General features: G+C 40.2%; 1 protein-coding gene across 1 annotated transcript; it reads left to right on the forward strand.

The window, feature by feature from the left end:
* Positions 1-25,492: 25,492 nt before the first annotated feature.
* LOC133762451 (RUN domain-containing protein 3B-like) lies at positions 25,493-43,044 on the forward strand. Its single transcript, XM_062195447.1, is given in 3 exon segments — positions 25,493-25,687; positions 42,299-42,725; positions 42,728-43,044. Coding segments are annotated over 3 exon segments (939 nt in total).
* The last annotated feature ends 29,045 nt before the right edge of the window (positions 43,045-72,089 follow it).

The following is a 72,089-nucleotide window of genomic DNA, read 5'->3' on the forward strand; positions in this document are numbered from 1 at the left end:
CGCCCGGCGCTCCAGGTACCCTGAGAGACTTACCTACGAGGTCTCAGAGCCTGAGGGCGGCAGGGCAACTTTTCCTCCCTGCACTAGAGAGGCCCGAACTCCCGCCGCAAGTGCGAGTCTGCCCGAAGTAGGCAACGTCGGGGCGCGTGGGGCCTCCAGGGTGGAGGAGGCGCGCAGCCACCCTGCTGGGTCCCGCCCGGGCCGGCGCGGCCTCAAGCGCCCTAAGGCGAGCGCGGAGGGGCTTCGGGAAACTAGCTTCGCTCTCTGGCTCTAGCTCGCCGGGGCCACCACGGACGCACAGGTCCAAGCCCAAGGAGGAGAGCCTCTCCGTCTCCCCCAAAGGTGTCTGCGCCCCCTCCCATAGTGCCCTCCCTGAAGAGATCGCCCTCTGAACCCTAAAACCACCCTGAGCGAGGAGACCTTTTTACAGCGAAGTCGAAGTGAGGCCGGGACAGAGCCCTTGGGGAGGCGGGTCGTGCCAAGGCGTGGACGGGAGAAGGCGCGCGAACCGGGCGGCCGAGGGGACACACTGCTCTCCCGAAGCGTCGCCAGGGGCCGGAGTTTCTCAGCTGGGGAAACCGGAGTGTCCCCGGAGTGCCTTTCTGCTTCCCAGGGAAGGGCTTGTGAAACGAACGCGCAAGTGGCTCCCTTCCGAGCTGGGAGGCGCGCACTTGCCCACCGGAGTGAATAAAGGTCAGCCTTGGCTCAATAAAGTGTGTGCTTCCAGCCGCCAGATGTTTGTACTGGTGTTGCTCCTCCCGGGGGAGGGGAGGAGGGAGGAAGAGGGAAAGGCAACAAACAACAACAAAAGAAGAGTAAACAACACACACATCTGGTGTTTCGACACACACATATTTCGCTCCAGCCGCGGTCTCCCCGGACTAGGCAACGCTTTGCAGATCCAAAACTAAAAATCCTCCGAGACGCAGCAGCAACTCCGTCCCCTCTCGACGCCCCCTGCCCCCCCCCCCCCAGCACAAAGCGACAGGGAAAAAAGAACAACAAGTGGTGGTGTAAGGTCCGGAGCGCGGCTCCGACGCCGGGCCGGAATTTGACACATGTCACGCTCGCCCCGCCGCGCGCGCCGCGCTGCCGCCGGGGCCAAACTTTGCCGCCGCCGCCGCGGGAGGAGCGCGAGGAAGCGTCAAGTCCCAGCCCGGCCCGGCGTGGAGGTGGCTGGGACGGGGCTGGAGTGCGGAGGTGCACCGCGCCGGAGTCAGGGCCAAGAAACTTACCGCGACCGGGACGCCGTGGGCAGCGTCCCAGGAGGTGGCACCCGCGGCGCCAAGCAGAAGCCCCCAAACAACACACCCACGCGCGAGTCCCGGCAGCCGCTGCCGCGAGTAGGGGCGGGGCGGGGGGGGCGCCTCAGCCGGCGGACGCGGCCGCCGCATAAATGACCGGGGCGGGCGCTCGCGGGCGGCGCGGGGCCGGAGCCGGGGCGCAGCGGCGGGCGCGGAGCTGCACGCGCCGGCGTGTCTCGCGCTTTCTCGGAGGCTCGCGCTGTCTCGCGCTGCGGCTCCCCCCACCCGGATCTGTGTGTGTATGTGTGTGTGTCTGTGTGTATGTGTGTCTGTGTGAGTGTGCGCTGCCGGTCGCGCGCACTCGGCCGCGCGCGCGCGTGTTGTTGGCAATGCAAACTGTACACACACGCGGCGCGCGGAGCCGCCTCCGCTCCGAGGGGCGGGCTGGGGGAAGGGGCCTCTCGGAGGGTCCCTGAAGGGCCGCTGGGCCACTTGTTTGTTTGGTCTTCCTTGGCGCTGTTATTGCCGTGGTAGCGGAGGAGCCCCGAAGTGGTTGGGAAACAGCCGGTCGGGGTGCCCGTGTCCCCCACCACCCCCAACCCCTCACGCCTGTGCGCCCCCGTTCGCCACCCCCACCCCCGCCCCCGCAACTTCTTTCAGGGAGGCGGAAACGCGGGGCAGAGTTTTGTTGGGATTCGCCACGGAGCCTCCTGGCTGACGTCAGGTCCACCTGCTATGTAAACAACTCCGCTCGAGAACTTGTTTGTTCTGCGCCCCCACCCCCGCCGCGCTCCCCACCTCCCGCTCCGCCTCCTCTCGCTCGCCCCAGACGGCGAGGCCGGGGAGGGGGCGGGGAGGGAGGCGAGAACAAAACCGTATGCTGTACTGGCACGGCCGAGTTGTGTCTGCTGCTTCTTGGCAATCCTCAAAGTACGTCCTCTCAGCAGACGGAGCTGCTGGCAAATGAGACAGGGGATTCCACGTGAAAGCGCAAGAAGCCTCGAAGGGAGCCAGAGCCCTTGGTGGCGGGGAGTTACAGGACAGGGTGGTCGGAGAGGGAGACCGACCGTGCGTGCAGGCGCTGATTGGCCTGCCATTTGCGCGGCGTGCGCCTCTGCGGCCTGGGGTGGCGAGAGGCCGAGCGTCCTCCTCACGCATTGTGTTCGGGGCTCCGGGCTCCCTCGGGCCCCGGAGTGCCTGGGCTTCCTCACGGTCGCGCAGCCCGGGTCCCCGGGGCGGGGCTTGGCAGGAAAAAGCCTCCCAGCCGGGACTCGGCGGGCCCGCGGTCGTGTGGGGCCCTATCAGTAGCTGAGGGGAGCCCAAGTAACCGGAATGAGGAGGCAAGGAGGAAACTGCCAGAGCCCGCTCTGCGCTCACTTCAAGGCCGAGGCGCCCGCGTGGGGAATTCGCGGGCCCAACCTCCTGGGCACGGGGGGCCTCGCGCTTCAACGCAGGGTGCGATCCGTTGGGATACCGGGGAAGGGGGAAGGGCTAGGCGGGCCCTGGAGGGGACGCGCGAAGCGAAGGCCGACGCGTAGGGGCAGCTCTCTGCCCACCCCAGGTCTGGGCCCGCGTGGGGCCTCCGCGCGGCCTCCTCCCGGCCCCTCCGCGCCCGCGGGCCGGGCGCCCCTCAGGCGGCTGCGTTTGCCGCGCGCCGCCGGAGCTCGCGGCGCTGCCCGCCAGTGAATAGCCCAGCGTAGCGTTCCCAAAGGCGCCGAAACTTTTCCTGCTGAGAGCTGCGGCCACGAGGCCGTGGCGAACGGAGAGCCTGGCCCCCTCGGCTTCTTCCCAGCCCTCCTCCCTGGAGAAGGAGCGGCTAAACTGTGTAGCCTCTCCGCCGGCGGAAGAGGGGGCGGTGGTGACTGGGGAGCCGGCGAGCGGCGCAAACTTCTGCCTCGGAGTCTACTCGCCTCCCAGGGCACGCGCCCTTTCTTTGCAAAGGGCAAGCGCAGCTCCCTCCCTCACACACACACACACACACACACACACACACACACACACTTGGCACCGTCGCCTCCCTTCCGAGCCCGCGGTTCTCCCCAGGAGGAAGCGGCCCTGGCACCTACTCCTGTAAACACACCGTCAGGGTTCAGACCACGGTGCTGCCAGAAAGACGGGGACACCGGGCGCTGGGCTCTGACTCGCAGCGTTTTCCTGTGAGCTTTTCCGCTCCAGGCGGTCGTTGAGCCCTCCGCGTCTGCAGGGTGCTGTCACTCTTTTTAAAATTGCCCTCCCCCACTAGTGCACGCAGAAGAGCGGACAAATAATCCGGATCTGTAGCTTTTGAAAGAGCGGAGAGAGAAGGAGGGAGCAGTGACTAATAGTTAGAATCCGCCAGATCCACACGGCCCTGCCTCGCCCTTCGTTCTGAAAGGTGGGGGTACTGTGTTAACTCTTCTGCGTTGATGCTTCGCTAGCAACCCCAAATAGAAACGGACTCTGAATTCACCTGAAACTATTTTTGAAAGAGGGAAGAGCCAAGGGCGCCGAAATCCTTGGAAAGCCGAGCCTGTACCTTCCCACGGGGGTTGTGGATAAAGGTAACAGATCAACCAAAAAGGTCCCCAACCTCTCGCCTTTTCCCTCCTTCCTCCCCCGCGTCCACCGACTCGGCTCGCGGGCCCCTTCTCTCCAGGTACCCGGAGGAAGTGAACGGGAAAGGCTGACTCTCGGGAGAAGCGCGAGTTAAGGATGAGAAACAAGGTTACTTTCTCAAGACTTGGAGACGAGCGGGGTGCGCGAGCCTTTGACTTTTCTGTACACAAAGGCACGCCTGGGTGAAATTCGTAGCCTCTGACGTTTCTTGCCCCCTGAGTACAAATAGCCCAGCGCCAAGAGGCGCAAAAGGGTGTCTCCGTCCCAGCAGCGAGTCTTTTATCAGTTGGCCGCGCACCCTTCCAGGCGCCTTTCCTGGCGGGGCTCCGGGCTCAGCGCCCGTGCGCCCCCGCGGAACTTGCTCGCGGGTTCTTCTCTCTGCCTGCTGCACGCCTGGGGCCGCCAACCCTGCCTGAGGAGTTGAGAAAGCTGGTCCTGCCAGGAGCTGGTCCTCGGCGAACCCCTCGGCCGCAGCCAATGGGCTGGGCCCGGGTTCGATAGGTGAAAGTTCAGGCTCGGGGCTTGCTGCTCGCTCCCTGGCTCCCTGCGCCTGCCTCCCAGCCCCCGCCTCTAGCCACCCAGCAGACGCAGCCCGGCTACCAGGGGCTGCCACGGTGGCACGCGGTTTGTGGATGGGTGGTCATAAAATACATTTATTTGCAATTCCTTGAACTCGCCCACCACCCCCGCTCCAGCACGGCCCAGAACACTGCAGGCTTTGTTCGCCTAGGCTTGCTGCTGGAGCCGGCCGGGGTTTAGCGCTCTGTGCTAAAACAAGACTCCCCCTTCTCCCCCGCCCCCCCCCCCCAAAAAAAAGTTGAAGTTGAATAATAGGAAAACCGGGTTTCCGCAGCCGAGGAAAACGCTGAAAGGGCAAACAGCGAACGAATAGTTTTGCACAAGTCACTGGTCAGCTCCCTGGATCACGGCAGCCTTTGAAGGAAACGCTGCACCTCAGAGAGAGAGCGGAAGCCAAATTGAGTCCCTGAAGTCGCGGCGCAGGGTCATAGCCACAGCCAAAGTCGCTTTTGCAGCACGTGGGTCTGCAAAAGTCATTTAAAGAGGTTCCAGGGGGAGAGTTGAACGGGACTACTGGGTGAAAGGAGAGTTTTACCAAGTGGACCTTGAAGCGCCCTGACGAAAATCTATTTTATAGCAAGTTGATTTTTGCAGTGAAACCTCAAATCAACAAAAATCCGAGACACTGCTCCACTATGGTCTTGGAGAAAGATAAATTCGTTAAAAATGGTCTCGGCCAGCGCATGTTGCGTGAGGTAAACCGCCCCAAAAGAGACTCACTGAAGCTAGGATGAAGGAAAAGAACCGACGCGAGAGACACATTAGGGACACGTTGGCTTCATGCATCTCCGAATGAAGCACTTCGGTATTTTTTCAGGTTACTTGTTATAAACATTCTGTTAGTCACAGACTTGGATCTGTTTTCCCCAAAACTTAGAGTCCAATGACAACTACAGTTTTTGTTCTTTGGAGTCGTTTTACCGGTATAGCTCTGACTTACTCTTAAAATTTAAATGACTGGTTGGATACTTCGCTGAGGGACAGCAAAGGGGGCATTTTTAAAAATTATTTTTTCATTTCTGTTACAGATGTCATCTTCCAAGTTGCGTTACTCGCTTTAAATAGCTTGTAACGAATGACTTCTCTAAGTGCAAGGTGAAACGATTTTCTTTTCACACAGAAAAGCAAGCACTTGGTAGATTCCTGTTTTTCACATGGACTGCAGTTGTTCTGAAGATGGGCAAATACGACTTTTAAAGGCAGTCTATCCCACTGTCCTCCCAAACATATTTAAGAAAAAGAAAATTTTAGTTTCACCGAAGTCAAATCAAGGGTAATCAATGTTACAATGTCAGATTGAATGTAGATGTTGCAAAATTAGTGGAGTTACACCACCATCTGTCGTTAAACTTGGGGACTACAAAATTTGGGACCTATCATAAATCTTAATGGTCGTGTTTCCCAACTTGGAAAAAAAAAAAAAACACTGACTATATGTTCTATTCAAATTTTCATTGCATATATCCTGAATTTATCCATAACCCAAAGCTGCAAATATTTGTTCATAAACCCACACTTCTACCTGGATTATCTTCTTCAGAAAATATATACCCACATCTGCCAGTCTCCAGATAGAGCTGACTTGGCTGGAATCTGGCACATCAACAGATCTGCAATGGGTTTATTTATTTCCAACCAACTTCCCATCCACCCTTGCTTCTAGTAGGACCATGGAGATTCAATTACAGATATCCTCTCATGTCCTGGAGTGAATCACCAATGCTTAATTCTCTCCTGAATGCAACCTAGTTCTTTGTTAGTACATCTAATCTTGGAATTTAACCACACAACCGTAGCATATCTCTATTAGGGGGTTGGCTGTAGGTGTTTTGTTAATATTGGGCTCCAGTTTGGGTTTATCCTACTGGAGACAACAATCAATTGCTCTGAGATAAATTTTATAGGCTTAATGGACTCTACACCAAGAAAGGCTTTATCTAAATGCATATGGGGAGGGGACAATTGCTGGATAAAGAATTCCAGAAATGAATCTAAATCCTTCACCAAGCGATTAAGATTGCATCTTTTTTATACATTGCTCCAAAGGTGAGTATGTGTGTGTGTATTCATGTGTGTGTATGTATCTATATTTAAGATTATTTATTTTAAAGGTAGAGTGACAGACCTAGAGAGGTAGAGATAGATAGATCAATTGATCCATTTCTCATTCCCTGGTTCACTCCCCAAATGGTTGCAGCATCCAGGTTTGGGCTAGCCTGAAGCTAGAAGCCAGGAATTCCATCAAGGTCTTCCACATGTGTGGCAATGGCCCAAGCACTTTGGCCATTCTACTGCATTCCAAGGCACATTAACAGGAAGCTGGATCAGAAGGGAGGACTAGAACATGCACTCCAATATGGGATACCCCTGGCTCCCAGTGTGCTGTTTCTCTTTCTTCCCCCTCCCCCAGTAAAGTTTCTGGCTCTTCCTTGACTCCAGTTGTTGTTTTCTTTTTTATTTTCTCTATCTCTCTCTCTCTCTCTTTTTAAAAATTTACTTACTTACTTATTTATTTATTTATCTGAAAGACAGAGAGGCAGAGAGAAAGAGACAGGTGGGTATTCCATCTGCAGGTTCACTCACCAAATAGCCAACAACTGGAGCTAGCCAATCTGAAGCCAGAAGTCAGGAGACTTTTCAAAGTTTCCCACATGGGTGCAGGGGCTCAAGCACTAGGGCCATCTTCTGCTGCTTCCCTAGGCCATAGCAGAGAGTTGGATTGGAAGTGGAGCAGCTGGGTCTTGAACCGGTGCCCATATGGGATGCCAGCACTACAGGCGGTGGCCTCACCCACCATGGCACAGCAACAGCCCCATTGTGTTGTATTTCTAAGAATCAAAATATCTATTTACAATGTTGCATCCTTTTCTGTATTAAATAATTTGTTGCTAAATTTTTATTTTCCAGGAATTAAAAATAAATAAAATTTAATGGCTTACATTAACTAGAATTATGATATCAAGTTGAATAATACAAAATGTCTGTATTTGATCCCTACAAATAGCAATTTTGAATGTTTCAATTTAACAGAATCCAAGTTTTTCTGAGCGGTGTTCTGTCTCATTAAGAATGAGTACAGGGCCGGCGCCGTGGCTTAACAGGCTAATCCTCCGCCTTGCGGCACCGGCACACCGGATTCTAGTCCCGGTTGGGGCGCCGGATTCTATCCCGGTTGCCCCTCTTCCAAGCCAGCTCTCTGCTATGGCCCGGGAAGGCAGTGGAGGATGGCCCAAGTCCTTGGGCCCTGCACCCGCATGGGAGACCAGGAGAAGTGCCTGGCTCCTGGCTTCGGATCAGCAGGATGCGCCGGCCTCAGCGGCCATTGGAGGGTGAACCAACGGCAAAAAAGGAAGACCTTTCTCTCTGTCTCTCTCTCTCACTATCCACTCTGCCTGTCAAAAAAAAAAAAAAAAAGACTGAGTACAGCGGGGCCGGCCCTGTGGCACAGTGGGTTAATCACAGTGGGTTAATCCTCTGCCTGCTGCACCAGCAACTACTATGGGCGCTGCTTCTAGTCCTGGCTGCCCCTATTCCAATCCAGCTCTCTGCTATGGCCTGGGAAAGCAGTGGAAGATGGCCCAAGTGCTTGGGCCCCTGCACCTGCGTGAGAGACCAAGAGGAAACACCTGGCTTCTGGCTTCCGATCGATGAGCTCTGGCCATTGCGGCCATCTGGGGAGTGAACCAATGGAAGGAAGACCTTTCTCTCTGTCTCTCCCTCTCACTGTCTATAACTCTACCTCTCAAATAAATAAATAAAAATCTTTTTTTTTTAAAGAGTGAGTACAGCTAAATTGCCCAATCCTTGATGTTTATTTCCTGCCACATCAATTTAAATCATTAGAATTACCTGACACAAAACACTTTTGTCTATTGATGTTTCTTATGTTAAATTAGTGTTAAGAGTTGTATGTCTCTGAATTACTACAAAATTTTAGAACTGAAGGGAACTTCAACACACTCTAGCCCATTCCCCTCATTTTAAAAACTATAAAGACATGAGAGCAAACTCTAATTATTTTTTAACTATTTCATGTCTCTAAACATAATCACAGTCCTTTCTCTTACACAAAATAAGGCTGCTGCTGCTGCTTTTTTTTTTTTGCAATGCTCCCCAATATATTTACATTTTCTTCACACCCATCAAAACTGAAATGGCTTAGCGATAGCAATACCTTTGAATTTCATTCCAGTATTGATGATTGTTAACTGTCATGTCATGTCCACTGGAGTATATAGGAGAATAAAAAGTCTAACGACTTGTTTCTCTTGAAAGTCAATTAGAGTCTACAAGATGTCTTCAACAGTGTAAAGAGGTTCATCACTGTTTCATCACTGTTGATTGCAAGTATTCATCATAGAAAAATTGATGGCAAGAGGCGCTAAAACAAACCACAGTTTATGCTGTTTTCCAGGGTTAATTATCTGCAGGGACTCACAGTAAGAAAAACCCATATCATCAACAGCTTGCCTTCACTGTGCTTTTAAGAAATAAAGGCTCACATGAGGCTAACAGACAAAACATAGCATCTATATTCTTTAAACTGTGACAAAAAAAAAAACTATATCAAGATTACACATCAGTTTAGATTTTCATTTTGATTTAATAACCACATGGCTCCAGTAACCATAGTAGTCTATCCAGAGTATATTGAGATGGTTAATTGTAACAAGTCACATAAAGTTTGTTCAGTAATCTATAATCTACCCACAAGGTAGTACCCAAGGTACTCCTCCTCCCTCTTCTTATTTCCTTTCAATTCTCCTTCTCCCTCTTTTCTTGATCTATTTTCCTCTGTCATGATTTGTCACCACCCTCGCAATGACAACTTCCAAAATTCCCACAGCTACTTGTGTTTTTCCTAAGCTCCTAAACTGTCCTCCTTTATTCTTGGTCAGCTACTCTTTCCATCACCTGGTTAGCTGTATCGTAGTCTGCCCAGTCACTCAGACCAAAAAGATTCAAGTCACAGTATCACCTCTTCCATCTTCTCAAATCCAAGAAGGATTGTAATTTGTTTATTGTTACATATTTAATCTTCCATCATCCTCTCCATCTGTCCCATGGTTGTTGCCTTAATTCAACCCTTCAGGATTTCTTGTTAGCTTATTCTTGGTAACTTTCTAATTCAGTTCCCTATTTTTAGTATCCTTTTGTTCCATTTCATCCTTTTTCCTGCTTTCTAAAAAGCATGACACCGAGAATCAGGCAAAAGTCTCCTGCAGCTAGGGTAGTCAAATCTTCAGTTTTTAACCAAGGATAACAAATACATACAGCAGGGAGACATTTCACAATTTTTTGGAATAAAAAGAAAGATGTATTTTAGATCACATATACATATATATATACCTTCTGTATATATTCATATATGTATACATATAAAATCAGAACAGTATCACCTATATAACTCTATATATAGTCTGTCAAAACATTGTTACCTACATAGTACATATATTCTGTCAGAATATTGTCACGTATATTTATAGCTGAGTATCATTTTCATCAAGTCTGTGTCCCAGTTGCTGCCCAAACATCTGGCTACAATAGTAACAACTGAAGATTTTCACTGATTTTCAAATTAAAGAACTTAAAAATAGACATTAAGGTATAATAAATCTGGCATTCAACTTCCGTACTTTGTCATTTAATGGATCAACAAATAAATATATACTAAGCACTGCAATATATACTCCGACAATTAAACATGTATAAAGTTAAGTTTTTGCCCAAACCTTAACCTAAAACTTACCTTCTAGTGACTGAAGTAACACATATAAGTGGATTATTTCAGTAAAACATAAATTTCAATAAACCATAAGATAGAAATATATCAAGGACACCATAAGACTACAGAAAATATTTCTTGAAGTTAGAGTAAGAAAGCAACACAGTTCCCTTTTTTGTGATGATTACTTAAAAAAATCTAAGATACATCTTCCAATCAAAAATTTATAATTCACCAAACAGTTGCATCAGAAAACATAAACTTTTGAATAAAGCATGTAGCTGTGGTAAAAACATGGTCATATCAAAGATAATGGCATGCTTTTATAGAAAGGTTGCTTTTCTTATATGTCATGATTTTAGCACAGGGAAATAATTTCACACTAGGACCTAAAAAGAATTGCGAATAATAAGCAAAGAAAGATAATTGTTTTGAGTTTTGGAAGGGATGTGTGTGGCTTCCTTTCTTCCCCAGGATCTTCTCTAATTCTTGAGCAAGAAAAGCAAGTTAGACTGGACCAGCATGGTCTCCTGAAGACAGCCTTAGGTAAGCGCTCTTTCTTCTACCAGCTACCACCCGTCAAGTTGCATGCTGGTTTCCTTTCAACCTTCTTTTTCACTATTCCCATTTCAGTAAATTCACCCTTTGGCAAAACATTCTCCTTGATATAAGGAGGCTTTAAAATGCTCTTGAAAAATGTCCATTATCTTTTAATTTCATTTTCCATGAACTTTTTGAAGCACACTTGTACATTTGTCTACCTTCCTTCCCCCTTTCATCCTTTTTAATTTATATTTTTTGTTCCCTTTCTTCCAAGAAAACGCATATATGTACTTACAACACACACACACACACACACACCCCACACACACACAGTTACCGCGTTTAAGAACAATGCTGGAAGCATAAGGAATCCAGGAGGGACATTGTGGCACTGCGGGTTAAGCACTGCATGTAAGTCTGTCCCTGCATCCATGTCAGAGTGTGACTCCCCTGCCCCTCCAGCTGCTCTACTTCCAATCCAGCTTCTTGCTGTTGTGCTAGAGAAGGCAGCAGAGGATGACCCAAGTGCTTGGGCCCTTGCCATCCTCATAGGAGGCCCCTATGGAGTTCCTGGCTCCTGGCTTCCATTTGGTCAAGCCCCAATTATTGTGGGCATTTGAGGAATAAATCAGAGGATAGAAGGTCTCTATTTGTGTCTCTCTCTCTCTGTTTCTGTCTCTTTCCCCCACCTGCCTCTATGTAACTGCCTTTCAAATAAATAAGTAAATATTTTTTTTTTAAAGAGGAATCATGGCTTAAGGAAACTAACATTTATAAAAAGGAAAAGTTTTAAATTAGTGCTATTAGATATTAAAACCTTGAAAACCCCTCAAATAAAGGAACAGTGAAACAGACACTCTTACATCCCTTGTCAGTCAAATTGCTACAAACCAACTGGAAAGCAACTTGGTAACTTTGTGTTGAGGCTTTTAAAATCAGTTGCATAGCTCTATTGCAAATCAATAGAAACTATCTGTAATACAGACAGAAAGTCTTCATGCAAAAGCTGTCCATCAGAGAATCATTTAAAGTAGCACAAATTTTAAAATAATATAAAAAGTCAGCAATATATTATATAGTCCAGCCACTAAAATAACATGTATCTTGAGATTTTTACTTTGTGTTTTATTTATTTAAAAGGCAGAGATGGTGGGGGAGACAGAGAGAAAGATCAGTCTCCCATCTGCTGGTTCACTCCCCAGCTACAATGGATCCATTTGGGCTAGGCTGAAGCCAGGAGCTAGGAGTTTCTTCTAGGTCTCCTACATGGAGACCATCTTCTGCTGCTTTCACAGGCATATTAGCAAGGAGCTGGATCAGAAGTGGACCAGCTGGGACTCGAACTGGTGCCCAAGTGGGATGCCGGCATCACAGGAGGTAGCTTAACCTACCACACCACAATTCTATCCCCACTAAAATAATAATTATGGGATGATTTAATGACATAAAATATTTTTGTTGTATTGCTTGATGAAACAACATATACAAATGTATCAAAAGAAGACCAGAAAGAAACATACTATTGTGATACTACCCTTCAAGGTGATCCACAGAGACCCCCCCACTCAGTTTCACAGCCATGTGCAGTCCTCCCCCACATTGTTCCAGTCTTGGTCTACATAATGGTATGACACATCTGAGTTCAGTTTATAAAAGATGGTGGCTTTTGTCTAAGACTCTGGATAGATCTGTGCACCACTTGCTTTGGCAAGCTGACATATTGTGAGAGACATAGATGGTAATGAAGTACTGTCTCTGGTCAACCAGTAGAGAGGAACTGAGGGGGTCCCTGCAGCCATGTGAGTGAATTTGGAAGTAGATCCTTATTTTTCTACTTGAATCTTCCTTAGATGACCAGAATAGCATTATTGCACCCTTGTGAGAGAATCTGGGCAGAAAACACTCAGGGTTTTTTGGGGTAAGGAAAGCTGTTCCTGAATACCTGAACCCTCACAGACTATGAATTAATAATTGTTTGTTGATTTAAAGCTGCTAAGTGTAGGAGTAATTTGTTATACAGTTATAGATAACTACTACAACCATGATAAGGAAGGTTATATTTAAGTGGTAGAATAACAGGTGATTTTTTTTCTACTTATAGTATTTCCAAAATTCTCTACAACAAAGATTTTTTACTTCATAAGTGGAAAAAATTCATTAAATAATTATTTGAAAATGTACGTTTAAAATGCCCTTTAGAATTACTTTCCTACAATATCCTCTACTAAAATGGAACCTATCATAAGCATAGTGTCATAAGTTAAATATAAAATTTTATTTCAATGTTTTTGTTTTGTTTACTAAAACGTATGGTGTTATCTTGTAATATAAACAAGTAGCATTGTGCTAGTTTTGTTATGGAGCAGTTTAAACTGTAAATTGTGACCCCAGCATCCCAAATTGGAGTGCTCCTTTGAGTACTGGCTCCTCTGCTTCCAAATCAGCTTCCTGTTTATGTACCTGGGAAGGCAGCAAGTGATGGTTCAGTGCTTAGGTCCCCACATCCCATATGGGAGACCATGTTGCGGTCATTTGGAGAGTGAATAAGCAAATGGAAGATCTTGCTCTCTCTCTCTGACACTTTGGTTTTCAAGTAAATAAATGACTTTATAAATGCATTATAACTCTTTTAGAAAAATAAAACATGGAGTTCAATCATGTTCCATATTTTAAAAAATAAATAAGTAACATTTATACATATTACAAGTATATTTATGAACTAGTAGGATATCTAAGCACCATTCACAACAGTGTTTCTGAGAAAATTTAATCAAAGTTATAGGCTACCCACTTGCATTATAATCAATTTTTACTTGGCAACTTCCTATTTACATCTATTAAAAAACATACAGAAAAAAGATATTTTAAGATTTAGCTATTTTGAACAGGATAACTGTTAAAATATTTCCTGTCTCATTCCAGGTAGATGAATAAAAATCTGTGAGAGGAGAAAGCAAGACTAGATTCTTACTTCATTTTTAATCATAAGAAACAATCACTGTCTCTTGAGGTCTTCTTAATTAGGTTATAGCACGGTTAACAGTTGTTGAGTAGAGGACAAAGCAAGTTCTAAATTAGTTTAGCAAAAATTAGCAAATCAATAAGTATGTTTTTGTCAAGTGAAAATAAACATGCTAAGACAAATGGATTGCTTAATCTGTTAGTAATTATGTCTCTTATCTTCATATTATCAAAACCCAAAATAACAATTTTATGCTGAGTTCCTTTCTTGAAAAGTTTAAGTCATAAAAAGCCATTTCTGGATGTTGTTAATATTGATTATATAATACAGTTGATAATATCTAGATTGTCTTGTGGATTTAAATGAGTTGATAAAGTAAAATGGCTCATAAAATAATTTTCATAGCATGCAAAGTAAGTATATTAATTACTAGTTGTTTTGATAACATTCTTAGAGTAATTATGAACACCAGTGTTTTGTTGAATTTTTATGAGCACCAGTATTTTCTTGAATTTATCTCATAATATTATTTGAGTATTATCAGTGAGTTCAATGACATAAATAAATATGGCTCCCCTCATAAAAATATATAGTATATGTTAGATACATAAATTTTTGCTAAAGTCATATTTCATTTCCTTATCCAAAGATTCTCACATTTTCTGACTTATTTTTTGAAGTTAAAAAATCTTTTCATTACTTCTATGATCCTTTGTCCATCGTGTTGTTGATTCATCTTCTATAACAATTCTCTTTTCCACCTCCTCACTAAAATCTGTGAATCAGGATCAAAGACAAAGATGTCTGAACTGGTGAAAGAAACGTATGATATTCTAACCAATTGAAGAAAACTCATTGACACCGTCCATGGTTTTTTCAAATAGTTAGGTCATTAAGGATCATAAATCATAACATGTCTTTGCAAGAAAAAAATGGGTATCTCTTAAGCAAAAATCCATGGTAATTAGCTTGTGATCCTATATGAAATCAAGTTCAGATAATTTATTTGTAGATAAAGAGGTACAAAAACTCTATATTAGAATAGGATAATATTGGGGAAAGGATGCTTGAAAATAAACCATTGAAGGCAATCTGACCTCTAAAATATAGTTAGTAAGATGAGCTCTACCTTGCAGATTTTAGCAGGGAAATGTGGTGAGCAAATGTAAGACTTTCAAAGGAAAGGAAGTTCATACAGCTGTTTGACTGTGAGAATTAGATAAACTGTGGTCATGAAATATAGACCCCTTTACTTCCTGAATTCAATTCAGTTCAATTCATTTCAGCAAATATTTATTGAGTCTATGTTATTTGCCTGTCAATATTTAATACCTCAGAATCATAATCATTGGGTTACATAGGGGCTTCAATGTCACTCACCTAATCCAAGATTCTTCCCAAAGAAGGAATTTGGGTATGGATTTTTGTTATGAAGCTATATTTTGTGGAGTGTTTTCATTAAGAGTAGTCAGGAAACAGAATCCAGAGATGGCTGAGTATCCAAGCTCATTCTCAAATTTCTTGCATTTCAAAGTACATGTCCTCAGAGCTTTACTTGATTGCATATTGAACAGTTTATCTCTGGAAATTCATAACCTAAACTGGAACTGAACATCTCATACCTTGGAAGATCATCCTTCCTGCTTCCATTCCTTCAGGGAAACCAAGATTCCTCTTGTTCATCCTTTGTTACTTTTTTCAAAAGATTTATCCTACAACTAACACTTGATCCCTCCAGACAGAGTCTGGAGCCAAATCTCTCTCAGATGACTTTGATTTTTCATTGGCTCCACATTATTGACTTTGGATATAGCACAGGATTCTTTAATGTATAAATAATTATTGTGAGGAGTGGGCAAGGGCTAGAGAAAGAGTGACACACACACAGAGTCCTCTCATCCCCAGGTTCACTGGAACTCAATCCAGGTCTGCCACATGGGTGTCAGGGACACAACTACTTGAGCCACCATCTGCTGCCTTCCAGGGCATACATTAGCGGGAAGCTGAGATCAGAAGCAGAACCTGGACTGGGACCCAGGCACTAATAAAGAAATGTGGGCGTTCCAAGCAGTACCTTAACCACTAGGCCATACACCTACCCCTAGCATGAGATTCCTATCTTGATTAGCAGCCACCATTACTTTATCTGACAATCTGAAGGCAGTACTAATTATAGAATTTTCTACCTTGTCAACTTCAGCACGGATTTGATGCTTCATATGAATTTCTCTACTCTCAAGGATTGATATAGCTGGAAGAGGAAAGAGCTAATGGGCTCATTTGTAGGGGCAAGCTAGCTGGACCTTTCCTCTTCTTGAGCAGAACTTTGGAGAGTGCTCTCTTGAGAACATTGTGTGATGCAGAGATGTGGATCCTTAAGTTTCCACATCTAGCTCATTCTAAAGCAGTGGCTTCTCCTAGATACGTACTGGCAAGACGACATAATCATGAAAGGAAATGTATAATCAGGTGCATTTTTTTTTTAGATACAACTTATGTGGTCATCAAGTATCAGAGGAAGTCCTGGAAACATGATCTATGTAGAGATAGTGTGGAGCAGGCTCAATTAAAAGCATTTTAGGTGCATCCTGTTTACCATTCACAGCTGTTAAAAGGATAGGCATCAACACAATTGATTTGTCCTATAGTACAATCAGAAAATTATATAACAAGATAGGTGATTGAACATAGTGAGTTAAATATTATTTTTTGATTTCTTGAGTAATTATGGTAATAGCAAAAGCAAAATAAGCATAGAAATGATTCATCTTATTTATAAAAATTTGAGGTTACAACATAAGTGGTACAGATAAAAAAGATTGGAGGCAGGCATTTGGCATAGCAATTAAGACATCAGTTAATACACTGCATCCCAGGGTGTCTGGGTTTGTAACCTGGCTCTAACTCCTGATCCTAGCATTCTGCCAATACACACCCAGGCAGTAGGTATGGATTGAATGCCTAGCTCCTGGCTTCAACTCTAGTCCAGTGTGGGCTATTATGGACATTTAATGAGTGAAGCAACAGATGGAAACTCTCTCTCTCTCTTGCTCTCTCGCTCTCTCTATCTCTATATATCTTTCAAATAAACAAATAATTTAAAAATTTACTGTGAGAAGTATTCATCAATTGATTTCATGCTGAATTATTTCAATCATATAAAGAACTATATTATTGTTAAGTATCATTGCTTTATATCCTGAGATTTTCTTTACAAAAGTAATAAATCACTCTATTTTCAATTTTTGGTTACTGATTCTCATTTTGGTAGATTTCTAACGCTCATCCAAGGCGATGAATTTATGGGTGTTTAAAACATTTCTGGTAATCTTTAAGTTAATCATCTATTATTAGATTAGTCCTTCTTAAGCAGGGCTTAAATTTTGTCATATTTTTACAAAATTAGCATTTGAAGAATATTCAGAAAATGGAAGAGGAATAGTTCTTGGGAAAAATCTTCCAATAAACTAAAATGGCAGCTCATTATGCTAAAAATAAGTTTATATATTAGACATCATCAAAACTTAAAACTTTTATCCTATGATAGATTCTGTTTAAAAGGAAAAGAAATGGGATTGGCATTTTATGGTGTAGTGGGTTAAGCCATCATTTGGAATACCCACATCCCGTATCAGACTACCTAGTCCAGGCTCTGGCTACTCTGCTTCAGTTCCAGCTTCTTGCTAATGCATATCTTGGTAGGCACCAACTGATGGCTTAAGTACTTAGGCCACTGCTACCTACATGAGAACCCTGATGCAGTTCCAGACTTGTGAATTTGGCCTGGCCCAGCCCCAGCTCTTGCAGGGGAGTGAAACCAGTGGATAAAAGACATCTCTCTCTCTCTTACTCTCTCTCTTAGTCTGCCTTTCAAAAAAAATGTAAATAAGATTAAATGTTTTTAAGGATTGGAAAGACAAGTTACAAATTAGGAAAAATATTGATAAACCACATATTTAAAAAAATTATATCTAGAATAAACAATTCTTCTTAATTTTTAGTTTCTTAAATTTTTTTAGAGATTTATTTATTTATTTGAAAGGCAGACTGAGAGAGAGCAAGAGAGAGAGAGAGCAAGAGAGAGAGAATAAGAATCTCCCATCCACTGGTTTACTCCCCCAAATGGCCACAATGGCCAGGCCTGGGTCAGGCCAAAGGCAGGAGCCTAGAACTCTTTCTGAGTTCCCCATGTGGATGGTAGGGGTCCAAACACTTGGGGTTTTTTCTGTTGCTTTCCCAGTCATATTAGCAGGGAGCTGGATCAGAAGCAGGACAGCCAGAACCTAAACTAGCATTAATTTGGGATGCCAGCATCGCAATTGGTGGCTTAATTCATTATGCCAGTTCCATGGCAATAAAATTTTTGAAATATACATTATCATTATCTATAGTAACCCTACTGTGCAATAAAACACCAGAATTCATATCTAACTATAACTTAGTACCTTTAACCAACCTTTCCCCATCCTCCTTGCATCCTCTATTCTCCCCAGCCTCTGTTGCAACAATTATGCCTTAACTTCTATGAGATTAATATTTTTAGATTCCACATACTATTGAAATCGTGTGGTACTTGTACAATATATCTCTTTTTAAAAAATATATTTATTTATTTATTTATTTGAAAGGCAGAGTTACAGAGAGGCAGAGGCAGAGAGAGGTCCTCCATTGGCCGGTTCACTCCCCAAATGGCTGTAAAAAAAGAGCTAGGCTGATCTGAAGCCAGGAGCCAGAAGCCTCCTCCAGGGTCTTCCATGTGCGTGCAGGGGCCCAAAGACCTGGGCCATTCTCCACTGCTTTCCCAGGTCACAGCAGAGAGCTGGATTGGAAGTGGAGCAGCTGGGTCTCGAGCAAGTGCCCATGGGGGATGCTGGCACTGCAGGCAGTGGCTTTACCCAATAACACCACAGCACCAGCCCCTTTATACATTTCTTTAAAAACCACAAATCTAGAGGAAAGGGTTTTTAGTGATTTCACCATGAAGAAACATTAAAAGTTTGAGGAAATAGATATGTGTATCTTGATTGGACTTTACACAGTGTATACATGTTTAGAACCATCAGATGGCACTCCATAAATATATACAATTTTTATGACTTATTTAAGAATACTAATAATAAAAAAAAATTCTCAGAACTCGAAAAAATTCCAATGGTGGGTGTTAACCCAATGCTGGGGACACAACTGTCACATAACTGAGTGCCTGAGTCCTGTGTCTGCTTCTTGCTAATGTGCCTCCCAGGAGACAGCAGATATAGCTCAACTAATTTCATCCCTTGCCACCCACGGGGGAGACTGGATTGCATTCAGAGCTCTTCACTTCAGCCTTCCCCATCCCAGACTGCTGCATGTATCTGGGAAGTGAGTGAATCAGCAGATGGAAAACACCATTCTCTTTCTCTGTCACTCTGCCTTTCAAATAAATGAAAATAAACAAATAAAATTTGTAATAAATGCCCAAACAGAAAATTGACAAAAGACATGGCATTTCACTAAAACTATATACAGACAACAAATAAGCATAAAAATTTTATATGTGATTGATAAGATTGTTGGTTATGGAGTTTTATATGTAGCTGCTAATTTGACCTTGTTAATTGTGTAATTCAGGCTTCTGTATCTTTGCTTACTTTATCTTTGTTGAATTTAGCTTTTCTGAAAACGATGTAAGAGAATTTTCTACTGTAGCTGTTGACTTTTTATCTACCTATTCAGGTTTGTCATTTTTGTTATACAAATACTCCTTGACTAACGATAAGGTTATCATCATAATTTAAAATATCTTGTTAAAAAACATTTAACACTCCTAAACCATCAAACAGCGTAGCTTAACATCACAGAATACTGTAGAATTTTGTTGTTTACCCTCACAATAAGGTGACTGACTAGGAGCTGCTGCTCATTGCTGCTATAGCGTACCTTCTTTCAGATCTTGGAGAGAGACTTCAACTTTTCCCTATTCAATAGGATGTTAACTGTCGGCCTGTTACATATAGCTTCATTATGTTGAAGTATATTCCTTCTATTCCTAATTTGGTCATAATTTTTGTAATTAATAATAATAATCTCTAACAATCATTTGTATTTCTGTTGTGTCATTGTAATATCTTCATTTTCATCTCTGCTTCTATATATTTGAATCCTCTTTTTTTTTTTAAACTGGTAAGTCTAACTAAAGGTTTATGAACTTTATCTTTTCAAAGAACCAGCTCTTTATTTAATTGATTTTTTATTGCCTTTTAATTTCTACGTCATTTATTTATGCCCTGAGTTTTATTATTTTTTCAGTTCTACCAATTTTGGGTTAGATTTGCTTTTGGTTTTCTAATTCCTGAGATGCAATAATATGTTCTTTATTTAAGATTTTTCTGATTTTTTGTTTGTTTTTAATATGGGCATTGATTGTTATAAACTTCCCTCTTAGTATTTCTTTTGCTTTATCCTATAGATTTTGGTATATTTTTATTTCCAGGTTCATTCATTTCAGGAATTATTTTATATTTCATCTTTGATCCATTGATTGTTCAGGAGTTTATGTAAATGTTGTTCTTGTTGATTTTTTTTTTCTATTGCATTGTGGTCAGAAAAGATACTTGACATTCTTTCTTTTTTTTTTTTAAAGATTTATTTTATTTATTTGAAAGACAGTTACAGAGAGAGGTAGACACAGAGAGAGAAGTCTTCCATCCTCTGGTTCACTCCCCAGATGGCCGAAACAGCCGGAGCTGCGCTGATCCGAAGGCAGGAGCCAGGAGCTTCTTCTGGGTCTCCCATGTGGATGCAGGAGCCCAACGACTTGAGCCATCTTGCACAGTTATCCCAGGCCATAGCAGAGAGCTGGATCAGAAGAGGAGCAGCAGGGACTAGAACCCATGCCCATATGAAATGCCGGCGCTTCAGGTCAGGGCTTTACGTGCTGTGCCACAGTGCCAGCCCCAACATTATTTCTAGTCTTTTAAATTTGTTATACTTGTTTTGTGACCTACCATATGATCTATTCTTGAAGATGTTTTATGTGCCATGCAGAAGAATGTGTATTTTGCAGCTGTTGGATGGAATGTTCTATAGATGTCTGTTAGAGCCAGTTGATTTAGGGTACAATTTAACTCTGCTGTTTCTTTGTTGATTTTCTGTGCCAGATGATTTGTTCATTTTCTGAAAGCAGTGTGTTAAAAACCCTACTATTATTGAATAAAAACGTACCTTTAGGACTTTTAATATTTAGTTCTACTACATTTGCTTTCTGTATTAAAGTACTTCCAAGGTTGGGTGCATATACATTTATAAGTGTTCTTTCCTCTTGTTGGGTTGGGACCTTTGTCATTATATTAATTAACTTAGTTGTCTCTTTTTACTCCTTTTGATTTACAATCTACTTTATCTGGTAGAGTTTGGCTATTTCTGCTTTCTTTAGGGTTCCATTTAAATGGAATATCTTATTACATCCGTGCACTTTCAGTCTATGTGTGTCCTTAAACATGAATTGAGTTTCTTATATGTAGTGTATAGTTGGATCTTATTTTATAATCCATTTGGTCATGCTATATCTTTTAATTGGAGACTTAGTCCACTGACAATTAAGGTAGTTAAGATGGGTAATATTAGGAAGAGTTGTAGATTGGTGCCTCCTCACACGGGGCACCAAAACGTTCGGAAAAGAGGTGCAGAATAGAGAGGAGGCAGTGTACAAATTTACAGACAGACCGAATTACTCAGAGAAAATAAATCCACAGAAGTCAGTGACCAATTGCTGGCCTGCACATTGCTGGAACACTTGGCAGAAGGCCCGGATCCCCAGGGGCTGGGGCTTTTTATATTTTAGGAGGGATAGGGATGTGTGTAGGGGTAGGGGGCAGCAGGCAGAGGGGAATTCCTGGAACTGGTCTTTCAAGTGTTCCAGCAACTGATCTTTCAGGTGGCTGTGGAGGGTTGGGTATGAAGGCAACAGGGTGTGAGACCCAATTGAGATTCAAAGGCAAGGAATAAATTCTAATGTTTATCTCTTTTGGGCAATGAGCAAGAATGGCTGAGGCTTATGTCTTTGTTCCATCAATCCTGACTCTGAGTACAGATAAGGAGAAGGGGCACCAATTTCTCTCTGGCTACTTCCTGCTGATATGGGGTGTAGACATGGGGCCAGGACTTGATCAGGGGTCTATACTCAGTGAAATCACAGAACCTTCATTAAATAATCAATAGAAGCTAGAATCATATCTAAGACTAACATATGAGGTTCACAAATAATAACTACAAGATTCTAGCTCAGTGACACTTGCTTGCATTGCAGGAGTACAATCTCTCCACTATCTGAACACTGGAAGATAGAATGTTTTACAGGTGATTCTAAACCTTAAGCTTATATTAAGTCCTTATATTAAATCCATTTTTTGGTGCTGGTATAGACCAGTAAACTTTAAAAAAAAAAAAAGATTTATTGCACTGGCATCCTGTATGGGCTCCAGGTTCTGGTCCCAGTTGCTCCTCTTCCGGTCCAACTCTCTGCTATGGCCCAGGAGGGCGGTTGAGGATGGCCCAGGTGCTTGGGCCCCTGCATCCACGTGGGAGACCGGGGGAGGCACCTGGCTTCGGATGGGCGCAGCGTGCCGGCTGTGGTGACTATTAGGGGGGTGAGCCAGTGGAGGGAGGACCTTTCTCTCTGTCTCTCTCTCTCTCTCTCACTGTCTAACTCTGCCTGTCAAATAAAAAAATTTTTAAAAAAGATTTATTTATTTATTCATTTGAAAGAGTTACAGAGAGACAAGGAGAGACAGAGAGATCTTCCATCTGCTGGTTCACTCTGGGTCTCTCTGGTTCTCTCCCTGTTCTCTTACCTCCAAACATTTGTTTATAAATTTTACGCTTGGATAAATTAAGTAACTCTATGTTACTAATATGTTAATTTCAGATGTGATTATTTATTTATTTATTTATTTATTTTGACAGGCAGAGTGGACAGTGAGAGAGAGACAAAAAGAAAGGTCTTCCTTTGCCGTTGGTTCACCCTCCAATGGCCGCCGCGGTAGGCGCGCTGCAGCCGGTGCACCGCGCTGATCCCATGGCAGGAGCCAGGTGCTTATCCTGGTCTCCCATGGGGTGCAGGGCCCAAGCACTTGGGCCATCCTCCTCTGCACTCCCTGGGCACAGCAGAGAGCTGGCCTGGAAGAGGGGCAACCGGGACAGAATCCGGAGCCCCAACCAGGACTAGAACCCGGTGTGCCGGCGCCGCAAGGCGGAGGATTAGCCTAGTGAGCCGCAGCGCCGGCTTCAGAAGTGATTAATGTGTAAGAAAGACCCAGATGGAATTCCAGGTTCCTGACTTCAACCTGGCCCATCTCTGGCTGCTGGAGCCATTTGGGTGGCAGGGACCAGCCATCTTCTGCTGCTTTTCCAGGCATATTAGCCAGGAGCTGAATCTGAAGTGGAGCAGTTGCAACTTAAACCAGCGCTCTGATATGGGATGTTGGAATGGCAAGCAGCAAATTAACCCACTGCATTACAATGTCGGCCCTGAGATTGCTATATTCTATTTCAACTTTGCTTATAAACACCTGTATTTGAAACTCATTTTTGTGTGTCACAAACTACTATATCCTATGATAGTTTTCATGTACATTTAAAAATGTAATAATATAATGACAATTGTGGGATATATTAAAAAATGAGAGATATATCAGATTTGTTGATTTCTGGCTTAAATAACCACTATAAGAAAACACACATCCTAGCAAGATGGTAACCAGGGGATCAATGCCAGCATCCATGAGGTTATTAAGGAGGTTAAGATCCAAGTTAAGGACCTTTACTCACTTTACACAGAACTGTGTGTGTGTGCACATGTATGGTGTGCATCAACAGAAATTTTTGCATTGAAAAGAGAATGTGATTGCACACTCAGTAATAATCTGTTGTGTTCAATAATTCTATGACAGATGTGAATATTTTGAATATTTCCACATTATTACAACAAAACTAGCATAGTATGGCTTATTTCAAGTCTTAGGTCTCTGTATTTTTGACTATATCTTTACATCAGTTTTTTTATTTATTTATTTATTTTTTGACAGGCAGAGTGGACAGTGAGAGAGACAGAGAGAAAGGTTTTCCTTTTGCCATTGGTTCACCCTCCAATGGCCGGCGCGGTAGGCACGCTGTGGCCGGCGCACTGCGCTGATCTGATGGCAGCAGCCAGGTGCTTCTCCTGGTCTCCCATGGGGTGCAGGGCCCAAGCACTTGGGCCATCCTCCTCTGCACTCCCTGGACACAGCAGAGAGCTGGCCTGGAAGAGGGGCAACCGGGACAGAATCCGGTGCCCCGACCGGGACTAGAACCCGGTGTGCCGGCGCCGCAAGGCAGAGGATTAGCCTTGTGAGCCGTGGCGCCAGCTACATCAGTTTTCTTCAAGGGATTTGGAATTTTGGCCTGCGAGATCATTTGGAAGGAAGAAGGTTTTCTATGTTCTTGTTTTCATCTCAGTGTTCTTCAGCTCTCTCTCTTCCTTCTCACCCCTACCAATTTATCAACTTGGTGTGGACTAAGCCTGGCACCCTGACCCCACTGCTTCTCTGGATTTGCCATAAGCCATAGCCTCAGCAGCCTTAGACATCAGGAATATTTTCTCAGTTTCCTTCAGTGAGTTCAGTTTTGGTCCTCCTTCCTTGTGGACACATTTTGTCCTCTTTGGCTTGTAATTCTGGTAAGCAATAGCACATAATGCCCAGGAACTTCAGCCTTATAGAATTCTTTGTGCTTCTATTCCATGGAGATATTTGTTACTGAGCCCTAAGTTCTTGGCTTTCCATTTTGTCTTTCATTGGTACAATTTTGACACAAAGGTTTACTGTTTTTTAAAAATCTCACCAGTATTTAATGATAGAAAATAATCATGTACACACACACCCATAGGTGAATGCATATACATTAAATTCTTGACTCTGCCAATATCTAAATTGTGCTATTTCCTCACATTCTATGCTATCCAATGCTAATTTTTACTGTTTCTGATCTTTGTAATGAAAATTAGTTATTTTTCTATTGCAAGGTTTTTATTCATCACTTTTTTGAGGTACCATGTACTTAAAATGAGTTGCATACTATTAAGTGCACAGTTCAACAAGTTCTGACAAATGCATACGTACATGTAACTCAGAGCTCCATGAAGAGACTTAACTTTTGTGTAACTCCAGAAAGATCTCGTTGCTTCCCAGTCAACTACAGTAACTACACACACCCGGAAGAAACCATGGTTTTGATTTAATGAGCAACAGTTTAGTTTTTTCTGATCTAGAACTTTATATAGATTGAATTGTATAGTATTTTTGTGTCTGGCTTCTTTCACTAGAATAATGATTTGGAGGTTTATCCATGTTATGTATTTCAACAGTTTATCTTTTTTATTCCTGGGTAGTATTTGTTTGTACTAATATACTATAATTTCTTTACCCATTCATGTATTGATAACTCTGTGTTGCTTCCAGTTTGGAGATGTTAGGGCTACTTGAATTTTTAATTTTTAATCAGCTAAGCTCACATTATATGTGACAAACGAAAACAAAACAAAACAAAGAGACATCACAAGCAGCAAGTGTAATAACAAACCTGAAAACAAAACCCCAAAACTTTTGTGTCATTTAGGAATTCTTTTGCTTTTAAGAAATAGAATATTTGACACCTGTAACTTAAACCATAAGAACATTTGTTGTGCATTAACATGAACTTTGAAAATGCATAGTTTCAGGTGGTCCCAGAAACTCAAACATGTTATCAATGAAATGGAAATTTTTTAATTTTTGTTTCATCATCCTTGGTATATTGATTCTTCTGTATTTGCGCCCTTATGCTTGCAAGATGGCTTTTAAAGCTCCAGGCATCATGTTCCTGTTCATGGCAGAGGAAGAGGGGATGGGACAGCTCCAGCATGACCTCCTCGGTGCTTTTATAATGAAGAAACTCTCTGCCAAACTACCCACAAGCCTTCCCTTCTTGCCTCACTGTCTTGAACTATGCCTTAAGAACAGATGGGAAATGGGGAAAAATTCTCAGGTTGGTTTCCTTTTAAATAATCATCTTTCATCACTTGTAGCTGAGTCTATTATCAAACCAGACAAATTAGGATTCTGTTAGCAGAGAGACTGGAGGGAATGGCTTATAGATATGGAACTAATAGTGTTTGCCACTGTACTTTTCCTTGATCACTTTTTAATAACATATATTCCTTTTTCTTGAAATTTCCCCTTAACTTCCATCTCACACTTTTTAAAAGAAATGCAGTTCTTTCAATGGCACTCTTAGAGGTATATGCAGCAAAATGTGTGCGGAATGTGTTTGGGATGTGTGTGTGTGTGTGTGTGTTCTAAAAGAGATAGTAGATGATCAAAACAGTCTGTCTTTAGTGCAATTTGTAATGTCCAGAGTATTTTTCTCAGATTGTAGTATCTTTTCCATATTGAAGAGATGCTCTAGCAATACAAAATCCCAGTCCAACTTCACCATGTACCAGGAGGAAATATTCCCAATTCTTTATTCAACTTTGCCATATTTCCTGGGTCACTTTTGATGGAACTCAAAATATTATATTTAATTTATACCAGCTGTGTAAGAGTAACCTTGAATTTAAGATATGGTAGACTAAAAAGAAAAGCTTTTATCACAACTTCCTATGTACATTTTCATCAACTCATATGGTGCACATCTGGGCCTTTGATAGCAGTGTGTTAAAAACTCTGATATATTCAAAATTAATTTTAAAACCTTATTTTTCTTTTCTAGTCATTTAAAAAGATCAATATTAAAATAATCATGGAGTTATTTATTCATGAAATTTGAAGATAGTGATAAAAGTATTTTCTTAGAACCTAAATTTGCTACATTGAAAAATAGCTTCATTGGAAAAAAAGGCAGAAAGAAACTAACAATTATGAACACTTAAGATATTTCAGGCAGTAACCTTGGTGCTTTTCTCATTACCTTTGGCTCTGTTTTATTCAAATCGCTGTCAGGTAGATCTTATTTCCCATTTGCAAATGAGAAAACATAAGGCTCATAGAAGCTAAGTAACTTATCCTAGGTCACACACGTACACATGACACAATACAAATAAGTCTTACTAGGGGTGCAAATAAAGTTCTGTGGATTTATTATTTTCTTGATAAGTGTGTTAATAAATAGTGGGCAATTAAACAATTTATAAAAGCCAAGTGAATGAGAACATAGATTATAACAGAAAACATTTTTTCATGTTGCAGAAATAAAAAACAAAACCAAGAAAATAGAGTTTAAATGTGGACTGAATCTCATACTTTATCGTTATTTCCATCAGCAAAAAAATAGTTTCTTGTGTTTTAATATCTAGCAGTATTCACTTCTATTTCACTTAAGCTAGATGCCAGTTGGATTTAGAAAGGTTTCACTGAAAAAAACCTGCCATTCATCAGACAATTAAAATAGGTTAAAAAACACAGTTCAAGAAAAAACATGTGTAAAAGTCACTAAACTTTGATTCTAGAGCAAATGAAAAATAAATCTAAAATAAGGAAGAATCATCAAAGAATTTAACCCGTATGCATTTTGAGAGACACTGTCAAGCAAAAATGAACTTTGATAAAAGAATGGACAATAAGAGTTAGAAAAGGGTTGAGGGGCAGTGAGGCCATATGTTTAAAAGAAGAAGAAGGCAACACTAGGCTGGGTGCATAATAATGGAGGAGTGTGGCTGTTTCCGTACAGATGTGATTCACAGCCAGAGCCTTGCTGGCAAAGAAAAGGAGTGTCATGTTGCAATTATCAAAGAAAGTTAATGGACAGATGAGAAAAGACTTACATGGTCAGAGTAACAGGAGTAAGCCACTTTGGCAGAGGCCATCAGGCTACGTGCACAGCCAAAAAGTAGGTCTGAGCAGACTGATTAGTAAGTAAACTCTGAGGCAGAGGTTGGTATGTACGTGTGTGTGAGAGTATGTGTGCTGACATGCAAGTAGGAATGTTAGAAGGTATAAGAGAAACAGAACACATTTTCCCAAAATATTGATTTTATTGTCTAATAAATAATTGATATAAATATTCTTAATTATACCATGATGTAGATTGACAAACTTACATGAATTTTTAAGATAAATCAGAATTTAGCTACTCATTTAAATTGACAAGTAAAATTGTATATATGTATCATGTGTATATATATATATTTTTTTTCCCCTGTTGATTCACTTTATTTTTAAATTTTTTCAACTTTTATTTAATAAATATACTTTTCCAAAGTACAACTTTTGGATTATAGCGGCTTTTCCCCCCATAACCTCCCTCTCACCCACAACGATCCCATCACCACTCCCTCTCCCATCCCATTATTCATCAAGATTCATTTTCAATTATCTTTATATACAGAAGATCAATTTAGTATATATTAAGTAAAGATTTCAACAGTTTGCACCCACACTGACACACAAAGTATAAAGTACTGTTTGAGTAGTAGTTTTACCATTAATTCACATAGTACAACACATTAAGGAGGAGACAATTTCTGTTTTTCTGAAAAAATATAATTCTTTGCTGAACTCCTAAGCAGTTTACTATTTAATGTTATTCCTTTCATTCAAGAAAGTAGAAAATAATAAAGGACAAAAGTAGTATATTGTGATAGTCACTCATGTTTTTCTTCTTACTTGTATAGGGGAATGAGAGTCAGGACTAGATTCAGGAGAGACTATATTACTGTACCTCCCTGAAAAATAATGTGACATTACAAATAAAACACTAGATGAAGTGAGTACTCAAAGAGTGAAGTGTGTTTTCAAATTAAAAATTAGATAAATAACTGACTTTCAAAGTTCACAAAATGAAATATTTTATTTAATAGTGTTAAAGTATATTAATTGATTATCAATAATAATTGATTATTATTTAACAGTAATTTTATTAATTGAGACATGTAATATATTTCCCTTTTTTGAACATATACTTCTTGACACTTTTTAATTTAATAATAATTTAAAAATATGGATTTCTCTAGTTACCAGGGACATATTTTTATCCTTTCTATAGCATGACTAATAAAAAATTTAAATCAATAATCTAGTTAAGGGGCCAGCATTTCAGTGCTGCAAGTCAAGCTGCTACCAGTGACACTAGCATCTATGAACACTGGTTTGAGTCCACTTTTCATCGAGTTCCCTGCTAATGCAGGAAGAAAATCATGTATATATTTTTTAAAGATTTATTTATTTATTTGAGATGCAGAGTTACAGACAGATGCAAGGAGAGACAGAGAGAGAGAGAGGTCCTCTGTCTTCTAGTTCACTCCCCAAAAGGCCACAACAGCCGGAGCTGAGCTGATCTGAAGCTGAGAGCCAGAAGATTCTTCCAGGACTTGCACATGAGTGGCAGGAGGTCAAGCACTTGAGCCATCCTCTACTGCCCACCCAGGCCACCAGCAAGGAGCTGGATGGGAAGTAAAGCGGCCAGAAATCAAACCGGCACCCATATGGGATGCTGGTGTGACAGGCAGAGGCCCAGCCTATTATGGCACAGTGCTGGCCCCCATCAAAAAAATTTTTTTTGACAGGTAGAGTCACAGTGAGAGAGAGAGACAGAGAGAAAGGTCTTCCCTCTGCTGGTTCACTACCCAAATGGCTGCCACAGCCGGCACTGCACTGATCTGAAGCCAGGAGCCAGGTGCCCCTTCCTGGTCTCCCACGTGGGTGCAGGGGCCTAAGCACCCAGGCCATCCTCCACTGCCCTCCCGGGCCACAGCAGAGAGCTGGACCGGAAGAGGAGCAACCGGGACTAGAACCCTGTGCCCATACGGGATGCCGGCATTGCAGGTGGAGGATTAACCTAGTGAGCCACGGCGTGCCCTGCCCCCCCCTTTTATAAAAGATTTTATTTATTTATTTGACAGGTAGAGTTACAGGCAGTGAGAGAGAGAGAAAGGTCCCAATAAAAATTTACTCTCAGTAATGTTAAAGAATACAATAAGCTGTTGGGATATGTGTTTGACTTAATGGTTAACATGCCATTTGGGACACCTGCATCCCTTATCAGAGTGCCTGAGTTGCAGTCCTGGCTCTGCTCCTGATTCTAGCTTCCAAGTATGTACCCCTTGAGAGGCAGTCATGATGAATCAAACAGTTGAGTCCCTGCTACCTACATGGGAGACTCAGATTGAATTCCTGGCTTCCACTTTTGTCCAGGCTCTGATCCAGCTGAAGTAGGTATTGAGAGTGAATCAGCAGGTAGGAGCACTTTCTCCTTCCTCTCTCTGTGTGTCTCAAAAATAAAAATAAAATTTTAAAAGTAAATTTAAAAAAAATCAATATGTTGTTTTTACCTTAAGTCACTGCGTTACACAACAAATCTCTTGATCTTATTCCTTCTGCTAAGATAAATTACTAAACACTGAAGACACATATACTAAACACTGAAGACACATATACATTTTCCAGGTCTTTGATCCACTGGGGCTGTCCTGATTCTGAAGTACCTCTGAAGGAAGATCTGAGAAATGGCTTAGCCAAACATCAGTGAAAGCACCAACTACAACAGTTATCCTCAGAAATTATAGGTGAGTCTGTAACATACAATAACCCAATGTATTTCATTTCCACTAATTGTTTATTTTTTGTTAAATTACTAATGAATTTTGAGTACACATTCTTTTTTTGTTTTAGCTCTGAAAGAATTTAAGAGCCAAAGGAGACTGAAAGATGTCTAATATATTCTTATTTTATCATCTGAGATCCAAATAAACATGATTTAGATTTGCTTTTTGATACATTTTTCTTTCACAATTTGTTTAAATTAGTATTGATTTTTTCCCAAAGAAATCTTGTATTTAATGAGTACAAATTTCATAAATACAACTTTAGGAATATAGTGATTCTTTCCACCATACCCACTCGCCCACACCAACTCTTACCCCATCTCCTCCCTCTCCCATTCCCAGTCCCATTCTCCATTAAGATTCATTTTCAATTAACTTTACACACAGAAAACCAACTCTATACTAAGTAAACATTTCAACAATTTGCACACACACACAATTTGAGAACAAGTTTTACAGTTAATTCTCATAATACAACTCATTGAAGAGAAGTCCTGCATGGGAAGTAAGTGCACAGTGACTTCTGTTGTTAATTTAACAATTAACACTCCTATGTATGACATCAGTGATCACTCAAGGCTCTTGACATGAGCCTCCAAGACTATGGAAGCCATTTGAATCCACAATCTCCATCAGTATTTAGAAAAGACCATAAGTAAAATAGAAGTTCTCTTCTCCCTGTAGAGAATAATACATCCTTCTTTGATGGCCCCCTTTTCCCACTGGGGTCTCTCTCAGAGATCCTTCTTGCAGGACAATTTTCTTTTTTTGCCACAGTGTCATGGTTTTCCATGCCTGAGATGCTCACATGGGGCTTTTCAGCCAGACCAAAATGACTTAAGGGCTGATTCTGAGGTGAGTGCTATTTAAAGTGATCGTCATTCTATGACATGGAACAGACTGCTTCCCATGTTGGAACATTCTATCCTTTTAAATTATATCTATTATTATTATCAGACACTTGAGCTTATTTGTATGATCCCTTTAACAATTAATCTTATTATATGATCACTTTAACACTTAATATGATTACTTTAAGACTTAAGATGGCATTGTTACCATACAGATTAATGGGATTTGGGGTCCCATGGCAAATTTTTAAACTGTACCCTTAGAAGTAAGTCCATACAAATGTATATAGAACTATACAGTTTAACAGTTACAAACTTCTTCCTCCCTCTCTTATTCCCACTTGTATTTTTTACTGAGATCTATTTTTAAATTAACTTTATACATATGATTAACTCTATATTAAGTAAAGAATTCAACAAATAGTATCAAGAAGAGAAAAAAAAAACTGTTCCTTGACAGTCAAGACAAGAGCTTTTCAGGTCATTGCTTCTCATAGTGTCAATTTCACTTCTACAGGTTTTCTTTTAGATACTCTGTTAGTTATCACAGATCAAGGAGAATGTATGGTATTTGTGCCTTTGGGACTGGCTTTTTTCAGTAAGTATGATGTTTTTCAGATTCATCTATTTTGTTGCAAATGACCAGATTTCATTTTTTTTAACCAGTGTGTTATTTCTCTTTTTAGAAGGTTTTTATTTAGTGAATACAAATTTCATATGTGCAGCTTTTAGGAATATAGTGATTCTTCCTCCCATTCTGCCTTTCCACCCCGACTCCCATCCCACCTCTCACCTCCCACTCCCATTCCATTCTTAATTAATATTCATTTTTAATTGATTTTATATACAGAAGTCCAACTCTATACTAAGTAGAGATTTCAACAGTTTGCACCCACACAGAAACAAAGTATAAAGTACTGTTTGAGTACTAGTTATACCATTAATTCTTATAGTACAACTCGTTATGGACAGAGATACAACATGGGGAGTAAGTGCACAGTGACTCCTGTTGTTGATTTAACAACTGACACTCTGATTTCTAAAGTCAGTGACCACCTAAAGCTCTTGATGTGAGCTGCCAAGGCTATGGAAGCCTTTTGAGTCCACAAACCCCATCAGTATTTAGACAGGGCCATATGCAAAGTGGAAGTTCTCTCCTCCCTGCAGAGAAAAGTACATTCTTCTTTGATGGCCCCTTCTTTCCACTGGGGTCTCACTCACAGAGATCCTTCATGCAGAACAGTTTTTGCCACCATGTCTTAGCTTTTCATGCCTGAAATACTCTCATGTGATTTTCAGCCAGATCTGAATGCCTTAGGGACTGATTCTGAGGCCAGAGTGCTATTTAGAGTATTTGTCATTTTTAGCCATTGTCCTTGTCAGTCAGCTATGTGGACTGATTTCCATGTTGGAACTTTTTCTCCATTTTAATTTTATCTTTTGTTATTATCAGACACTAGGGCTAATTTATGTGATCCCTTTGACATTTAATCCTATCCATATGATCCATTCCACACTTAATATGATCATTTTATCACGTAAGATTAGATTAGATTAGTACCATCCAGCTTAATGGGATTTGGACTCCCATGGCAAGATTTTAGCTTCACCCTTAGGGATAAATCCGTGGCAATGTGTGCTGAACTGCATAGCTCCTCCCTCTCTTATTCCCACTCTTATTTTTAACTGGGATCCATTTTCAATTGACTTAATACACCTATGACTAATTCTATATTAAGTAAAGATGTTGTGGAGTTTTTTGATCTCTTTATATATTATGGTTATTAATCCTTTTTCAGTTGCATAATTTGCAAATATTTTCTCCTACCTGTCAGTTGCATTTTCCTGAGTGCTTCTTTTGCAATACAGAGCTTTTCAATTCGATGTAATGCCATTTCTTAATTTTGGCTTTGATTGCCTATGCTTCTGGAGTGTTTTCCAAGAACTCTTTCCCTGTGCCAATATCTTGCTGGGTTTTCCCCAGTGTTCTCTAACAATTTGATAGTATCAGGTGATAGATTTAGGTCTTTAATCCATCTTGAATGGATTTTGTGTAAGGTGTAGGTAGGGGTCCTGCTTCAGATGTCTGCATGTGGAAATCTAGTTTTCCCAGCACCATTTGTTGAAGAGACTGTCCTTACTCCAGGGGTTACTTTTAGCTCTTGGTCAAATATAAGTTGGTTATAGATGCTTGGATTGATTTCTGGCGTATCTATTCTGTTCCATTGATCTATCCATCTTTTTTTGTGCCAGTACCAGGCTGTTTTTTTACAACTGCCTTGTAGTATGTCTTGAAATCTGGTATTGTGATGTCTCCAGTTTTGTTTTTGTTATATAAGACTGCTTTAGCTATTTGAGGTCTCCTCTGCCTCCATATGAATATTAGCATAATTTTTCAATATTCGACAAGAATGTCTTTGGTATTTTGATTGGTATTGTATTAAATATGTAAATTGCTTTTTGCTAATATTGATTCTTTCAATCCATGAACATGGAATATTTTTCATTTGTTTTGTACCTTCTATTTCTTTCTTTAATGATTTGTAATTCTCATCATAGAGATCTTTGAGATCCTTGGTTAAATTTACTCCAAAGTATTTAATTTTTTTTTTGTAGCTCTTGTGAATTGGATTGATCTTAGAAGTTCTTTCTCAGCCATGGCATTATCTGTGCATAAAAGGTTGTTGATTTTTGTGCATTGATTTTTTAAACTTTTTTTAATTTTAATTTTTATTTTTATTTAATAAATGTGAATTTACAAAGAGCAACTTTTGCATTGTTGTGGTTTCCGCTCCCCAACCTCCCTCCCTCCTGCAGCCCCCACTCCCTCTCCCATCCCACTTTTCATCAGGTTTCACTTTCAATTAACTTTATATACAGAAGATCAATTTAGTATATACTAAGCAAAGATTTCAACAGACTGCACCCACACACCCTCACAAGATATAGAGTACTGTTCAACTAGTAGTGTTATCATTAACTCTCATAGTAAAACAGATTAAGGACAAAGATCCTACATGGGGAGCATATGCACAGTGACTCCTGTTGTTGATTTAATAGTGTATTGATTTTTAATCCTGCTACTTTACCAAATTCTTCATGGAGTTCCAATAGTCTCTTGGTGGAGTCTTTTGGATCCCCTATATATAAAATCGTGTCATCTGCAAATACGTATAGTTTGATTTCCTCCTTCACAATATGTATCCCTTTGATTTCCTTTTTTTTTGCCTAATGGCTCTGGCTAAAACTTCTAGCACTATATTGAATAGCAATGGTGAGAGTGAGCATCCTTGTCTGGTTCCAGATCTTAATGGAAATGCTTCCAACTTTTCCCCATTCAATAGGATGCTGGTCATGGGTTTGTCATAAATTGTGTTGAGGAATGTTCCTTTTATGTCCAATTTGCTTAGAATTTTCATCATGAAAGGGTGTTGTATTTTATCCAATGCTTTCTCTGCATCTATTGAGATAATCATGTAGTTTTTATTAAGCAATTTGTTAATGTGATGTATCACATTGATTGATTTGCAAAATGTTGAACCATCCCTGCACACCAGGGACAAATCCCACTTACTCTGGGTGAATAATTTTTCTGATGTGTTGTTGGATGTGATTGATTGGAATTTTTTGAAGATTTTTGCATCTATGTTCATTAGGGAAATTGGTCTGTAGTTCTCTTTGTTGTGTGTATTCTGGGTTTAGGAATTAAGGTGTTCTGGCTTCATAGAAAGAATTTGGGAGGATGCACTCCCTTTCAATTGTTTTGAATACCTGGAGAAGAATTGGAGTTAGTTCTTCTTTAAATGTCTGGTAGAATTCAGCAGTGAAGCCATTCAATCCTAAGCTTTTCTTTCTTGGGAGGGTCTTTATTACTGATTCAATTTTTGTCTTGGTATTGGGTCTGTTTAGGTTTTCTGTCTTCATGGCTCAATTTATGTAGGTTGTATGTGTCCAGGAATCTATTCATTTCTGCTTGGTTTCCCAGTTTGTTGGCACACAACTCTATTTTTTAAAGATTTATTTATTTATTTGAAAGTCAGAGTTACACAGAGAGAAGAGAGGCAGAAAGAGAGAGAGAGAGAGAGAGAAAGAGAGAGAGAGAGGTCTTCCATCTGATGGTTCACTCCCTAATTGGCCACAATGGCTGGAGCTTCCCCGATCTGAAGCCAGGAGTCAGGATCTTCTCCTGGGTCTCCCATGCAGGTGCAGGGGACCAAGGACTTGGGCCATCCTTTATTGTTTTCCCAGACCATAGCAAAGAGCTGGCTGGGATGTGGAGCAGCCGGGTCTCAAACTGGTGCCCATATGGGATGCTGGTGCTTCAGGCCAGAGCTTTTACCCACTGCACCACAGCACCAGCGACAGCATACAACTCTTTGTAGTAATTTCTGATTATTCTTTTTATTTCTTTTGTGTCTGTTGTTACATTTCCTTTTTCATATCTAATTTTATTGATTTGGGTCTTCTCTCTCCTTTTTTTTTGTTAGTTGGGCCAACGGTGTGTCGATTTTGTTTATTTTTTTAAAACCAGCTCTTAATTTTGCTGATCTTTTGTATTTTTGTTTCAATTTTGTTGATTTAATCTCAAATTTTAATTATTTATTTTCTCCTATTAGTTTTGGATTTGGTTTGCTGTTGGTTTTCTAGATCCTTGAGTTGCATCAATAGCTCATTTATTTGGTGCTTTTCCAATTTCTTGATGTAGGTGTCAATTGTTATGGACTTTCCTCTTAACACAGCATTTGCTGTATCCCATAAGTTTTGGTATGTTGTATTGTCATCTTCATTTGCTTCAGAAATTTTTTGATTTCTCTTTTAACTTCTTCTATGACCCACTATTCATTCAGGAGCATGCTGTTCAGTCTCCATATGTTTGCATATGTTCTAGAGTTTCCTGAATTGCTAATTTCCAGCTCCATTCCATTGTGGTCCAAGAAGATGCTTGGTATGATTTCATTTTTTTTTTTAATTTGCTGAAACTTGCTTTATGGCCTAGCATGTGGTCAATCCTTGAAAAGTTCTATGCACTGCTGAGAAGAATGTGTATTCTTTAATTGTAGGATGAAAAGTTCTGTTAATATCTGTTAGGTCCATTTGGCCTATAGTGTCAATTAACTCTGCTGTTTCCTTGCTGACTTTCTGTCTGATTGATCTGGTCATTTCTGGTACTGAACGTCCCAATTATTATTTCATTGAAGTCTATGTCTCCCTTTAGACCATTAACTTTTCTTTTAAATAGCCACCTGCCCTGTAATTAGGTGCATATACGTTTATAACAGTTAAATCTTCCTGTTGAATTAATCCCTTAATCATTGCGTAGTGCCCTTCTTTGTCTCTTTTAACAGTTTTTGTGTTAAAATCTATTTTGTCTGATATTAGGATGGCTACACCAGCTCTATTTTGGCTTCTTTTAGCAATGAATATCATTTTCCATCCTTTCACTTTCAGTCTGTGTGCATCTTTGTTGGTGAGATGTGTTTCTTGTAGGCAGCAAACAGATAGGCTTTATTTTTTAATCCATTCAGCCAATCTGTGTCTTTGAACTGGAGTTTTGAGGCCATTTACATTCAATGTGATTATTGATAAGTAACTTCTTTGCTCTGCCACTTTTCCATAAATATTCCTATTTCTTTACTTTGGATTTCCTTTGTACTTTTACTGGGAAATTTCCTTCCTTTACCTTCTTTTGTAGTTTTAATCATATTTCTGTTTGCAGCACATCCTTAAGCATCTTCTACAGGGCTGGATGGGTGGCAACAACTTGTTTCAATTTCTATTTGTCATGGAAAGTCTTTATTTCACCTTCAGTCAAAAATGAGTGATTTGCAGGGAATAGTATTCTGGATTGACAGTTTTTTCTGTTAATACTTGGAATATATCTTGCCATTCTCATCTAGCCTGTAGGGTTTCTGATGAGAAGTCAGTTGTGAGTCTAATTGGAGATCTTCTGATAGTAATCTGGCATTTCTCTTGTACACATTTTAGAATCTTTTCTTTATGTTCTGCTGTGGAGAGTTTGATTAAAATGTGTTGTGGTGAAGATCTTTATGGTCATGTCTAATAGGAGTTCTATGTGCTTTCTGTACTTGGATTTCCCTTTCTTTCTATAAATTAGGGAAATTTTCTGTCTTTATTTCACTAATAAGGCTTCTATTCCTTTCTCTCTTTTCAATCATTCAGGAACTCTTAGAACCCATATTTTAGATCATTTGACAGTATCTTGTATATCACCAACAGTGATTTTAATTTTCCAATTTCTTCTCCTTGTGTTTGGTCTGACTAAAAAATTTCCTTTGCTTTGTCTTCTAAGTCAGATATTCTTTGTTTTGCTTCACTGACTCTTTTGTTAAGGCTTTCCAATGAATTTTTTATCTTTTTCTATTGAATCCTTCATTTCCAAGATTTTGTTTTAATTTCTCTTTCAGATCTCAATTTCATGGGAGAAATTTTTTTAATGTCATGTATAGATTTCATTAGTTCATGCATTTGCTTCAACTTACTTCTAAGTAATCCTAGATCAACTTTTTGAATTCCATGTCTGGCATTTCTTCAATTTCATCATCTTCACAATCTAGTATTGAAATGTTGTGTTCTTTTGTGTGCATCATGTTGTCTTCCTTATTCTTGTTTCTTAAATTGGTTCATTTTTTATTTGGCATTTGTGGAGATTCTCATTAATTTTTTCTTTGTTTTTTGTTTGTTTGTTTGTTTGTTTTGTTTTGTTTTTGCTGTAGTGGCTTTTATCTTTGGACTAAGTCTGTGTGGATTAGTGCAGTGTCTGCTTTCATGGAATACCTAGAGGTATTGGTGGGTGTGGCCAATGAGTTCTCTCCAGTGCTCCAGGGTGAAGGGTGTGTCTAAGATGACACACCCAGGTTTGGCATGGTAAATCTCCCCCCACCCTTTTTTTTAATCAGAGGGGAGGTTTGTTCTTATCTGTTGGCATAGACTCAGCTGAGCTTCTCTCCTCAAAGGAAACCAGTGCCTTGGTGCTAGCCCCAGTGGGTATATTATTTGTCTGCTCTGCCACAAGGAGCACACAAAAGATCTGTGCAGCCCTCAGTGTAAGCCCAGATTCCTCAGCAATATCTCTTGTCAGCTAACCAGGGGGATCTGATTTGTGGAGCCTCCCACAGTGACTGCCCAATGTCTCAGACACACTCTGAGTCTCCCACAAAACCTCAGTGTACTCACAGTCCTGGCACACAAGCCTCCCAGTCATGAGCACCAAGCACCCTGTCTGTTCTCCCTACCAGAGTCAGGAGTATCTGCTTGGCTGGTTGCTGGGCATGGACTTGAGCTGGTGCAGCTGTTTCGTATACCCAAAATGGCACCAGCTCTCTATCAGCTTATTAGAGGACACTGTTGCGGGGTGATTGGGGAGAGAGAAAACATGTCCCTCCTTTGTTTTTTCTCCTCTTGTTTGGCAGGTATATTATCCCCCATGGGGCTCCAAGCCAGATTCCCTCTAGGCTCTATTTGCAGCTTTTTTTTTGCCAGTGGCTTGGGCTGCTGCAGTCTGGTCTCAACTCACTCTCCAATGCTGGTGTGGAGGCTTTCAACTGCTGGGGTCCTGGGTTGTGCATGTCCTTACCCTCCACATAGGTCCACTATGCCCTCCAATTTGCATTTGCTCTGATGTTTTTTTCCTAACTCTTCCTGATACTGCACTCTTTATACTTTTTAAAAATTGTCTTCTCCTAGACTATAGCAGCAAGTTCCCTCCCTATTCTGCCATCTTACTCCCATCCAGCATTGATTTTTAATCTTTGTCTTTAAGTTGTTGAAATTGGGTCCTAGTTTGTCAACCTGAATTCACTAGAACAAAAAAAACCCCTCTCTTTCCCCCCTTCTTTTCTTAGAAAAGGAATGATAAAGTGATTATCATTAGGGCAATGAAATATCTGCATATTCAGAATAATTAGCACTTTATTTTCTGGTAAAGCAGGAGGCCTTGAGATTTGGGAAATGATATTCATTCATTTATTCATGCAATCCATGTTTTCTTGATTAAAAAGAAGTATAATCTTGTATATAAGATGTTATTTTACACTATGTATTTTTTTAAATATTATTTATTTGAAAGATTTACAGAGAGAGGGAGAAACAGAAAGAGAGAGAGAGAAAGCAAGAGAAACAGCTTCCATCCACTGGTTCACTCCCCAAGTGGCTGCAACGACTGGACAGAGCCTAGCCAGGCCAAAGCCAGGAGTCAGGAACCAGGAGCTTCATCTGGGTCTCCCAAGTGGGTGGCAAGGGCCCAAGTACTTGAGCCATCCTCCATTGCTTTTTTCCAGGCCTTACCAGGGAGCTTGATGGGAAATGGAGCAGCTGGGACACGAATGGATGCTCATATGGGATGCCAACATTGGTATGAATGTAGGGGGTGGTTTTACCCATTAATCCACACTGCCAGCCCCTATATTATGCATTAAAAGACAGAATTACAGAGAGGCTGATGCAGAGAGAGAGAGGTCTCCCTTAGGATGTACCCCATGTGAAGAGATAGATAGGTCTGGGCCTCTTAACTTAGAAAGCCTAAAGCCCAACAGATTATTATCAAGCCCCTTCTATCAGGTTCTATTTGCTTCTCAATCAGAAAACTTAATTGTAGCTTAGACAGCACCTTTCTTAGCTCCTCTAATAATGACTCTGTCCTTTGTTCTAGACCCTGTCTAGCGTACTTGGGCCTCATTTCTTTGTAATCATAACCTCTACTCTACCACCAATGGCTCTACTCCCAACCTGTGTGTACTGATGGTCCTCTTCCCCACTTAATGCTGTATAATTGTTCAAAATTTCTCTACAGACAAACCCCTCTACCTACAAAAGATGAGTGACTTTTCTCCCAGTCTTGGCTGGAATCAGCTTTCTGGTCTGTTGGGTGTTCCCCAATAAACACTTTCCCTTAAAAAAAAAAAAAAGATGGAGGTGCTTCTCTCTGAAGTGTATATAAAGAGAATTGGAAATGAATCTTGATGTGAATGGAAGGGGAGAGGGAGCGGGAAAGGGGAGGGTTGCTGGTGGGAGGGAAGTTGGGGGGGGGAAGCCATTGTAATCCATAAGCTGCACTTTGGAAATTTATATTCATTAAATAAAAGTTAAAAAAATAACAAATATCCAAAAATAATGAATAATTATGAAGAGTTAGGGCCAACTTATATCCTCAGAGGGCACAATCTCTGAGACTACCTCATTTCTGGTAGCTATTTCAGATAGGGTGTTCCAAAAGCTACTTTCAGGATTGAAAATTCACTGGAAAGACTCACAGGACTCACTGGAAACTATTATACTCACAGTTCCAGTTTATTACCGAAAAGGATACAGATTAGAGTTGACCAGAGGAAGAGGCACATGGAGCAGACTCCAGCAGGGTTTCAAACATGAATCTTCCATTGTCTTTTTCCAGTGAAATCAGGATGTGTTACCTCCCTGCACTGTTGTGTTAATATACATGGACTATTGCCAAACAGAGAAGCTTATCAAATTTTGGTATTCACTGGGACTTCCTTAGGCAGGCCTGATTGATTGATTTCCCTAATGGTTTATTTCAACCTTTATATTGACTGAAACTGTAAGATCCAAAACTCCCACCCTAAATTAAATTACTGGGCTTTCTGGCATAGCTGGTGTCCATTCTAGGACAGTTGGGTGTGACTGGTCCCACCCTATTCAGTTCCTGCCCTAAACAAGGACAGATCTATCAGATATGACATAGATTACTTGCCAGAAACCAAAGGCCAGACCTCTCACAGGGCAAGCCAAATACTTTATTGTGCAAGTCACCACATGGCCTTTGGCCAAGGCTCTCTTATAACAAATCATGTTTGTCTAAACAGCTTCTTTTGATATAGGACTTGTGACAGATATAGCTCTAGTATCACTAAAAATATACATAACATTTGGAGTATCCAGCATCCTAATGGCTACTTCAACTGGAGGTATCAGCTGTTGCATATGTCATACTTTTATCCTTTAACCTAATATTATTTGTATCTTATGATAAACTTGTATAGAATATTTATTATAGAAATTGGGTGATTTAAATAAAATATATATTTCTTATGGCTTTGGGGGCTAGGGAGTTCAGGATCAAGATATTGGCAGATTTGGTATCTAGTGAGGGCCCACTTTCCTGGAAAATTCTTCTTGCTATGTCCTCACTTAATGAAAAGAGGGGAAACTAACTATTTAGGTCTCTTCTCCAAAGGCTCTAATCCTATTCATGAGACCTCCACTTTCAGGATCTAATTGTTTCCCCATAGCCTCATCTCCAAAAACCACTGCATCAGGGTTGGATTTTAACATGTGAATTTGAGGGCCACATAAAGATTCAGTCTAGAGCATTCTGCTTCTGGCTTCCTAAAACTCATGTCATTATCAGGTGAAAAACACATCCATTGGGGCTGGCGTGGTGGCTGAGTGGGTAAAGCTGCCTTGTGAGATGCTGGCATCCCATGTGGGCTCTGATTCAAGAACCAGTTGCTCTACTTCCAATCCAGCTCCCTGATAATGGCCTGAGAAAAGCAACAGAAGATGATCCAAGTACTTGGGCCCCTGCCACCCATGTTGGGGGCCTGAAAGATGCTCCTGGACCCAGGCTTCATCCTGGCCCAGCCTGGACCATTGCCACCATCTGGAAAGTGAACCAGCATATGGAAGTTCTCTCTCTGTCTCTGTCTCTCCCTCTTTCTCTGTAACTCTAACTTTCAAATAAATACATAAATAATTTTTTAAAAAAGAAAAGCACATACATTTTATTTGGGATACCTTGCAACATCTTAATCTGTAATTTATTATAAAGTCTGAATTCAAAATATTCATCTAAATCAGATAAGGATGAGATTAAAGATATGAGTCATCCTGTGGTAAAATTCCTTACTAGTTGTGGAGTTACAAAACTACACAAGTTAGGAGCTTCCAAAGTACAACAATATGTCCGGCATAAGATGGACATAACCATTCCAAAAGGGAAAAGTAAACTAGAAGAAAGGTGTGACAAGTTCCAAGCAAGTCCAAAGCAAAATGCGTGATTTCTTAGGGTTCAAAAAGAATTCCCTTTGGCTTCCTACTCTGCCATCCAAGACCACTGAAGCAGAAGTCTCATCTTGCAAATACTCAGAGGTAGCAGTGTCACCCTTAGAGCTCAATGGGAATGAGGCCCATCCTGTGGCCTACCCATGCCACCTTCTCTTTTGACGTAAGGGGCGGGGTCATACTCTCAGGACTCCATTGCGTGCGGGTGTGCATGGGCTGTGTGGAGCTTGTCGCTGGTCCCTGGCTATTTTGGAACAGATTCTAAGTCACTGGCTAAAATGTCAAGTCACCTGGTTTAGCTATGAAAGTCCTCGGAGCTTCAGGGATTGTATCAGAGTGGCTTGCCGCAAAGTTTCACAGACCTGCATCTGCAGCATTGAAAATATGGAAAACGTCAGTTCCTTCAGAGCTAAGGGTAGAGCCTGGATCAGAGTGGTACTCAGAGAGAAGCATTTATCCGAATATATCTCCACAGCCCTGGGAGACTTCAAAACAACCAGGAGATTTTATGAAGATGGAACAATTGTTTTGGGTGAGGAAGTAAATATGCTTGCTGGCATGCTGCTTGAACTCAATGCTATCGATTTCAGCTTTTGCCCAAGGAAGAGCGATTGGACGGCCACTTTCCTGCTATTATAGACTATACACCATATCTGAAGTTTACCCAAAGTTCTGATAATATCAGCAGTGACGAGGAGGAGCTGAGGACTTTGGGTAGCAGTGGTAGTGAAAGCAGGACTCCAGAGAATGTGGGGCCTCCATTCATCACGGATGAGAACAGTTGGTTCAAAAATGAGAAGGCTTTTAAAAAATTTTATAGATCCTCCAAACTAGTAATTCATTGCAAACTGTACATATTTACTCTTCAACTGATGTTTTATATACTTAAGTGTATCTTAGTGACCAGAGAATAAATTCAATGTTTTATTCTAGATACTTAATGTATTTTCTTTGCTTCATTTTTCAGTAAGTAAATTTTCAGACTATTTATTAGCTTCATATTTTTATTAATTTCTTAAGTCCTAATGTTTAAATGTCTTGTTTTCAGTATCTGGGGAAGGTTCTCAAGCTGCATTTCACAGTGGCTTATTACATTTTTCTTCAGCATTTATTATTTAGCACCAGCTTAACATTCCACTTAACATTTTATAAATTTTGTAGGAATGCCTAAAAAGGCAATTATTAACTTAATTTGCTAGGGCCATGGGGAAAGTATTTTATATGAATATGAGTAAAATTGAATAAACTTATCTTTGTTTTCCCAAGATTTTCTTAAAAGCTTATCTACTAAAAATATGATCAAGTATGTCTCAAAAGTTGGAAACACTTTAAAATTAGATCGAATGTTTAAAAAGTATATCAGGAAGGATTACAAGTTTGAAGATTTGAGAATCAGTGGGTAATCAATCAGTGGGTAATCACTATACTTAACAGTAAATTTTATACATCTGACATAAAGTGCTTTTTCTTGTATGCAAAAATGGTGTCATGTATGTTTCCCAGTTTCTATCACTAATCATGCCATTGACCCATTTAAACACTGATGTTAAAAATTTGTACACTTTTAAGGTAAATTAATTTTCTTCTAATATATATAATCTCCATTTTAAATCTTTCTGCAATTTTTGAAACAGCTACATTTGTCCCTTAAAATTCTACCATATTGAAAGTGTATGAAGTATATTTTCTGTAGTAAATAATATGAGGAAAACATGATTAGTTGTGCCAAAGAAGTTTTATATATTGTTTACATGAAGAGTTCACAGTTCTGATTGGGGGCTTCATATGATATTTTTTTATTAATAAAACATCCAATCTTAGTAGTTTTGGCATATAAAGGAATATTCCTTCTAAAACAATGCATTTTATTGGGAAGGGGCAGGAAAAACTTACATTCATTCTTTGCATTAGAAATTTAAGAGTGTGGTGGTTCTCTACAATACTTAGAGCCTAGTCTCATAATTTGGAATTTAAGATAACAAATAGTAACAAGGCCCATCTTACATATGACAGTCCAAACAGTGCCTTTTCAAAGGAGGCCTGGAAACCACCCTGAAAATAAGTTATCTTAGATATGTCAGAAAATACTCAGAGCTTTATATCTGTAGTTTAAGACTTTAATATTTGTAGAAGTGCAGATATTATTGAGAAATGGTACCTTTAATCTGTTCTCAATCTGTTTACATTGTTGTTAGTGAGGTATCAAAGGCAGCATTTAACCAGCATGGGCGATGGAAGGAAGAAATACAGTGAGAACAACGGACATTTTGGGAAGGAGTGAAGAAATAGATAATGAGAACTTTGAAAATTTTACACTGGCCTTGAGCACTACTGATCTTTCCTAAGAATGATCAGAATATTTAAATGCTTTATCATTCATAGTCCACTCTCAATATTTATGACATTTATGAATCTTTAGTAGTTTAAAAATGTTAAATTTCTTCCATGCATTTTTATAATGTAAAATGAAATCCAACATTGAATACTTTTTCAGATTTCTCCAACATATACAGTAACTTGTGTTACTTAACATGCTACTAAGTGCAGATTTAAACATGACATCTGAGGATCATTACCTTTCCTCCTTTCTGCAAGCTCTTGGTGTGAAATTCATCTGCTACTGTGAAATTTGGTTTCCACACAGTTCCTTTCACATTGGTTGGAGATAGTTTGTTAGCGTTTGCACGAGGAAACAGCCTATGTCTCATTCTTCAATTTTAGTGGTATTGCACGAGGAAACAGCCTATGTCTCATTCTTCAATTTTAGTGGTAATGTTTATTTTTCACAATCTTCACCCCAAAAGAATGCTGAATTATGTGCTAATATTTCCACGTTACTTGTTGCCTTGATGTACTATACTTATTGCATGTATATTAAACATTTTGTACCATGCATTAGTGGTCTTATTTTTCCCTTGACAAAGTAACCTGATTCAAATGGTGCAATGAGGCCGGCGCCGCGGCTCACTAGGCTAATCCTCCGCCTTGCGGCACCGGCACACCGGGTTCTAGTCCCGGTCGGGGCACCGATCCTGTCCCGGTTGCCCCTCTTCCAGGCCAGCTCTCTGCTGTGGCCAGGGAGTGCAGTGGAGGATGGCCCAAGTGCTTGGGCCCTGCACCCCATGGGAGACCAGGAGAAGCACCTGGCTCCTGCCATCGGATCAGCGCGGTGCGCCGGCCGCAGCGCGCTACCGCGGCGGCCATTGGAGGGTGAACCAACGGCAAAAGGAAGACCTTTCTGTCTGTCTCTCTCTCACTGTCCACTCTGCCTGTCAAAAATTAAAAAAAAAAAACAAATGGTGCAATGAATCAAAAAAAAAAAAGTCTCATGATTTATTTAATCATCTCTTTAGGGACATGTTTCTTAATGTTATCTTATTAGCCATTAAGTTTCAATACATAGATTTTTAGGGACACATTAAAACCATAGCAGCAGCCAAATAGTTTTATGATCTGTCCATGTGAGGTCTGAGAAGTATGATAGTATTCTTTCATTTAGCCCCATTTTCTCTGTTTCAGTCTCATCTGGTAGTATTTATGGCAGCATAATCCCATCTCCATTGTTAGTTTTCCTTGGGATGGTTGATTCAGTTCATGGTTCTCATCTCTTCTAATCTCCTTATCGAATAGTCACTTGGGCACACTCCTAGTGATCTCCTTCAAACACGCTTTCTCATTTCTTGCATTATGGATAGAGTGAGAATTTTCCAAATTTTAGAGATAGACTTATTTGCTTTATAATTATTACTTTAAGTCATTTCTCTTTTCCTACATTTTGCTATCAGTTACCTGAAGAAGCCAGCCACATGTTCAACACCTTGTTTAGTTATCCTTTCAGCTAAATATTTAATTTTATTGCTCAAAATTTCTGTCTGGAAGGCATAGTTACAGAGAGGGAGGGAGGGAGAGAGAGAGAGAGAGAGAGAGAGAGAGAGAGAGACAGAGATTCCATCAGCTGCTTCATTCCCCAAATGACCTTGAAGCCAGGGCTGGGCCAGGTAGAAGCCAGCAGCCAAGAGCTTCATCCAGGTCTCCTACATGGGTTCAGAGGCCCAAAGACTTCGGCCATCCTTCACTTCTTTCCCAGGCACATTAGCAGGGAGCTATATTGGAAGTGATACAGCCAAGGCAGGAACCAGTGCCCATATGGAATGCCAGCACTGCAGATGGTGGCTTTACCTGCTGTGCCACAGCGCTGCCCCCCACCCCTTTTTGCCACTTTTTAGCAAGCATTGCCTGTGTTCCAGTTTCTTATGTTTTTCATTTCCATTTTGGGTTGATCAGAATGACTTCAAAATTTCATTCACAGAGAAATACTTTCAGTCTATATGTGCCACCCAGTTCCCCAGTTCTAAAGCTTCTTCCATGTTTTTTGTTTTGTTTTGTTTCGTTTTTTTTTTTAAAATAACAGCAGTTTATTAGGAACGCCTCCTTTTCTCACCTGTACTATTAACAGGATACTGGGGATCAGTATTTCAGATTAAAGTAAACCACATAAAAGAGCAAAGGACACACACTGTAGGTTAGAATATTCTGACTTGTACTTTTTTAAAAAATAGCCTTTTTTTTTAAAACAAACATGCAACCACAAATTTCTCAAATAATCTGAACACTTGGTCCATCCACCTGGTAACCAAAAAATATGCATTAGTCTTAAAGAAAAAAATAAACTCCTAGATTTCTCTATTTTACTTTTTCAGGTTTAGGTTTACACATGCAAATCATAGATTCACAGATTTTTTTTCAGTGGGAAAACAACTTGCTTAGGACTATTTAACATCTTTAAGATTTGACGGTACATTCATTTAATGCTTCTTCCATGTTTTTAGAAATTTGTTATAGCAGAACCCTTACTTCTTGGTACCAACTTCTGTCTTGGTCCATTCAGGTTAATATAACAAAAATAGCATAGATTGATCAGCTTAAACAAGCATTTAGTGTTCCAGGTATCATCTCTTGTTCTCAGACCCTTTTAAGTTGTTAATGTATTAATGGAATTTTACCATTGCATAACCCATTTATTCATTCATTCAGCTACTTTATTTCTTTTTTTAAAAAAAAAAAATTTTCCTGGGCTGGCGCTGTGGCTCAGTTGGCTAATCCTCTGCCTGCGGCGCTGGCACCCCAGGTTCTAGTCCAGGTTGGGGCCCCGGGTACTAGTCCCGGTTGCTCCTCTTCCAGTCCAGCTCTCTGCTGTGGCCCGGGAGGGCAGTGGAGGATGGCCCAAGTGCTTGGGTCCCTGCACCTGCATGGCAGACATTGAGGAAGCACCCGGCTCCTGGCTTCTGATTGGCACACCGCTGGCCGTAGTGGCCATTAGGGGAGTGAACCAACAGAAGGAAGACCTTTCGCTCTGTCTCTCTCACTGTTTATAACTCTCTCTCTGTGTGTGTCTCTCTCTCACTGTCTAACTCTGCCTGTCAAAAAATAAAAAGTAAAAAAAAAAAATTTCTTTTTTAATCTCCATTTGTAACAAAAATTTCTTCATGTTTGGAATTGATGTTACAGCCTGCCTCTGTGCTGGTCCAATTTTCAGCAATGCTACTTATCTAGCAACGGCCTCCCACTCAGTACATTTCCAGTCCTTTAGAGTAGGGTTCCATGGGTACAGAACTAGGTAGAAGTCTCAAGATAATATAGCTGCGTTCAGTCAACCACACTTTTACTAGATGGGATGAATCACAATGCACCATAGGCCCTAAAAATTTTGACATAAGTATTTTAATTCTAGTTGTTTCATTAACAATCACCATGGCTTCTTGTGCCCAAAGGTGCCACCCTGGTCCTGGGACTGCTGCATCAAGTAAAAATAAGGAAAGTTGAAGTTATATGGCATGATTATGAGGATTGACATGAAATCTGTGAGGATGGTCAGCAGGGTGGACAATCAGGCGGAAGTACACATTCCCATCTTCAGGCAGAATTCTTTGTATTCTAGGAAACCTAAGTTTTTGCTTTTAAGGCCTTCAACTGATTTGATAAAGCCAACACACATTTTGGAGGGTAAGCTCCTTTGCTCCAAGTCAACTGATTATAGGTATTAATCACATCTATAAAATACCCTCACAGTAACATGTGGGTTAGTGTTTGCCCAAATAACCTTTGCTTATCCATAGTGACATATAAAATTACTCATCATGACTTGTCTAATCGGGTTGGCAGCCTACCAAACAGGGAACTGCTCCTATAAATCAAGCACCTCTTTGCGTTTTATTGTATAATATTTTGGTGCATTGCTCTCTTCATTAGAGAATCTCTCTGCCATTACTCAATACGTTATAGATAGTTCAGATTTCTGAGTTGTTTTATGTCTTTCAGTCATAGGGGCAGTTTCAATTATTGCCCAATAGCCTGCTAGCAATTGCCTGTCACTCAAATGGAAATTTTATGGTCTCTGGGTAATGCTGACAGGCTTTTGCCATAAGCCCCATGTTCCACACACAGCTGTCATGTAGAGCTTGTGTTCATAACAAGAGTCAGGATCATAACAAGGGTCATTTTTGTGTACTCTAAGAACTCTATATTGTTTCCAATTAACAAGTTTTGTAGGTTTGGACAATATTATTGATTCCCATTTAGCATATCCAATCAATATGGGCAGAAAGGTGGGCTGGCATGCTTTACATTTTACAATATTGGGCATGGGAAACATTCTCTAGTCAGGCACAATACAAAAGGCACAGACACGTCATATAAAGTCAGTTTAAGCATTTCAATTTCTGGAGCAGGCATTGCTTAAGATTCTGGGGTTTCCTGCTTCCCATATTGGAGTGCCTGGCTTTAATATCCATCTCCAGCTCATGACTTCAGTTTCTTGCTAACACAGATCATGGAAGTCCTGGATATAGTTCCCAGTTCCAAACTTCAATGGTGGGCACTTCCATTCCCTAATGGAAGACTTCTCCATGTCTATTGTTTCTCTTTCTGCCAATTAAAGAAATGAATAAAAATTTTAAAAGCAAAAAACATTTAAATCTTTATATAAATTCTTCCTAAATCTTACCAATTGCTGAACTCTCTCTCTCCTTTCTAAGATTCATTTATTTAGTAGAAAGACAGAGTTCACAGAGAGAGGGAGAGACACAAAGAGATCTTCCATCTGCTGGTTCACTCCCCAAATGGCCACAATAGCCAGAGCTGGACCAATTTGAGCCAGGAGTTTCTTCTGGGTCTCCCCTGTGGGTGCAGGGACCTAAGTACTTGACTCATCTTCCACTGCTTTCCCAGGCACATTAACAGGGAGCTGGATTGGAAGTGGACCAACCAAGTCTTGAATCAGCACCCATTTGGGATAATGGCATTGCAGGTGGTGACTTTACCTGCCGCTTTACTTTGCCACAACACCCACCCCTCCAACTGCTGAATTCTTACATCTTCCTAATCTAACTGTAGCGTCTCTTGGGAATTAACAATCACATTTTAAAATCAGGGTGCGTAATGTCCCTATGTCAAGGAGTTTCAGCAAAATTTTTATGTTTATGGCCATGGGTCTCCAGCCATGGACCCTAATCTTATCTTTTTTTTTTTTTTTTTTTTTTTTCCGACAGGTAGAGTTACAGACAGAGAGAGAGAGAGAGAGAGAAAGGTCTTCCTTCCATTGGTTCACTCCCCAAGTGGCCACAACGGCCGGCATTGTGCCAATCCAAAGCCAGGAGCCAGGTGCTTCTTCCTGGTCTCCCATACTGGTGCAGGGGCCTAAGCACTTGGGCCATCATCCACTGCCCTCTCCAGCCACAGTGGAGAGCTGGACTGGAAGAGGAGCAACTGGGACTAGAACCCGGCGGCCATATGGGATGCAGTTGCCGCAGGCGGAGGATTAACTAAGTGAACCAAGGTGCTGTCCCCCTAACCTTATCTTGATAACACTTAGGGACCATTGCCCCAGGAAATTGGAGGTCAGTTTTCTCATTGTTGTCATTGCCTTGTGATTTTTAAAAATTCTTCCAAACTGGGGCACATTAAGCATACTTACTTAGTACTTTTCAATGTTGAGGGATCTCAAGAGGCTTCCATTGGTTCCCCAAATCCAAAAAAATGCTGAATTAAGACCTGTGTTCTGACCTCATGAATGTTTGTTTTATTCATTACATTTATTTCCTAGAAATTCCCCAGCTAGAAAGTTTCCCAACCTGCAGGCAAACTCTCTATATTTTGTCTTCTTTATTCTTATGTGAATCAGTTTTCCCTTATCTTCACTATATGTTGTTTCAGCAGATTCTTTTTTTTCCCATTTGGAAGCAGCTCTGAGTACAGTGGCTATAGCTGGACCTGGCCAGCTGCTAAGTTTGCACCAGTATCAGAGTCCTCTCTAAAACTAGCTTTCACTTTTCTTTGTTCATAAGATGTGGACCTGAGTAGAGTGGTTGTAGCTAGGACAAGCTAGAATTCAAGCTTGTCCCAGCGTCGGGACCCACCCGAATATTTTCCCTTTCATTTCACAGACAATAACCAAAGAATTGTGTATTTCACTTGCTTCTTACTAATTTGCATTTTCTATGAATCTAGTGAACTAAATGGGAGGTTTAAATTCAATTTATAAATGTTACCTTCTTATCATTGGATAGTTGTAGTTCTATACCAGGATTGACTATATGGTATGGAACTATATTGACTATATGGTATGGATATCACACACTCGAAAATTCTGCATTCCCACACTCTCAGTCAGCCTCACATGATTCAGTGAGTCAGGGTTGTTCTAGTGAGTCCTGCTTTATGGAAACCAATTGTGATGAGTTAGGGCCAACTATACAGTTAGAGGTCACTGTCCCAATAATGTCCTCACTTTAGACATCAATTACAAGTTTGCATTTTTTCCCCAAACCACCTTCAGGATTGGCAATTTGCTGGTAGGATTCAATGTAAGGGAATATACTCATGCTATAGTTTATTATAGGGGAATGATTTCAATCAAATCATTGAAAGAAAGGGAAGCATAGGTCAGAGTTTAAGAGAGTTTCAAACATGATGCCTCATAGCTCCCTCCTAGTGGCATCTCCTAGCATTGGTGTGTGAGAAAATGAATAGAGTATTAGCAGCCAGGGAAGCTCCCATGAACTTCAATGTTCAGAGTGTTAGTATTGGGCCTTGTTACACAGGCATGACTGATGAATATAGCTGGTTGATCTCAGCTTCCAGATTGACTGATGTGCCTGAGCTAAAGGCTCCACATTGTTACATTGTAGTAAAGAGTTTGGTTTTGCTCATACAGAGATCTGGCCATTGTACTTGGCTTCAGGAAGGTGATCTTTAGTAGCTTCCTTAATTAGGGTGGGTACTCCCAACACTGGATATTAGGGTGAGGTTAGCCATCTCCATAGTCCTAGAATAGGTGTTGACCATGCAGAAAGCAACAGTGTAACACCTTGTTCTTGTCCTGTGTGATATCTTAATATGTGTTTATTTATTTGAGAGGTAGGGTTACAGACAGAGAAAGGGAGAGAAAGAGAGAAAGGTTTTCCATCCACTGATTCATTCCCCAAATGACTTCAATGGCTGTAGCTGGGCCGATCCAAAGCCAGGAGCTTCTTCTGGGTCTCCCAAGTGCTTGGGCCATATTCCACTGCTTTCCTAGGCAATAAGCAGAGAGTGGGATTGGAAGTGGAGTAATTCGGACACAAATAAGCACCCATATGGGATGTCAGTGCCACAATCATAGAGCTTAGCCTATTATGCCACAGTGCGAGCCCCTGTGTGATATCTTCTGCACAATTACTAAATGGAGGTCTTCCTACTTTCATCGTCATATCTCTAATTACTGATCATTGAGAGTTCTTAGTTACATACATTTCTGCTTTTTCTTTGTCTTGGAAAGATCAAAGATGTTTGAACACTTCATTGTTAAGAAGAATCTCATTCTGCCAGGGAAGGAGCTAAAAGTGGAACATCATTTTCTGAGAGACTTGACATTTCCTGTGTAACACCATTAAAGCTTTCCTAAGCAGCAGCATCTCTAGTCATAGATTCTACTCATTATATATTATCTGAATTTGTAGCACAGTTGTTCTCAAACTTTATCCAAATCACCAGGACAGATTTTGATTCATTGGGTCTGGTTTTCAAATGGAATTGGGTGCTTAAGTTCCCAGGAGCTCTGCATCACCACACTTTGAGAAACATTGTTAAAGCAGTTGATTTTAGGAATCATGTGTTCTTGTCTGCTTCTTTGTTGAAAAGTAAGCTTTTCAATGCAGGGGCAGTGTTATTCATCAATATGTTCCTATGACCTGTCAGAGCACTTAGTCAACAACTGATAAATACTTACTGATTGAATGTATGGTGATGGAGGCAGGCATTGTGGTGTAGCAGGTTAGGCCTCCACCTGCGATGCTGGCATACCATAAGAACGTGGGTTGAAGACCTCTACTTCTTCTTTTTTTTTTTTTTTCCGACAGGCAGAGTGGACTACTTCTGATCCAGCAACCAGCTGATGTGCCTGGGAGGGCAGCAGAGGATGACCCAAGTCTTTGTCCCCCTGTATCAATATGTGAGACCCGGAAGAAGCTCCTGGCTCCTGGCTTCAGCCTGGCCCAGCCCTGGCCATTGCGGCCATTTAGGGAGTGAACTAGCAGATGGAGGAAGATCTCTCTCTCTCTCTCTCTCTCTCTCTCTCTCTATCTCTGCCTTTCAAATAAATTAAAAAGAAATAAATCTAAAAAAAAATGCATGGTGATGGAGTTTCTAGCCTTGAAATACTTGTATTGATGCTGTTCTATTGGTGAAATTGCCTGCATAATTGTAAGTAGTAATATTTCTCTATCTTTATATTTATTATAATAGCATTTTAATCTAAATATTATTAAAAATATCATTTTATTTTACTTTAGTAATTTTAACATGACACATTGCTAATAGTCTTAACAGATTTTTTTATTTTTTTGCTAAATCAGGAGACATGTGTGTGGTAAGTTTGGAATATTATTTTTCTTTTATTATATGTGAATTGATGGAATGAAATTGTAACACGCAATATTTGGCAGCTGTATACCTTGCAGGCAAAATTAATGAAAAAGAAAAATTTATAGAATCTAGGCTAATTTGAAAGTGTGATGAAAAATGTCCTCACAAATTAAAGTTTGGAGAATGGTAGAACAAAAATGCATTGATGGTCTTTCTGAAGATTTTTTCCCCCATTCTGACTTTTGCTCATTAATTGTTAAATTAATATTCATTTGGATTCTAGTTGGCCTCTTTAAAGCCATATTCCCAAACTGAAGTGGAACTAAAGGCAAGCTGCTTAATTCTTCCTCTTTTACATCATTCAGATATTTCAAAATAGCACTGCTAATTTTAAGAAATTAGCAAACCAAGTTACTTTGGGCCATGATTTAGACCAATCTCATTAGCTAAGTGAGGCTCAACCTCAGTTTTGTCTCTGTTACTTAAAATAAGTAATTAGGATGGCCAATGAAGGCAAAATTGTGGCTACAGGTGTGGCAGGACTTACATGTATAATTATACCTTGCAAGGGAAAAGTTAAGTTAATAAAATTAATGTTATAATAGGTGAACCATAAATTCATTAGTCTTTTCTTTGTATCCATCCAATAATATGTTGAGAATAGTCACTGGGTGACATTAGTGACATCTAATTTAAAAACCAATACAATGATACTTCTCAATACAGCACACAATTAGACTAAAGAAATCTTAACTACTGAAAGTCTAGTGTTAAAATTGCACACTGAGATTTTTTAGACATTCAAAAATAAATTTTATCTTGAAATCAATATTCTCAATAAGGGTGAAACTGAGATTTAAAGCAAGAATATTAAATTATGTTGATGGAAAAGAACCACATAGTAAAATGAAGTGGCATAGCATTTTGATTATTTTATCTGATGTGGAAACACCAGTTGTAACTAACAAAAACTATGCGAAATGTGAGATTTCCTGTTTGTGTCCTATTCAAGGACATATTTACACAGTGAGTTATTTATTTTAGATATTTAATGTGTTATTATGAAGGATATTTTGCATTTATGCTTGGTACAAAACATTTAGACTTGATTTCACTCAGTGATTGCAACTTCAGAAAATGAAAATCATGTCAGAATTGGCAAGGTGCTTTGCAATCTGGTCCTAGTCAAAACTGTGAAACAGGGGGACATTTTGTTTGAGGTTATCCCACTTCTCTCTGCTATCTAATTGAATACTCTCATTCTATTTCAGGGCTTTCCATTTATGGGAAAGGCCTCCAAGTTCCACAGCATCCAGTTCTCTAATAGGGAATGATTTGCTAATCCTGTGAAGTAAACTGTGCTGATTTGTATAGTTCCTAACAATTGGGTAGGGTGCTTTAGACCATGGATACCTAACTTTTCAGTGAAAATTGAAATCTCTGAAGTGTTTTTGGAGACCTCAAATGGTTATTTTCACATAGTGCTAGAATCCCAAACATGACACCTCGTTAGTAACAGTTCCTGTCATGAGAAGTCCACAACTTTACAAGGTAGTGCAGTTCTCATGTTAGAAAATTGTTTGACCATAAGCCAATATCAAGTGGTAGAGACATGTAGATGAAAGAACATCAGCTATTGAGGAAATTAATGCCAAACTCCATCTTCACTGCTCACTTTGTGAATCTAGGCATGTTTCTTAACTTGGTTGACTTCAATTCCTCAAAAAGAGGAATAAAGGAAAGAATATCCATCAATGCATTGAATGGGTAAAGAAAATGTGGGATGGAAAACTCTTCAGCCTTAAAAAGGAGGAAATTGTGTCATTTGCAATAACATAAATTAAGCTAAAAGACATTATGCTACATAGAATAAACCAGACACAGAAGTACAAATGCTACACGATCTCACATGTAAGTGGAATCTGAAACCAACTCATAGAAACATAGTGTTTACTACTGGCTGGAGATGAGGGAAATAGTATGTTAGTTGAAGTGAATAAAGTTTTAATTAGAAGAAATATTTTTTCTAAAAGATTCATTTATTTATTTATTTGAAAGAGGAAGGGGGAGGGGGAGAGAGAGAGAGAGAGCAAGCAAGCGAGCTTCCATCCACTGGTTCACTCCCCAGATGGCTACAACAGCCACGTCTGGACTAAGCTGAAGCCAAGATCCAGGAACTCTTTCCTGGTCTCCCTCGAGTGTTGCAGGGACCCCAGCAGTTGAACCATCTTTCACTACCTTCCTAGACACATTAGCGAGAAGGTGGATTGGAGGTAGAGAAGTGGGGACTTGAATCAGCACTCCAGTATGGGATGCTAGGGTCACAAGTGGAAGCTTAATGCACTGTGACACAATTGCCAGCCACTTTAGAACTAAATTTTAAAACTCCTTGCACAGTATAATGACTATGAATGATTATAACATATATTTCAAAATTGCTGAGTAGCTTTCAAAAGTTCTCAATACAGAAATGACAAATATTTCAAGTGATAGAAGTTAACTATTTTGATTTAAACATTCTGCATTATTTGTATATATGTAGATGTCATACGTATGACACTATATATATCACGGCATCACTTTGTACCTCATCTATATATAATTATACTTTTTCAATTTATAACTCAACAAAGGAAATTCTCAAAAGAATCATAAAAATATTACATTACTTATTTATAAAATAACATATAGTGCTTGGTACATAGTGAAGATCACCTAAATTCTAATTTTCTCTTTCTCATTATTAATACAAGTTTGGTCCTAGAAATATGAAACATAAAATTATTCCATTCCTTCTATTTTGTGACAACTGTTAAAATATTTTAATTATCATGCTTCTCTTTTAACTATTTCTTTTTTGTAGTTTAAGTATCACAGTTTCTTCCAGCCATTCCTTGTATAACATGTTACAATTCCCTACAATCCTCACTTTTTTTTTGCCTGAGTACATTCTACTTTATAAATGTTTCCATAGGATTCCATAACCGAGGACCATCATCTACAGATGAGTAATATAAAATAATATTTGAGAGGGTTTTCTATTCTTATACCACTTCCTCTTCTAGATCCCTGTATTGTGCCTTATATCAACATGCATAAACAACTCAAATGTCCATCAATTGATGAATGGATAAATACAATGTGGTATGTCTATAAAGTGCAATGTTACTCAGCAATGCAAATAAATGAAGACCTGATACATGCTACAATATGGATGAACCTTGAAAATACTCCAAGTGAAAAAAAGCCAGTCATACAAGATGACGTATTGTTTGATTCCATTTATATAAACTATTCAAAACAGAAAAATCAATAGAGAATAAAAGTGGATTATTGTTTTCCTAGGGCCAGGAGAGTATGATGGAACTGATAAGGTTATGGCTAGAGTATGGAGTCTCATTTTGGGGTAATAGTGTTCTAAGATTGCAATGTTAGTTGAACAATTCTATGAATACACTGAAAACCAATGAATTGTATATTATGAATGGATGGGCAAACTATATGGTATATGAAATATAACTAAAGTTGATGAACATTGTAAACTTTACTTAAAATTTAGTTTATATCCTATGTTCATCAGATTGACCTTCTTATTTTATTTTATTTTATTTTTTGACAGGCAGAGTTAGACAGTGAGAGAGAGAGAGACAGAGAGAAAGGTCTTCCTTCTGTTGTTTCGCTCCCCAAATGGCCGCTATGGCCGGCGCACTGCGCTGATCTGAAACCAGGAGCCAGGTTCTCCCTCCTGGTTCCCCACATGGGTGCAGTGCCCAAGCACTTGGGCCATTCTCCACTGCCTTTCTGGGCCACAGCAGAGAGCTGGACTGGAAGAGGAGCAATCGGGACAGAATCCAGAGCCCCAACCGGGACTAGAATCCTGGGTGCCGGCGCCACAGGTGGAGGATTAGCCTAGTAGCCGTGGCGCCGGCCGACCTTCACATTTTAACTATTTTAGTCAGTAAAAGAAAATGTTTATTCATTATTCAAAATATGATACATTTTGAGATAAAAAATTATCAGTTTTGGTATGTATCAAACATTGTACCAATAGTCTGAGAGTCAAGAAACATGTAGAAAGGTTTGAATAAATTTTCCTCCATTCTATTGTAGCTGTAAACAAAGTTTGTTAGAAGAAATATGGGGGCTAGATTTTGAAGCAGTGGTTAAGACACAATTTGGGATGCTTGCATTCCATACTGGAATGTCTGGGTTTGAGTCTTGACTCTTCTTCTAATTCCAGTTTCCTGCTAAGGTACCCCATGGGTAGCAGCAAGTGATGTCTCAAGTAGTTGGATCCCTACCACCCACTTGGGAGACTTAGATTGGATTCTTGGCTCCTGGATTCTGCCTGGACAAATTGTTACTTTTATGAGCATTCGGGGCATTAACTAATGGATAGGAGTACGCTCTCTCTCTCTCTCTCTCTTTCTCTCTTTCTCTCTCTCTCCTCTGTGTGTGTGTGTGTCTTTGCCTTTCAAATAAAATGAAAGAAAATTAAAAGAATAAATAACAACATAAAAAACTGAAAGCAATTGGCTCTTTTTTGTGTGTTTTTCTAGAGTTCTTTGCCAGGGTATTCTCTTGATGGTATATGTGTGTATATATGTATTGATCCATAATGAGATATATAATAATATACATGTCTTTGTGTATTGGAGTACAGATAAGCACATATGGTTTTGAAATGTGTTAAGTTTCTCATATAATTGGGCCATGTAGAAACAGGTCCTATAATCTTAGTTTAAATTATTGCTCTGTTACCCTCAGGCCCAACTGTTAACATTTATGAGGGTTGGACCAAGAGTACAAATGGATAGTTACAGATCGAGATAATAAACTTTTAAAGAAAATGTGTTCCAAGTTTCCACCTTGGCACATAGTAATGTAATAATGACCAGGAATGCCTTTTGAGCTTTAGAATTTGTAGGTTCCTTGGAGGGGAGCTTTGGAAATTTGCAGTAAGTGTTTTGTATCTCAGCTTCACACTTTCTCTTCTAATTCACCTCTGTAATGATTTCATGGAGAGTCCGTGGACATTGTACAGGCACCCATGCTGAAATAGCCAACATTCATCCATCTCCAAGCTCCATTTCATATGCCAGCAAGATCATGGGGTTATGACTTCTTTGGTGAGGTTCTTCAGTTACAACTCTTCAAATAGGGTTCTTCTCAAGAGGAAGGCCATTGTGCTAATGAGACATGTTATCTGACCCTCCTCTCCAACACAGGCATACTCAACACACAACAGTAAAACGGGATAGTTACACTAGACACTCCTCTTCAAATAGAGGGCAATTACAAGAAACAGCAGTCACTGACACCAGTAATTCTGAAATCCAGTTTAGTGTATCTTGCAGTTTGTTGCTTAGGCACTAGACTTGACAATGATTCTCTGAGACTTTCAGATTTGTTTTAGTTATTATTATTTTTTGAACAATACATTACCTATCTTTGGCATAAGTAATGTTCTCAATTTGCAGCTTGCCTCCTATCTGTAGAAATTAGGGTTTCCAATAGCTTCCTTTGCTTTTGTGAGCTCTCTCTTTCTCTCTCTGTCCATGCAAGCTGATACAGTTTCTTTAAGAAACTACTGAGTTCCTGTATAAAAAATTGAAAGTTTTCTTTATCAGACTGGTGCCACACCCATATTCTAAATAAAAGTATCTTAAGTATTTCCTCTACATATGTTGAACACCATATCAGATGGCTTTATTATTTTCACTTCAAACATCAAAAATTATTAAAAAACTCATATGAAATGTTATTATTATATTTATCCCTTTTTACACCTTCTGAAACTTATCTTTCCTTCCTGAAGTCCTAAATCTCCCATGATTGTTCCACCCTGTTCAGAGAACTACCTCAGCTGTTCTTTGATGTTAGGTTAGCTGGCAGATTCTCTAGCTTTTCCTTTGCCTGAGAATGTCTTTATTTCTATTTCATTCCTGAAGGATATTTTTGCTGGATAAAGTAATCATGATTGACAGTTCTTTTCTTTCTTTTCTTTTTTGACAGGCAGAGTGGACAGTGAGAGAGAGAGAGAGAGAGAGAGAGAGAGAAAGGTCTTCCTTTTGCCATTGGTTCACCCTCCAATGGCTGCCGTGGCCTGCGCACTGCGGCGGGCGCACCACGCTGATCCGAAGCCAGGAGCCAGGCGCTTCTCCTGGTCTCCCATGGGTGCAGGGCCCAAGCACTTGGGCCATCCTCCACTGCACTCCCTGGCCATAGCAGAGAGCTGGCCTGGAAGAGGGGCAACCGGGAGAGAATCCGGCGCCCCGACAGGGACTAGAACCCGGTGTGCCGGCGCCGCAAGGCAGAGGATTAGCCTGTTAAGCCACGGCGCGGGCCAGAAATATTTTACTTATCCTTTTTTCTTTGATGAAGTACTTGAGATCTGATTGGCTTATTGGAATGATCAGGCATGACTTTTGAGTTCACCTGTGAGGACTTACTATGTAGAAATTTCATCCTAATTTCACTGAGGTAGTTGTGCTCAGTAGCACCTGCTAAGGTCCCTTCCATTTAAGCTGTAACTGATCTGAAGAAGCTGTTTCTATGAATGGCTTGCTCAGGAATTCCTAATGTTGGAGCTTTTGTTAAAAGCTCCTTAATTCCTTGGAACACCTTCTGTAGCTCCCGTGTCCAGCACAGTGTGTCTGTGTCAGGACCTTTCAATGCACATACAAAGGCTTAGAGACCAAATCCTGGAATCCATATTCCATAGAATCTTGTCATCAACAATTCCCAATGTTGAAGCTTCTGTTAGAAGCTCCTTCATTCTTTGGAACAACTCTTGTAGCTGCCCTGTCCAGCACAATGTCTGCATCAGGGCCTTTTTAAAGCATATTACAAAAACTTGGAATCTAAATATTGGAATACAAATTCCACAGAATTCTGCCATTCCCAGAAATCTCCTTAGCTGCCTTTTTAAGTCTGTGAAGACCATATATATATATAAGATAGCTTCCCTTCTTTTGACTGAAAGAGCACACTTTCCTGGGGTTAGAACATATCCCAGGTAATCTACCTCTAGTTTAGAAACCTGAGCTTTCTTTGGGAAGTTCTGTATCCTTACTTTCCCAGATTCTGGGTTTAGTGGGATGCAGGAGAAATTATCCCTTAGACAAAGGTTTAGCACACGATAAGATGCATTGAAACAGCTGTCTTACTAATAGTCCTGAGGCCTGTAACCATTCTGTACTCTGTATTTAACTTTATGTTAAAACATGTGTCTAGGGGCAGCGCCATGGCTCACTTGGTTAATCCTCTGCCTGCGGCGCAGGCAACCCATATGGGCGCCAGGTTCTAGTCCCGGTTGCTCCTCTTCCAATCCAGCTCTCTGCTGTGGCCCGGGAAGGCAGTGCAGGATGGCCCAAGTGCTTGGGCGCCTGTACCACGTGAGAGACCAGGAGGAAGCACCATTTTGGGGGTGAACCAACGGAAGGAAGCCCTTTCTCTCTGTCTCTCTCTCACTATCTAACTCTATCTGTCAAATAAACAAAACAAAACATGTATCTATAAAATTGTGTATTAGCTCATGTGTATCTTATGAAATCAATAAGGAACAAGACAATGAAAACAGCTTAAAATGTCTAAATTTTGATTAATTCTTGAAGCTGTAGATCATTTGGTCTTTTATTCTTTTAAAGAAAGGTGTAGATTGTATTTTTACCTAAACCTCTTAACATTTAAACTTTAGCAAAACATAAGCAATGTAAAAGGAAGCTCTGTGCTATGTGAGAGTCAATCATATCTGAGTCACATGTAGTCTCCTATGAGGTTAGAGAGTGAAAAAGTTTATTTCCCCAGTTGTGTCAGTAAGTGCTGCTGTAACCAAGTCCCACAGACTGGATTGTAAACAACAGAAACTTATTTCTCACAGTAGCAGAGTCTAGAAGACCCTGGAGATTATAGCCTAGTTCTACTGATGAATCTCTTCCATGTAGCAGCCTGTTCACCTGTCACTGTGTCATCACCTAGCAGCAACAGGACAAAAAACAATAACCATGGCAGCAACAAAAGCAAAAGTACATATAATAACCTGGAGAGATCTTAGAAACAGATGAGTGAATAAGCAAGTTTTGGGAAAGTGATGAATAGCAATATGCCATTTTATGAGGCTTAAAAACAGGCAAAACAATATTACATAATTTTATGGTAAATTTAGAATAGTGATTACCTTGGGGCAGAGGCAGGAGAGTGAAATCAGGGTAGGGTGAATGAGAAGCTTCATTTGCATTGTTTTGTTTAATTACTCAAGGTGAGCATGTAGACACTGGTTGTACATTTGTATATGTGATATATTTTGTAGTTAAAAACTGATCCAATTGTAACAAAAGAAAAAAGAGGACAAAGAACCGTCTGTGGTTTCTATTATAAGGTCACTCATCCCTCTCCTGAGGGGTCTACCTTCAATATGAAGTCACTTCTCACGAGCCCCGCCTTTCAGTACCATCCCACTGGCAGAGATAACTTCAACAAAGTACTCTGGGGCCAGCGCTGTGGCGCAGCGGGTTAACGCCCTGGCCTGAAGCACCGGCATCCCATATAGGCACTGGTTCTAGTCCCAGCTGCTCCTCTTCCAATCCAGCTCTCCGCTGTGGTCTGGGAGAGCAGTGGAGGATGGCCCAAATCCTTGGGCCCCTGCACCCATGTGTAAGACCTGGAAGAAGTTCCTGGCTGCTGGCTTCAGATCGGCACAGCTCCGGCCATTGTGGACAACTGGGGAGCGAACCATTGGATGGAAGACCTTTCTCTCTCTGCCTCTCCTCTCTGTGTAACTCTGACTTTCAAATAAAATAAAAAATAAATCTTTTAAAAAAAAGTACTCTTCAGGAGGAACACTTTCCTTTTCTTTCTCTCTCTTTCTCTTTATTTCTTCTTTTTCTTTTTTAAGATTTTATTTATTTATTTGAGAGGTAGAATTACAGAGAGAGGGAGAGACAGAGAAAGGTCTTCCATCTGCTGGTTCACTCCCCAAATGGCTGCAATGGCCAGAGCTCGTCCCATCTGAAGCCAGGAGCCAGGAGCTTCTTTTGGGTCTCCCACGTGGGACTCAAGTACTTGGGTCATCTTCCACTGCTTTCTCTGGCTGTATGCAGAGGGCTGGGTGGGAAGAGGAGCAGCTGGGACACAATTCAGCACCCATATGTGATGCTGTCACTGCAGGCAGAGGCTTAGTCTAATATGCCACAGTGCTGGTCCCCACACTTTTCATAAATATCACCAGTGCAGATAAATACTCTCTCCAGTATTCAGAATATGAAAATTAAAACAATAATCAGCCATAATGTCCTATCAGATTGTTCGAACAAAAAGGATCCTAAAGTTGACTCATTTTAGTGTTTGTTACATCACAGAAAACTGTTTCTTTTCTTCCTTCCTTCCTTCCTTCCTTCCTTCCTTCCTTCCTTCCTTCCTCCCTTCCTTCCTTTTTAAAGATTTACTTGTTTTCAATGAATTACAGAGAGAGAGAGAGAGAGAGAGAGAGAGAGAGAGAGACAGAAAAGAGAAGAACAGAAAGAGAGTGAGAGAGATCTTCCATTTGCTGGTTCACTCCCCTGATGACCACAATGGCCAGCACTGGGCTAAGCTGAAGTCAGGATCTAGGAACTTCATTGGGTCTCCTATGTAGGTGGTGGGGCCACAAATACTTGAGCCATCTTCTGCTGCTTTTCCCAGGCCATTAGCTGGGACCTGGATTGGAAGTGGAGCAGTCAGGACACCCACATGAGATGCGGCTTTACCCACAGCACAAGGCTGGCCCCAAGCTGTGCCTTTTCAATCCAGAGTACAATAGGTAAAAGTCCTTTGGAACATCAATTGCATGGTAACAGCCCAAACAATATGCTTGCCTACTTTTGACTCAGAAGAAACAAGACCACCAGTGATGGACACATACTGAAAGGAAAGATGACAGAAGTGACCAAACAGAAGAGACCCCAGAGCAGATCTAGAGCTCCTTTGTTGTGTAATACCTTAAAAGACTCTTAATAATTGAAATTTACTAAAATATTCATAGCTTTTGTTTATGCAGAATGTCAATGCCAGTATATATTTTCCATTTTGCAGTTGGAATAGTTGCCAAAGTAACTTCATTGCCAGTTAAGAAATCTCACTATCACTGTTTCTGATTAAAGAAAACAGTTATATTATACTTAAAAATAAGAAAAGTGTATGTATTAATGCTTCATTTCCCCCACTGCTCTTCTCCCATCTTTTAAAAATCTATTTTTATTGATGAACTTAGAACTTTTGTATCAACTAATATTAGGAAGCAGGAAATCACAAGAACCCTTCCCAAACATCATAGATTCTGGTCAGGGGGATGTAATCTTTAATTTACTCTTCATTTTTCAGGATATAAAAGGAACTTGAAATTCATGCCTCTGGACAAAGCGCAGATTCAAAACAATATCTGTTAAGCCTTTGTTTTCTTCTAATCAGCAGTTTTCTGATGGAGAAAATCACCCCAACCCACCCCCTCCATGCACAATATGTATTTGTCATAGGTTGAAGATGGGATGCGTAAGCTGATTTACTTTTATTCAAATTGAATTTAGTTCCCAAGTTTTTATTTGCTTGAAATCCAGGCAAATTTGTAATTTTGGGATATTTATGTCTCTGTGTGATATCCTACTGGAGCAACAACTTATCTGGGAAGATACTCTATAATTCTAATGAAAAATATATAATTTGACATATTTGTTTTATATTCGTTGTAATTATCTATTCCACTGTATACTATTATATAATTTGTTACTGTGTCTTACAATCTCTGTCATATCATACTCAACATTCAATATATATTTGCTGAACAATGATCATAATGAACTGGTGAATAGTAAGTTGGTTTTTGCTATTCTGTTAATTTCACTTTTTTGGTAATTTTTGTAAAAGATACTTTTGCTAGAATATAATTTTCATCAGTTGAGAAAACTGACATGACACTTTGTTCTGCTAGATGCTGACTCCTTCTATACAAATAAATACTCTTCATAGAATATAAATTAAACACACATCTTTTCAAGGAAATTCTCTGTGTTCAAAATGAGTTCTTAAACCAGGAAATAAGAATGAATGGTAGAGTCAAGGGCCTCTAACTTTTGAGTTCCACACTGCATTGAGGAACTCTCTCATAAAATTCCTTGGCTGCCAAGATGGGAACTAACTACGTCCTATAACTTACTTATAAGTCCTAGGCCATGGAGAGCTTTATAAATTAAAATGAACACCTAGAATGATTGTTGGAAGCCAGAACTGTGCACAGAGCATCTGTATAATGTGCTCTGTATGGTTGGCATTGCTAAACAGACAAGCTGTCACATTCTGTACTAGCTGAATATTCCAGGGCTCTTCCTCTGTCAGCCAAGGGAGAGGACATGGCAGTAGTCAAACCTTGAGGTGACAAAAACCTAAAGTAGTGCAGTGAGCCCTGTATTATAGAGGGGAATTTACAAGTATAGCAGGCAGAGGCATCTCTTGCCACACACCTATATCATAATCCAAATGCATCCTTAGACTGAGAACATCACTATTAAAATAAAGATACATTCTGTAATGACAGAAATATACTCTGTAAATGTGGATCATAAAAAACAAAAGTCACACCTCAAGAAGGGACCATCTTAGTACTTCTAAGCAAAACTAAATAAAATATTTCTAACTCTGCATCAATTTAATGAGAGAGAAGAATGACATATTGTGAAATTCAACAAAGAATGTTATGAAATTATTAACAAAATAGGCCATATGAATATACTTGAATTTATCAGAAAATAAAAATTATATATTTTATTATTTAGAAAATTGAATATTGTATTGGTTGATAATTCTGAAAAATAAAAATCATTTGTTTTTAATTTTTAGAAATTTTTCATAAGCAAAGAATTAATCCTTCTGTGCATGTGTGTGGTAGTAAAGCAATCTATGAATTATGGCTATTTGGTGCCACCTAGTGGTAAAGGGCTTTTAAAAACAGTTTAATTTACCTTTACTTTTAGAAAATTTGTAATGAAAAGTAATTCACAGATGACTGACTTGTCTCCTAAAAGAGATTAAATGTAAGGAAAAATCCACTTTATGCTCCTAGACATTAAGTTTGGTTGTTATGCTCAACAATGGAGGGATATTTGATTTGATTGATACAGACTATGAGAGTTGATTTGGACTTGGCAGGTTTTATTCTATTTTTATTTTTGTTGATAATTTGGTTGGCTTCTAAAATCAGAGCTGTAGGGATAAGAGTGATACACAATTAGACATAATATGCCATCTCATGCTTAGTTATTATTAATTATAATACTACCAGTATAAGAAATGACATAATGCTGTTATTCTGTGGGCAAAGTGCAAATAGCCTGTGTCTCATAGCATATAGAAGGTTTAAGAGTGTCAGATATTTTCAGAATTCAGGAATCATGGGAAGTCCTTGTTTAGTGGCCCTGTTATCATAGCCTCCTGACCAAGCCTTCCTGTTACAGAACCTACTGCACCCAAAGTTCCCAGAAGGGGCAGGTACACACAAGTGGCCACCCTCAGGGTGTAGTTGGTCAGATGTGAGCAAGTATTGGAGAGATCCTGAAATGGTCTGATGGTTTCTTCTGATCTTCAGGAATGGCAGCTCTGCAAATCTAACTCAGATGAATAATGGTGAGTGTTTAACCTAAAAATTCCATGATAAAATTCATGATAAATCAAGGATGAGGCCAATACTGCAGAATGCCAAAGTCATTTTCAGGTTATAGAATCCATGAGAAACAGAATTAAGCAATCTTTAGAGAAATCAGGGTAATGAGGCCTTGAGTAGGTTGCAACAAAGATGGGGGACCCTATAATTTATGGTGGAAAGACGTAATTTTGATTCTTGAGTTTTGATTCCAGTTTTCCCGTGCTCAAGCTTTTCCCTTTGTTTCTTGTCCTTGGTTTTCCTTGGTAATGCCTACAAGACCTGGAGGCTGTTGATCTTCGTCTAAATGATCTTACAGCATAAACTTAGGTTTCAAATTTGGTGGAATATATTTCATCAACTGGGAATGATGTCTTCAATAAGGTCTCTGTGAGCATCAGGATGTTACCAAGAAATTATAGAAAAGTTGACTGAAATTTTAATTTTACATTTAATTTCTAGATTGTGAATTTGCTTTTGATGATATTTAAAACATTTAAGGGAGAGCATTTAGCCTAACAGTTAAGACACTGCTTGGGAAGCATGCCTGTGTCCCATATTGGAGTACCTGGATCTAAGTTCCAGTTCTACTTCAGATTCCAGTTTCTTGCTAATGCAGGCTCTGGGAGGCAGCAGTGGTGGCTCAGGTAGATGGCCCTTGTCATTCATGGGGAGTCCTGGATTGAGTTTCCAGTTCCTGGCTCTCGTCTGTCTCAGTATCAGCCCTTGCAGGCATCTGGGGAGTTAATCAAGCAGATGGGTGCTGTCAGTTTCTGTCTTTATGCCTTTCAATTAATAACAATAAAATAATTTTTCTGCAGTATTTCCCTTTCTCCTCCTCTCATTCGGCAAGTAACCAACAATGCTTGTTGCCTCGTAGAAGTGTTTGGGTGTAGAATGTGTTATGCACATGGCTTCTCCTGGTATGAATTTCCAGCAGGAGTTTGTAGGGGAGTGTGGCATTTATGTGACTTAAGCTCCATGTCTTGTAGAAACATGAAAGGAGAAAGATTTTCTTCACTTAGGCAAACACAAGTATTGAGAAATGGAGAAAGAGAGACTTACAGGACTGAAGAGCAGAGGGAGAGTTCAGTTTTGGTTCTGAAAAGCCTGGCTGGGGATGTGGATGAGCAGGGGCAGTGGACCTTAGAGTCTATGGCTCTTCATGATTCCTGGAAGAGCAAAGTCTACATCTTCAAGATCTTAGCAGAGGGAAAGCCAAGATCTAGAAATGAAGTTGTTCTAGTTGTTATACTGACAATAGTTAGTACATGGAGCTGAGATGCCATGGTGTATTTCTAAACTACATAGAGTTGTGATGATATTTCATATTGACCAATTTTTGTTTGTTTGTTTTAAAATTTATTTATTTATTTGAAAGGCAGAGTTATGGAAAGAGAGAAGGAGAGAGCGAGAGTTCTTCCATCCGCTGGTTCACACCCCAACTGTCCAAAACAGCCAGAGCTGTGCCGAGCTGAAGCCAGGAGCTTCTTCCAGGTCTCCCGCGTGGGTGCAGGGGCCCAAGAACTTGAGCCATTTTCCACTGTTTTCCCAGGTCATAGCAGAAAACTGGATCAGAAGTGGAGCAGCCAGGACTCCAACTCTCACCCGTATGGTGAGCCACTGCAGGCTGTGGCTTTACCTGCTATGGCACAGTGGCAGTCCCCATTGTTTTTAGTTTTGTATTAATTTTTATTATTTGAAAGGCAGAGTTATAGAGAGAGAGGGAAAGAGGGGAAGAGAGGGAGGAAAAAAAGGGAGGGAGGGAGAGAGAGAGAGAGACAGAGAAAGAGAATCTTTCATCTGCCGATTTACTCCCCAAATGGCTGCAACATCCAGGGGTGGGCTAAGCCAAAGTCAGAAGCCAGGAGCTTCTTTCAGGTCTCCCACACAGGGCCAAGGGTCCAAGCACTTGGGCCTTCTTGCATTGCTTTCCTGAGTGCATTAACAGGGAGTTAGATTGGAAGTGGAGCAGCTGGGACAGGAAATGATGTCCATAAGGGATACTGGCTCACAGGTGTTGGCTTAACCTTCCACACCACAATGCCAGCCTCTGGAGACCTTTCTATGTAGGGAGAAAAAAAGTTATTTTCACTGAATGTACTTTAAAACCACCATATATGAGGATGCATGCATAATCTCCATTAGCGTCAATCCATGTAACAGTTTTGGATTTCCTGGACACAAATACTTGTGGACTAAAGAAATACCATTTTAAATAGCTAAACATGATTTCTCCATAGTATGAATTTTTTTCATGTAACCTATCACTTAGGATTTTACAGACAGGTAAGATGGAATGTTTCTAGTGCCCATAGTCTTTCCCATGCGTATCTTTCAGAGCTGTGGGTAAGAATCGGACCACAGAAAAGATCTGAGGGGTACTACTAGATCAATGCTACCTTTGAGATCAGCATCATGATGCAGTTGAGTGAGACACTGCCAGTGATGTTGGCATCCCGTATTGGAGCAATGGCTTGAGTTAGGCTTCTTAGCTTCCTATCCAGTCTGCTGCTACTATCTGGGAGATGCAGATGGAGTTCCGGGCTCCTGGTTTCAGCTGTGGTAACCATTTTGGGGAGTGAATCAGAGGATGGAAGCTCTGTCTTTTGGTCTCTTGGTCTCTACCTCTCTCTCTCACTCTGTCTGTCTTTCTTTCTTTTCTTTTTTTGTAATTTTAACTTTTTTTGTTGACAGGCAGAGTTAGACAGTGAGAGAGAGAGACAGAGAAAAAGATCTTCCTTCCGTTGGTTCATGCCCCAAATGGCCACTACAGATGGCGTGCTGTGCCGATCCGAAGCCAGGAGACAGGTGCTTCCTCCTGGTCTTCCACGCGGGTGCAGGACCCAAACACTTGGGCCATCCTCCACTGCACTCCCGGGCCACAGCAGAGAGCTGGACTGGAAGAGAAGCAACCGGGATAGAATCCGGCGCCCCAACCGGGACTAGAACCCGGTGTGCCGGCGCTGCAGGCGGAGGATTAGCCGAGTGAGCCGTGGCGCCGGCCTCACTCTGTCTTTCAAATAAATAAAATAAACATTAAAATAATCTTTGATGCCAGAATGTCAACATGAATAACTTAATTTTCACTATATTTGGATGTGGTTTGAAAATGTCCCCTCAGAATCTCATGAGTTGGAAGCTTGGTCCTGACTGTGTTGCAGTGTTTGAGGTGGTAGAAATTTTTTAAAAAGGATTTATTTACTTTTATTTATTTATTCAAAGGTAGAGTGACAGAGAGAGAGGGAAAGAGAAAGAGAAGTGTGAGGAGAGAGAGAGAGAGAGCGCATGCTTCCATCTGCTGGTTCACTCCCCGAATGATTGCAATAGCCAGTCTTGAGAAGGCCAAAGTCAGAAACCAGGAATACCATCTGGGTTCCCATGTGGCTGGCAGGAACCCAGGTACCTGGGCTGCATTCCTGGGACATTAGCAGGGAGCTGTATCAGAAGCAGAGCAGCCAGGGCTCAAACCAGTCTTCAGATATGGGATGCTAGCATATAAGCGGCTGCTTAACCCTCTGTGCTACAATGCCAGCCCTGAGATACGGGAACCTGTAAGAGGTACAGACTGCTGGAAGGTGGTTAAGTCACTGGGGCAGAGACCTTAGCAGGGATTAGCGTAGACTTCACAGGAGCCTAATTAGTTCTTAGAATGAGTTGTTAAAGAAACAGCAAGTCCCACCCTCAAACAACTCCTGCCTCCTGCAGCACCAGTGAGTGCCCTCTGGCTCTTATGTGAGCTCCAACCAGGATGACTTCTGCTACATTGTGATGTAGGCAGAAGGCCCCACTGGAAGTCAAACTGATGGGAGTGTCCGTCAGCCTCCAAAAGTATGAGCTAAATAAACTTCTTTTCTTTAGACATTACTTGGTCTCAGATATGTTATTATAGCAACATAAAATTGACTAATGTGACTTTTCACCATAACTTGTTAATTTAAGACAAATCATTTTTTTTCCATAAGAGCATAAGCTGAAAGAGAAGAAAGGTAGAGATAGCAGATAGCCTACCTCTTCCCATTCTTCACAATTAGCACAATCATAATGATGAATTTATTTGAACAGAGCCATTCACTTATGCAATATAAAGTAAAATGGAACACAATAATATTTTTATGAACACAGAGTAAGGGAATGTGGGTTCCAACCTGAATCACTACCCTGGGCAGGGTGGAGATTATGTTCAAGAGTGGCCTCCTCCACAGCCAAGACACAACATGAGGCTGAGTAAGACTGGGCACGAATGACAAATGGTGGTAGAACTACGTCTTTCAAACCTTTGCTCCTACTGACAGGGACTGGGCCTTCTTATGCTTGCATTCAGAATTTATAGAAGTTGCCAGCTGTGGTTTGAATGGTGGTGCTTTCCTCAAATTCCCAAGTTAAAACCGAACTCCCAGTGAAATAGTATTAAGACGTAGAATCTTTAGGAAGTGATTAAGTTAATGCCCTTATAAAGCACGTTGAAAGGAGCTGTAATGCTCCTTCATCCATGTGAGGACCCAGAAATAAGATTCCATGTAAGAGGCAGAGAACAGGCCCTTACCAGACCCTGAATCTGCTTGATGCCTTGGCACTCTAACATCAAGCACTGTGAGAAATAAGTTTACATCATTTATAAATTATCCCTTCAAAGGTACTTTGTTATAGCAGCCCAAATGGACTACTCAGTACCCAATGAAGGTCTGCTGAATTAAGTTTAGTATAGAACCTCCCAGAGGAGCGTCTCTTCCCTTAACTAATGTAGTTAGAAAGTACCAGTAGTTCCCAGACTTTGTCCCTGGCTTCCAGTGCTCACCCAACAGCATTTGCTTGCTTTTGTGCCTCAGTTCAGTTCATACTCATAGCATATTAGCAAGGATCTAGGCATTATCAAGACCCTTGAGAGGAAGGAATAAAAATCCAGTGTTGTGTCCTACAGGAAATATGACACACAATTTACAATGTGACTTCCTAGGTACCATGTGGAGTGAACTCCATCTGGTTCTCCTACCTGGGTGGTAAGGACCCAAGTACTTCTGCTACGTCCCAGGAGGATTCATTAGCAGGAATTTAGTTGAAAATCGTATAGTCAGGACTGAAATTGTCCCTCTGATATGAGATGCAGGTGTCCCAAGTGGTGGGTTAACCCACTGTTAATTCCTGGCTGATCCTCCAGGATTTTTTTTTTTTTTTTAAATACCCTTGTAGTATACACTAGTTTAAACCATGATTCTGCAGCTCCCTGGCTTCTTGCTTTTTCTTCTAGAAACTCATGTTCCTCGGCTATAAAATATAATTACTTCATGGGCATTTGGCATTAAATGAGATAATTTGTCAATATAAAGTGCAAAGAGCTTGCAAATCTCAGTAAATGTTAATTTTCTTGTTTTACCCTATCTAGGCCTTTGTAGACAATTTACAGAATCAAAATAGAACCACACTTTCCTGTCTCCCTCCCTTCCTTTTACTTTCTTTTTTGATAGATTCTGTTTTACTAATATACATTTTAGACTGAGGCAAAAATCTAACCTGTAATTCTGAAATTTGTTCTTTAAAACAGCATATATTCTGTATTCATTCAAGTTTTAAAACTAGAGTGCTGAATATTATATAAATTATGATATTATTTTGGCTGAAAGGCATACAAACATGTTTGTATACTCATTTATGTACATGTTTATATAGACAACATCTGTATAGATTTGTATAAAAACTTAATAGTGATTGAATGTGAACTGGTATTACACAAATATTTCTTCTTTGTAAAAATTCTTGATAAAATGCTTTTTTATTTCTAACAAATATGTGCTTTCCCCAATATTACCTTTTTTGGCCTTGATTTTCATAACGATTTTAGAAGATATATAGGAGATATGTTATCTTCATTCTATATGTGCATGCATATACACCCACTCACCCCAGCTCTACACACACACACATTTGGAAACAAGAGATATGAGATGATTTTCTAAGACTTATTGGGACTGATGGGACAAGAATTAAACTCAGATCTAACTCTTCTTCTCATCAAATCTTTTCTGTTGCTTTGTTTATTCATATAAATGTCTCAGTTCCTGCAGCTCTGTCACTTTTGACATAATTCTCAGACTTCTTAACATTTTAGTCATTATTCCCTGAATGCATTCCTGTCAGTTAACTTCTAATTAAAATAAAGTATCTAAAAGTATGCATAATATTCAGGTGTAATCTGAAAAGCACATAATATAGTTTATTACCTTTCTTGATTAGGACATTATGCATTTGTTAAATCAAGACATAATACTTTTATTAAATATGCATGCATTTCAGCTAATTTTAAAACAATATTTTATATTTCCATTATGAGTTAAATATATGTTCACTGTGGGACATTTGATAAGTATGGAAAATGAGGCAGAAAGTAAACCCACT

The sequence above is a fragment of the Lepus europaeus genome, chromosome 1 (assembly GCF_033115175.1).
Source record: "Lepus europaeus isolate LE1 chromosome 1, mLepTim1.pri, whole genome shotgun sequence".
In the NCBI taxonomy this organism is placed as follows: Eukaryota; Metazoa; Chordata; class Mammalia; order Lagomorpha; family Leporidae; genus Lepus; species Lepus europaeus.